Here is a 72,089-nt window from a genome sequence, read left to right on the forward strand (position 1 = left end):
CTGCAAGTGGTGGTTCATGCCTATAATCCCAGCATTTTGGGAGGCCAAGGTGAGAGGATTGCTTGAGCTCAGGAGTTCAAGGCCAGCCTGTGCAGCATGGCAAGACACTGTCTCTACAAAAAACAATTTGCTGGGCACAACAGTGCCTGTAGTCCCAGCTACTTGGGAGGCTGAGGCAGGAGGATCACTTGAGCCCAAGCATTCGAGCCTGCAGTGAGCTATTATAGTGCACCACTGCACTCCAGCCTGGACAACAGAGCTAAACCCTTTCTCAAAAAAAAAAAAAGGAAAAGAAAAGATAAAACCCACTAATGCGCAAAAAGAAAATATTTAAAGGTTTAAAACCCACTGGTAAAATTAAATACATGGACAAGCCCAGTATTACTTTAATATTGTAATTATGGTATATAATCCACATCATAAGTATAGTATATAAATCTATCTATCTAGTATAAAGCCCCAAATACAAATCAATCAAAAACAATGATAGTTATAGCAATCTGTTAAGAGATAGGGAATATAAAGATACATAAATTAAGATAACATAAAGCCAAAACGTGGGGAGAATGAAGTTAAAGTGTAGAGTTTTTTTTTCATTATATAAGACAGGGTTTCACCATGTCGGTCAGGCTGGTCTTGAAATGCCAAACTCAGGTGATCCACCTGCCTTGGCAGCCCAGGAGATTTTTTTGATTTTGTTTTTGTTTTTATATTTTTCTTTGTTTCTAGTATTTTCTGTGTGATCTAAGTTACTATCTCTTTAAAATAACTAGCTATATCCATAAGATCTTTTTTGTAAGCCCAATGGTAACCACAATGCAAAAACCTATAATAGATTCACTAAAAATAAAAAGCAGTGCATTAACACATACTATCAGAGAAAATCACTTAACCACAAAGGAAGACAGTAAGAAAGGAAGAGAGGAGTTACAAAACAGCCAGAAAACAAGCGACAAAACGGCCAGAAAACAAGCGACGAAATGGCAGTAGTAAGTACTTACCTATCAACAAAAACACTGAATTTAAATGGACTAAATTCTCCAATTAAAAGACATAGAATGGCTGAATGGATAAAGAAATAAGAACTGACTATATGCTGCCTACAAGAAAACCATTTCACTTCTAACATGAAGGTATAGAAGAAGATATTCTATGTAATTGGAAACCAAAAAAAACAGCAGGAGTCAGTAGCTTTACTTATATCAGGTAAAACAGACTACAGATCAAAGACTGTAAAAAGAGACAAAGAGGCAATTCAGTGAGAGGAAATAAGTTTAAATATCTATGTACCCAAAGAAAATAAGTGTAAATACCTATGTATCTGACAACAGAGCTCCCAAGTATATAATGCAAACATGAATAGATCTAAAGGGAGAGAGAGACTGCAATACAATAATAGTACGAGACTTCAACACTCTACTGCCAGTAATGGACAGGTCATCCAGACAGAAAATCAAGACACATTGGAGATAAACTACACACTAGACCAAATTAGGCCTAACTGACACAGAACATTTCACCCAACTGCTGCAGAATACACATTTTCTTCATCAGCACATGGAACATTCTCCAAAACAGACTGCATGTTAGGCCACAAAACAAGTCTCAACAAATGCAAAAAAGTACAAATCATATCAAGTATATTTTCTGACCACAATGGAATAAAACTAGAAATCAATAACAAGAGGAGCGTTGGGAAATACACAAACACATAGAAATTAACACACTCCTGAATGACTTAGGGTCAATGAGGAAATTAAGAACATTTTTAAATTTCTGGAAACAAATGAAAATGGAAAATGACATACCAAAATGTGTAGAATACAACAAAAACAGTACTAAGAGGGAATTTTACAGCAATAAATGCCTGTACCAAAAAAGACTTCAAATAAACAACCTAATGATATACCTCAAGAAACTAGAAAAGTAAGAACAAACTGAACTCAAAATTAGAAAAAAAGATATAATAAAGTTCAGAGCAGAAATAAATGGAGACTAAAAAATATAGAAAATCAATGAAATGAAAAAATATTTTTGCAGATATTAACAAAATTGACAAAACTTTAGCTAAATTAACTAAGAAAAGAGAGAAGACTCAAATAAATAAAATTATAAATGAAACAGAAGACATAATAACTGACACCACAGACATACAAGAATCATTAGAGGCTACTATGAATAACTACATGCTAACAAGTTGCAAAACCTAGAAGAAATGGGTAAATTCCTGGACACATACAACCTACCAAGATTGAAACCATGAAGAAATAGAAAATTTCAACAAACCAATAATGAATAATGAGATTGAAGTCATAATAAAATGTCTTCCATTAAAGAAAAGTCTAGGACCTGATGGCTTTATTGCTTAATTCTACCAAACATTTAAAGAAAAATGATGACCAATACAAATGCTTCATAAGAATTGAAGAGAAGGAAATATTTCCTAACTCATTCTATAAGGCTTGCATTACCCTGATACCAAGCCAAAGACACAACCAAAAAAGAAAACTATAGGCCCATAATCACTGATGAACATAGATGCAAAAATCCTCAACAAAATACTAGCAAATGGAATTCAGCAACACATTAAAAAGATAATTCATCATGATCAAGTAGGATTCATCCTAGGGATGCAAGGATGGTTCAACATACAAATCAATAAACACAATATATCACATTAAGAGAAGCAAGAACAAGAACAAATTATTTCAATAGCTGCTGAAAAAGCATTCAATAAAATTAAACATGACTTTATGATTTAAAAAGACCCTTCAACAAACTAGGTATAGAAGAAACATACTTCAAAATAATAAAGACTATGTATGAAAAGCTCAGCTGATATCATACTGATAGGGAAAAACTGAGAGCCTTTTCTTTAAAATCTGGAACCAGACAAGATGGCCACTTTCACTATTATTCAACATACTACGGGAAGTTTCAAGGCAATAAGGCAAGATAAAGAAATAAAGGGCATCTAAATTGGAAAGAAAGAAATTTAAATTAACTTTGTTGGTAGAAGACATGATATTACACTTAGGAAAACCTAAAGACTCCACTAAACAACTGTTGAAACTGCTAAGTGAATTCAGTAAAGGTTCAGCATACAAAATCAACATACAAAAATCAATAGCATTTACATCTGCCAAGAGCAAACAATCTGAAAAAGAAATCAAGAAATCAATTTTATTTACAATAGCTACAAAGAATACAAAATATCTAGGAATCAATTTAACCAAAGATGTGAAAGATCTATATAAGGACAACTATTAAAAACTGATGTAAGAAACTGAAGAGAGCACCAAAAAATGGAAAGATGTTCCATGCTCATGGACCCAATGACATTCTTCACAGAAATAGAAAAAATAATTTCAAAATTTACATGGAACCACAAAAGACCCCAAATACCCAAAGCAATCATAAGCAAAAAGAACAAAGCTAGAGGCATCACACTACCTGACTTGAAAATATACTACAAAGTTATAGCAACCAAAACATCATGGTCCTGGCATAAAAAGACATATAGACCAATGAAACAGAATAGAGAACCCAGGCCCAGATATAAATACATGCATTTATAGCCAACTCAGTTTTGACAAAGGCACCAGGAACTACAGCGGGGAAAGGAGAGAGTCTCTTCAATAAATGGTGCTGGGAAAACTGGATAATTACATGCAGAAGAATAAAACTAAACCCCTGTCTCTCACCATATACAAAAACCAAAGCAAACTGATTAAAGATTTAAATCTAAGACCTAAAACTATGAAACTACATTAAAACATTAGGGAAACACTCCAGGACATTTGTCTGGGCAAAAATGTTTTGTGTAAGACCTCAAAAGCATAGGCAACCAAATAAAAAATAGACAAATGAAATTACAATGGAATTATCATTACATTACAATGGAATTATCAAGCTAAAAAGATTCTGTGCAGCTAAGGAAACAATCAACAAGGGACAATCCACAGAATGAGAGAAGATATTTGAGAATTATCCATCTGATGAGGGGTTAATAACCAAACTATATAAGGAGTTCAAACAACTCAAAAGCAAAAAACAATCTGATTTTAAAATGGGCAAAAGATCTGAAAAGGCATTCTCAAAAAAAAAAAAAAAGAGGCTGGGTGCGGTGACTCACGCCTATAATCCCAGCACTTTGGGAGGCCGAGACGGGTGGATCACCAGGTCAAGAGATCGAGACCATCCTGGTCAACATGGTGAAACCCCATCTCTACTAAAAATACAAAAAATTAGCTGGGCATAGTGGCACGTGCCTGTAATCCCAGCTACTGAGGAAGCTGAGGCAGGAGAATTGCCTGAACCCAGGAGGTGGAGGTTGCGGTGAGCCGAGATCGTGCCATTGCACTCCAGCCTGGGTAACAAGAGCGAAACTCCGTCTCAAAAAAAAAAAAAAAAAAAAAAAGACATAGAGGGACAAGAGGTATATGATAAAATGCTTAATATTACTAATAATCAGAGAATACAGATCAACAATATAATCTCACCCCAGTTAAAATTGCTTTTATAAGAAAGACAGGGAATAATAAATGCTGGCAAGGATGTAGAGAAAGGGAACCCTTGTGCATTGTTGGTGGGAACATAAATTAGTACAACCACTATGGAGTATTGTATAGAAGTTCCTCAAAAAACTAAAAATAGAATTACCATTTGATCCAGCCATTCCACTACTGGTTATATATCTGTATTAATCTGTTTTCATGCTGCTGATAAAGACATACCCATGACTGGGAACAAAAAGAGGTTTAATTGGTCTTGTAGCTTCACATGGCTGGGGAGGCCTCAGAATCATGGTGGGAGGCAAAAGGCACTTACATGGCTGTAGCAAGAGAAAACGAGGATGTAAAAGCAGAAACCCCTGATAAAACCATCAGATCTTGTGAGATTTCTTCACTACCATGGGAATAGTATGAGGGAAACTTTCCCCATAATTCAAATTATCTCCCACAGGGCCCGCCCACAATACATGAGAATTAGAGGAGTACAAGTTGAGATTTGGGTGGGACACAGAGCCAACCATATCAATATCCAAAATATAAGAATCAACATGTTGAAGAGATGTCCACACTCCCGTGTTTATTGCAGCACTATTCACATAGCCAAAATATGAAATCAACCTAAGTGCCCATCAGTGGCTGACTGGATAACGAAAATGTGGTGTATATATGCAATGGAGTATTATTCCACCATAAAAAGTTGAAACCTTGTTATTTGCAGCAAGATAGATGGAACTGGAGGTGATGTCAAGTGAAATAAACCAAACACAGAAAGACAAATATCACACGTTCTCAATCCTATGTGGGAGCTAACAAAGTGGATCTCGTGAAGATAGAGAGTAGATTGGTGGTTACCAGGGGCCAAAAAGGGTAGGGAGAAATGAAGAGAGGTTGATTGATGGGTACAAATATACAGTTTGATAGAAGAAGACCTAGTATTTGATAGGTCAGTAGAATGCCTATAGTTTACGATAATTTACTGTGTATTTCAAAATCACTAGAATTAAAATGTTTCTACCATAAAGACAAATATTTAATGTGACAGATATCCCAATTACACAGATTTGTTCCTTATAATTTCATGAATGTATTAAATTATCACAGGGACCCTCAAAATATGTACATCATTATGTATCAATCAAAAATTAAAATAATGAAAAAAATCCCTAAAACGGAAATTATCTGCAGCTCAAAGTTCTAGAAGTATGTTAAAATACAGAACATGTGTAAGTCTTCCTAAGTTGTCTCAGAGCCAGTGATTTCATTTATGTCGGAGGGTGTGCATGCAGGTCTAGCATGCAATACAAAGCTGTTAGGCGTGACAGTGAATTCTCAGTTACTGGAGCTCAAACTTAGAACACCCAGAGGCACCTAGCGAAGGTCTGTTTTCAGAAGAGTGTGTGGGGGGTTGGGGGTTAATGGGGTGCAGCTCTGAAGTGAAAATGAAACTTCCAACAAATGAATGCCGAGTGTTAAAAGTTCTTGAGAATGACCTACAGCCAACTCTTGTTGGCTGGTGGACTTCATAAAAGGTCTACAAAAATACGCCTTTTTAGGATTCCTACTTACCGCCTGAGTAAGTAAAAGTTGAGAGCCACGAGCAAAGCAACCCAAGGATGCAAGAAGGGTCTTGAGGGGAGAAGGGGTGGGGCCGGGAGCGGGTCTGAGAGTTGCTACAAGCTGACCAAGTGCAAGCTTTGAGCACCACACATCCCAGCAGCCTTGAGAAGCAGGTGAGCAAGTCTCCTCACACCAGCAAGGCGTTGCTCACAGCATTAAGAATGTTGCCTGAGGAACATTCTTAGGAAGTTCGGGCTTCTCCAATTAGACCCTGAGGGATGCCGGGGTGGGGCTGTGTGGTGTAAGCCCAGCCCCACCTGAGGCACAAGGGAGCTGTGGACCATCTTCCAGAGTCTCACTTTTCGAAACTGTCATTTGATGGGTGATAATCTTAAAACATTTTCTCTTAAGCCGTAGCTTGTAGAGTAGAAAGTAAAATTCATACAAAAATATTTGTAAAGACACAAAACCAGAAAAATACAACTTTTGCTCTGCTGGCCACTCTGAGCAGGATCCCAGATCCCTGGAGATTGAAGGGACTCTGCTTTGAATGCTGTGACCTGACTCCTGGCCCTGCATATGCCGAGGAGGAGGGAGATGGGAAGATGCTGGAATGGGCTGGGGGTCCAGGTTGCACTGGGGCTGCACAAGCATTTGCAGGAAGGGAGAGTGGAGGGAGGTAGCATTAGTGACAACAGCAGCCACAGAGTGGAGAACAGCGATGAAGGCAGCCGAGTCTGGGGCAGGCTGGGAACAGAGTAGCAGCAGATCTTCTGATCAGAGGCTAGAGCTGTTAAGACAGAAGCTAGGGCCAGCCTTTCCTTGGGGAGGAAGCCACCGACACCCAGCATCTCTCCAGAAGGGTTCACAGTTGTCTGGGCTCAAGCAGCTTGCATGACAAGGGACCTTAATTCTCTGTCCCTCACTACTGGGATCCACAGAGAGATCTCCACCCAGCAGCAGCATCCAAGAAGGACATTTTGGGTAGACTCACAGACATAAGCACTCAAATTAACCAGACTACAAGAGCTCCTCAAAAGTTTTTATTCTTTTTTCTTTTTAAACTGACACATTGCCTGGTATACACTGCCAGGTAGCATTCAAAAAACATTCTTTTTTTTTTTTTAAATATGCAATTTATAATACTGGGAGGATTTTATTTCAGTGTTTCCCAAAACGTGATTATTCCTGGGAAGGGTGTACTCTCCCATGACTCTGTATAACAAAGGTTTTGTTCTGCTTTTTAAAGCCACCTCAGACAGACACTGGAACATGTTAGATCTAACACTTAAGTGCTTTGAAAGGGCAGTAAAAAAGAAAACCCAAGAAATTCAAGAGTTGTCATAATTGCTTGGAAGACTGTGGTTTCTACAGCCCAGGGCGGCTTCACAGTTGTCAGAGGACACGGATTCCATGTCCCTCCCCGACCAGGGGCTTCCAGGACAGCTTCCATGGTTGGTTCTCGAGTCTTTCTGCAGAGGGCAGACCAACAGAGAGGGCTGTGACCTCCTCCGACCAGCCCAGGCCTCACACTGCTGTGTCGCGGACCCCGTATCAGCAGCATAGCTACGGAACATGTCATCCCGAAAGTGGATCCTCCGTGGGTCACACCAAGCAGCACAGCCACAGCAGGGAACCAGAATGAGGCTCAAGGCCATCATCAAAAGAGTGACCTACCCTCTCCTTCCAATTAGTTACCTGCATTCAATGTGCAGTATAAACGAACGTAATTTTTACAAATTAAATTACTTTCTTAAAAATCAGCACATCGTTATAAACAATTCTCTTTGAGAAGTCTTTCCAATTCAATTCTTAAAATTTCACATACAAAATGCTGTGCAAAAACAAACACTGACCTCAAATAAATAGGAAAAAAAAAACTGGGAAGAGCTAAAATCTTTTTGTGTTTTTAAATTAAAAGTTAAAAACACCAGCTGCACTTCAAAGTATTTGCAGGATGAAATACATCAAGAAGGCTATTAAAAACAGCCCTCAGAGTTCAGAGTTGCATTTTCAACTGAGGTTTTGTGTGTTCAGAATTCACAATGGATGCCTCCGCTGAGATCTTTCACCACTCCCTCTTTGACCAGCTTTAACAGGAACTTGGTTTCCGTTGTCACATTATGCATGGTCTGAAAGTTCATGGCAGCCATGCACTGATTGTCAAAGTAGTGCAAAGGTGTTCTGGGTTGACTGAGGTCATATCCAAAACCTGCCAAACTGACTTCATCGCACAGATGTGTGGCTAAGACGACAGCAATGACACCAATTGTGGGGACGTTCTGAGAAAGGGAAAAGATCAAAAAGCAAAAAAAAAAAAAAGTTTTAGCACAATTCACCATTTTGCCAATATTACAGATGCTATCAGAGTCATGAAAGCTACACTGGGGACTGCAATGTCTACATCACATAATTTTATACATCAGCAACTTTAGAGTCCAAGTCCCCCATTCAAGTCAGGAATCTCGACTCTAAAACATGGTCTGTGATATTCACACACTTTCAAGGGCAGTCTAACAATTCTTACACAAAGTTAAAAGGTATACTTTCTAAAATGTCTACCCCACTGGTCCTATATGTGATGCCCAGAATCATTAAGGAAAAAAAAAAAAAAAAAAGCCTACTTCCCACTTCCCAGTGACAAATGTCTATGAGGTCTGCTCTGGGATAGGCGGCCACAGGACCTTTTACAGTCCTTCCCAGGGCATGGTTTCTGGAGCCCATCCCTTCCTGAGAACAGAGGATTCTCAGTTCTCACTGCAGAAGACTGCATTCACACCACCTGCAGCTATAGCCCACCTTAAGGGCCCCATTAGCTTTGCTGGCAAATAGCACTTCCAGGCCATTTCCCCATGTAGAGCTGCTAAGCCAGTTTCTTCCCACCATCTGTTTGGGCAAGTAAATTTTTTTGTTTTTGAGACAGGGTCAGTCTTGCTCTGTCACCCAGGTTGGGGTGCAGTGGTGTAGTAACAGCTCACTGCAGCCTCGACCTTCCCAAGCTCAAGTGATCCTCCCACCTCAGCCTCCTGAGTAGCTGGGACTACAGGCATGCACCACCATGGCCTGGCTAATTTTTGTATTTTTTGTAGAGATAAGGTTTCACCATGTTGCCCAGGCTGGTGTCAAACTAGATTACAGGCATGAGCCACCATGCCCAGCTGCAAGTAAATTTTTGTCCTGAATAAAACACTTTCACATTTGTTCCTTTAAAAATGTATCCTACTGACTGGCCTAGAATGCCCAATGTCTAAACCTTTCTAGATTCTGATGTGTCCCCACTCCCTCCTCATGTCTGGCATCTTGTCATGCCTCCTGGAACGTGCAAATCTGGCATTGTGCTTTCTGGATCTCCATGCCAGTCTTGGGTAAAGACAGTACACAGGACAGGGAGGAATACAGGAGGCCCTGCAGCTCACTAGGCCTCCTCGACAGCTGACACCAATCTACTAATACTCTGTATTAGCATCCTTTTGCTTTTCATGTGCAAACGTGGCTCCCTTTTCATTCATCTTAGTTGAGCTTATAGCTGCCATAAATATAACTCTCTTTTTTTGTAAATGGGAACAACAGTGGACCCTCAGAATTCACCAATTCAGGTGGGATTAGGAACATCTACTGAAGCCATCATTTGTTAAAATCTGCCTCCTGCTCCTTGGTACCTCTCAAAGCCAACCTCATTTGTTAAAAAGAAACTCAACATCCATTCTGCAAGCTTGGAAATAGAAACCAAGAGAAATTAACACAAAGGACACTTTACTCCTGTTTAGCCAGGGCTCTAGGCATTGCTCTGTCTTCTCCAACCCTGTACCCCCAGTGACCAGCTTGGCACACAGGGAATACTCAGTGTTTGTGGAAGGAATGTGTTAATTCAACTGTCCATTGGGTTGATATATGGAGAGAACTAAAAAACAATGAAAAACTCCCCAAAGCATGTTATCTCTATAGCATGCCCTCTGAGAGCACACCGCCTATTGCTCAACAGGCTTCTTCATCTCCTGAAAGGACATATACATGAGTTCTGACACTGCAATTTTAGATCAGAAGTCCTCTTTTAAGTTACTGTTTTTATCCAAAAGAAAAACGTCGTTTTATCAATTATAAAAATAGGCGAACATTGAGTTCAACTAATAGACAGATTATAAAACAGAAAGCAGAAGCCTTCTACAGACTTCCCCTCTGAAGAAGGGCATTCTTCACAGGTTGGTGTCTTTTTCCAGGCTTTTACACTAAACACATACGTTTATTTTTCAAATGTTCTATATCTCGATTTTCTCCTTAATATACAGTGGAGGTGTTTTCCTATCACAATATTGAATTGACTTTATAATAATTTGTTTAAACAATCCCATAATGATGAACACTTGGCTATTGTTAGTACTCTGCTGTTAATGCTATAGTATATATCCTAGAATATCCATCTTTGCAAATTTCTCTAATTTCCTTGTAATAACATTTTTAGTGTAAAACTGGTGGGCCAGGGGTTATTCATATTTAAAATGGTTTAATATTGCCAAAATAGCCTCCAGGAAAAGTGCCAACTGATCATTCTACACATTCCCGCCAAACAAGGATATTATCAAACTTTTAAGTCTTTGCTAAGAAAGTGGGCAAAAATGCTACTGTGGCTCTAATTTGCTTTTATTTGATTATTGGTAAAGCTGAACATTTTTCCATGTATTCTTTGGCTATTTTAATTCTTTTGTGAAATATCTATTCCTATTCTTTGCCCATTTTCTACTGGTTCATATTTTTCTTTTTGATTTAATAAGAGCTCTTTGTATTCTGAGAGTGTTTACTCTCGTTGTATATGTGATAATTTCCACACACGTCTTAAGTTTTAAAGACACAGGTTAAGTTATTCAGATCAAGAAGCCGCAAGTAATAAAGGCATGTGCACCCCCGCTCCACCTGGTGGCAGCACTTGCTAATTGCAGGTAAAGAATCTTTACTGCAATAAATAGCTTAGCGCACAAAGTTCCCAAATTAGGCTGCAAAATAAAAATCGTCCAGGGAATTTAGAAAATCTTAAAATACAAACCAATTAAATCAGAATGCCTAAGATGAGACCCAGGCATTAACTGAAAAACACTGTTCTTGAGGATTTACTTTTATAACTATCACCTACAAAGTGATGATAAAAATCAATTCTCACCAGAGTGGCCCACAGAGTGAAAATGTAAATATGACTTTTCTCTGAGACACAAATTTTTTTAATTAAAAAAAATTAAAAAATAAAATGTAAATAACTTTTCAGATCACAAAAGTGCCTTTCAGTGTCCTGCAGTTATATGGAGTCTTGGAGTAAGAATATCTTAAATAGTATCTCCGTGATGTTAAGTGTTAATGTGGTGCCTACATTAAAGAGAAGAGTCACTGGAGAGAAGGCCAATTAAACAATGAGGAGCCCTGCAGCCAAGTGCACAGTGGTAAACACACACGGAGCATCTAATCGAAGGCTGGGTTTCTCCACTGGAGATGCTTTTGGGTATATGGTTGAGCCAAAGTGAAATTTGTAAACATTGCCCCTCAAACAGAGAACAATTAATTTTGAGTAGCAACAAAAATACCTTATCTCGGCCCCAGAACCTTGACTGAGGCTCTGAGTACTGAAGGATGTCAAAGGCAGTCTCTTTGATGATAACCGGATTCAAAATCCTGAAATGTTTTGGCTGTAGTGGGATTTTTTCTGCCACCTGCTTCCAAAAGAAAAGTCGCACCCAAAATGGCTAAGGAAAGCAAGCAAGTAGTCGTTAGTCACCCTTCCGGGGTAGGGGAGAAAGCATTCCCATTCATGAGGCCAAAGCCATGGGCATGACCCCACGTGGCCCTGTGCACTGCCTTCTGCAGCAACCTACTACTGTAGATTGCAAAATCTATGCAAATCCAGCACTTCAACTCAAAAAAGTAACTCTAAAATAGCCACTTCCCAAAGGTGGCCCTGGACAAAGAGAGGAACAGTAGAACCAGCTTGTATTTGTTTGAGGTAGACATTCCTCAATGGCTCTAAAGCTACCATTTTGTCCAGGGAAGCCCAAGCAAATAGGTCCAATTTAAGGCTATTAAGTGCTGTGACTGCCCTCACCTTGCATCCTCTCCCACTTACTCTATTTCCTAGTTCCATGAAGTCTCTTGGCAACTGACTGAAGTCATTTCATATATGATTCATCTTCCAACTGGAACTTCTACCCAATAGAAAAATCCAGAAGACCATGATGACTGGTATAGAATCAGCTTTGGAAATATAAATTCTTCATCACATGGAGTTTATGTGAAAAGTCTAATACGTCCCATTAGTTTCACAGACAGCTAGTTTGTGCGTATGTCTATAAATGTGCACACATTCCTCAACAGTTGACCTCTGAAATGTATTTGAATATAATGGGTGGGACTATAAAGTAATGTGATCAATAAAGACAAAAGGAATATGACCAAGTGAGGGCCATCTCCTCCATAGCTGCCTTTCTGGAATGCTATGAATTTATTTCAACAAGGAAACCACTGACTAAAGCACTTTTGGAGATGCTCTTTAGAAGTATTCCTCAACAATCTTATATTCTTTTCAATATCCTCAAAAAGGCTTATATTCATCTAAGTAAATCGAATATCTGGAACTAGCCAAAAGCGATGCAAGTTCATGTCTGGAGAACCAGGTAAGTGAACAACCTCAGTAATAGCAATTTTGGTCATAATCTGGATATTCCCATTAAGCAATGATCACCATTTTCATGTGACTCTTAATTAGGTTCTAAAAGCAATTTGCAGCAAATTTGCTGAGGGGTGACTGGGCGATGGCTCACGCCTGTAATCCCAGCACTTTGGGAGGCCGAGGCAGGTGGATCTCCTGAGGTCAGGTGTTCGAGATCAGCCTGGTCAACATGGTGAAACCCCGTCTCTACTAAAAATATAAAAATTAGCCGGGCATGGTGAGAGGTGCCTGTAATCCCAACTACTCGGGAGGCTGAGGTGGGAGAATTGCTTGAACCTGGGATGTGGAGGTTGCAGTGAGCCAAGACTGCACCACTGCACTCCAGCCTGGGCAACAGAGTGAAACTCCCTCTCAAAAAAAGAAAAGAAAAAAAAAGAAAGAATTGCTGAGGGGTTTCTACAAAGAGAGTGATTATCATCTGAAAGACAACATGAAAGTATGCACTCCACTGTGCATGTGTAAAAATAAAAGGCTATAATTACAACTGAGTCTTCTTCACTTTTTACTAAGGAACATTTAATAGAAGTTCTAGTGCTTACCAGGGTTTCATTTTTTACCATTGCTTGAAGCCAGCTGAAATCAACACTCTTAAACAAAACAGCAACAAACAAGTCATTGGAATAATATTCAAGGTCAGACAGTGGTGCGCCCTCTGGATAAGTCATCCTTATAGTAGTTTTATTTCCAACGTGTTCTGAATATCCCTCAACTGGTGCACTGTTTAACCTATTTAAATAAAAAGGACAAAGACATACTGACAAAACAAGCCATCAACCATCTTTGCATACCAGGCGTTATCCATGTCATGTCCTCCACATTTTCTTCATTTTCTTCAGACTAGGAATGAGTAGATGGTTTGGGGGGTGGGGTAGGCCACCCTTCCCAGCAGCCTCATCGCCCCTCCCAGCTCTGTCTTTCTAGGAGTTTAAGGAATGCAGCCTTTAGTCCCTGACTGAACACTTGTATCTAATTCCTGAATGTCAGGCAATTTCATCTAGCTCTACTATTTTTACTCAATCTAAGCATATTACATTTGGGACTTTCTCTGGGTACCAGTAAAATTTCCTTGGAAATTTCCCATTGTGCTCAGATATTAGTTCTGCCAGAATTTCAAAAAATGAATCAGAAGGGAAAATCTAGTCCACTACACCCGACTGACTTTTTGATTTTTTTGTAGAGACAAGTTGTCTCTATGTTGCCCAGGCCGGACTTGAACTCCTGAGTTCACGCGATCCTCCTGCCTTAGCCTCCCAAAGTGCTGGGATTATAAGCATGAGCCACTGCACCTGGCCAGAAATCAATTTTTAAACAGTGAAACCAAAAAAGAATCTAGGATGACTCCCTACTGGCTATCATGGTGAGTTTGAACTTCTCTGTGTGCTTTCCATGTTCCAGCCAGCACTGCCTTCCAGAAGCCAGGCCCCTCACTGACTCAAGTCTCCTGCTGTGTCCTCTTCTTGCCCCTGCTTGGCAGTCATGGTCTTTTGCAGGTTTACTTGAATCTACCCATCTTCTGAACCTCACTTCCTCTGACAAGGTTCTGCCACTGACTGCAGCCTGCAGCATGAGCCTTCAACTTAGGGTCAGTATGACCGCTTGGAGCACCCAACCATTTTGTGTTTTTGTTTCAACTTCTCAAACAGTAAGTCCCTTCATGGCAGGGACTGTGAAGAGTTTCCTGCATCCCTCACTATTCCTGGAGCCTCACTGACCAAGAGCAGTGCACTGAGTTCTAGGAGAGAAAGGTTGGTTTTAAAAGCAATGTACCCCAGTCTGGGCAACTCGGAGAAACCCCATCTCTACTAAAAATATAAAAAATTAGCTGCAATGTGTGTGCCTGGGGTCCTAGCTACTGGAGGGGCTGTGGTGGGGGATCTCCTGAGCCTGGGAAGCTGAGGCTGCAGTGAGCCGAGATCACACCACTGTACTCCAGCCTGGATGACAGGAGTGAGACCCTGCCTCAAAAAATAAAATAAAAACAATAAAAATAAGTAAACAAATAAATAAAAGCAATGTACCTTATCACAACATCGAACTGGTTCAGGGTGTGGCCCAGTTCTAATCCGTGTAGTATTCCTCCGCTTCCAATAACCACACAGCGCCGACAGGTCTTGGCTTTCAAGTGTTCAGGGAGGTCATGCTCTGGCAACAGTTCCAAGAGGGTCTGGACTTTACTGGAGAACTTCCGGAACCCAAAAGGAGGATTGTACTTGGACTCAGCTTCACTTGCTTTGGGGGCCTTCCGCACAAAAGGGAGTAAGTCCATGCTATACCTGTGCTCAAATAACAGTGCCATTGACGTCTTGGCAAACTTGGGTCGACATTCCTTCTGCAAGACTTGCTGGGCGTATTTCTGAGCTCTCTGGAACGAAATCACAGCAATCTGGGTTATAAAAACTCTCCTGCATTTAAAATGTACTCTTCTAGATGAAATTTATCCTATGATATCTAATGTAGCTCCCGTGTTGATTACTGTCTTTTAACAAAGAACATTTGCATTTTAGAGTTAAGTTAGGCTTAGAAACTTGAAGAAACAGCCTGGGAGAATCACATGACAAGGAGATAAACACAGCAGGGTATTCATTTCACTGCAGAGGCAAAGCAAGAGGGACTCCCACCTCCCACTCCTGGCCTAACACTGTTCAAATACATTTAGGGTAAAAAGTGTACTTTGGGGTGTTTAAGACTTCATGTTTCATAACATTCTGATACATGCTACAACATGTTAAACTTTGAGGACACTGTGCTAAGCAAAGGCAGTCACGAAGAGACAAATACTGTATGACCTGACTTATATGAGGTATCTAAAGTAGTCATATTCATAAAAACAGGAAAGAATGGTGGTTACCAGGGTCGAGGAGGGAGGGAAAAGGGAAGCTATTTAATGAGTACAGAGTTTTGGTTTTACAAGATCAAAGTGTTCTAGAAATTTGTTTCACAAGAGTGTAAATATACTTAACACTGCCAAATTGTACATTTAAAAATAATTATGATGGTAAATTTTATGGCTTTTTTTTTACCTGATTAAAAAAAGGTTTCATATATCAGGTTCTCATCTAGCAGGATGACGAACAGGCTTATTTATCAGTTGAGGTACAGAGCTTCACACAGCCTAGAGTGCAAATTACCTTAAATAGAATCAGGGAACAATGTCCCCTTAACATAGAAATTGCATTGGTTTCAAAGCATTTTCCCAGTCTGCATTTTCATACACATTTAAATGTTTTGTCTCAGCCAGGAGCTGCTGCTAAATCCCAAGTTCATTAGCCCAGCTGAAAGCAACAAAACTCAAAGGAAAGGTGGGCGTGGTGGCTTACACCTATAATCTCAGCACTTTGGGAGGTCAAAGTGAGAGGATCACTTGAGCCCAGGGGTTTGAGGCCAGCCTGGGCAACATAGTGAGATCCCATCTCTACCAAAAAATTTTTAAAAATAGGCCAGGTGTGGTGGTATGCACCTGTGGCCCCAGCTACATGGGAGTCTGAGGCATGAGTATCAAGTGATCCTAGACCTGGGACGTTGAGGCTTCAGTGAGTCATGATTGTGCCACTGTACTCTAGCCTGGGTGACAGACGGAGACGCTGTCTCAGAAAAAAAAAAAAAAAAAAAAAAAAAACCCAAACACAACCTTGGGGGAATATGGTACATGTGTCCATTCACCCCAGTCTTCCTCTTGGCTCAGCTGGACAAATGCTTCTCAGAACCCCTGTCAGGTAGTTCTCCCTAATCTTTGTGCTTTTGTGTCCTTGTCTCCATATTTAGCAGCCTTGGCCCTGAGTTACCCCTCCTATTCACTACCTTCTTGCAGGCAGAAGGTGTGTTTGTGAGATCATATATTTACTGGGATATTTATTATTAGAAATTTAATATATCTTTTCAACTTTGTCAGTATCATTATGAGGATTATTACTGTGGTATAGGTTTAAATGTTTACCCCCACCTACGTTTTTCTTCAAGGCCTTGTTATTTTTATTTTCTAATTTTTGTTTAATACATTTTTTTAAGGAATGCGTCTATCCTATTATGGCAGAAACATTTAATATATTATAGCTTTGCCAAGTTGTTGGTACCCATGATATCACTGTCTACATCCCAAGGATCTAGCCCAATTTCTGAAAAAGGAACTGATATTTTTGGAGCCTCAGAAACACTGCTACAGACACCATGCATAACCACTGCCTCCGTTTACCCGCATGACACTATGGCACCTTAAAAGACAGTCATTAGTATCTTCACTTTGTAAGAGGTCTGAGCTAGCACAGCAATCTGGGCTGAGTTCTTTCCTGGCTCCTAAAACAACAGCTTCTTCTGACAGAAATCAGCACACACAAACACCACCACTGAGAACAAATGTTTAAATACGAATTGACATCTTCATGAAGAATCCATGGGAAAGCCAAGTAAGGAATCTGCCATGACCCTGAGCCCCCGAGCCAGCAAATGGAGGGGGCTCACCTCTGGCCAGGCCTCCAGCAGACGATGCTCTGGTGCTTAATACCAAGCTGGTGGAAGCAGGACACACAGAGCAGCTATCCACACTGCACATTCATCTCTAAACCTTAGGCCTGAAAGTCATGAATGGCAATTTTTAGAGACCTAAAGGTCTAATTCTCCACTGAGAATCATATTCTAAGCGTATGGTTTTACAAATCTCCTAGGACAGAAAGGAACATCTGAGAAGTGGCAAGAGGGACCTGGAGAAGCTCACCGATGGCCACAGGACTAGAAAGAGGTGCGTGAGCAAGCTGCACGTTCACGGAGCTGCCAGGTCTCCTCTTCAGAAGCTTCATCTAGAATGGAGTAAAATTTCATTCCACTTCCATTCTCACCAAGAGGTCAATTTCAGGCTTCCAACTTAATTTTCTATACTGTGGGCAGGGCACATGTCTCATAGTCACCTTCTGACTGTGACCCCTCCTTGCGCCTAACTCACAGTGGATGTGGTAAGAAAATCCTGAGTGAGTGTTTTACATGCCGCTGGCAACGGCTAAAGCCACAGCAATTCCTCATCCTCTTTTGTTTCAGCTCGTTTAACAACTCTCCACTGCCTGCCTGGAGACAGGGCCTTCTTTGTAGAGAGCTCACACCGAACTCCATCTCACAGCCACTCAGAACACAAGGACCACACAGGCCATGTCCTCCACTCTGGATGGTTTCTGTTCTTGCTTCAATGGCACACAACCAGATATCATTGTCTTGGGGGCTTCCTCAGAGCTTGTCCCACATCTTTAAATGAGTTGAACCGACACTTGTCTCAGCTGCTCTCCTCCCTCTCCACTGCTTGCCTGTGGCTTACGGCTCAGAAGAAAATGCAAGGGGAGCGCCCCACCTTCACGAGCTGCGAGGAAGAGGAGGCAGTGTGACTAGGCCGTCTTCCCCTGCAGGCGGCGCCAGAGCTCCCAGGAACGCCTCAGGCAGCTGGGGCCCAGATGGCATTCATCCAGATGAGGCTCCCTGGGCAGCCGGGAGCTGGTGACTTTCTCGTAAAATACACAAACTCCCACTCATCTCAAATCCAGGGACAAAAACAAAGGTTTCAGTTTTTAACATCTTCTGGGCTGAGCTTGCAGGTTGTCCACGATTAAGACTAAGTAGATAATCTGGTAGTGCCAATTGTTAATGCTGTGGTAATGTGTTAGGAAAAACATCATGTGAAATTCACAGAAGGGTATTAAAAACAATCAGAGTAATTTTCCTCAGCAAAATCCCCACTTTCATTTCCACTCTGAAATTTTGAGGAAAACCCTTCTCAGAAATACAAGCAGCATAATTCATAGTAAAAGGCAACGTTCTATTGCACTTATTATTAAAAAAAAAAAAATCTGGAGTTAAGGAGATGTGGGATCACGTGATCTGGAGGCATCAGTTCCCTGTAGAGCTTTCATTTCCCACACCTGTAAACTCTGGTGCTGGTCTCTTCCTCCCAGGTTGCTCTGATGCCCAAAGCATTTTGCCCAGCACCTGGCATGTGTGGAGACTTGTATGATATCACACAAGGACAGTAACTGAGAGTCAAGTTATTGACATATTTTACTCACATTTAAATTATAACTTTTACCCAGTTAAAAGCAGAAAAAAATTTAAACAACCAAGTCACAGAAAGAACACTACAGTATAAACTCAACCAGGCGGTGGCAGCCTGGGGCTGAGGGATGAGGGTGGGGACTGACTGCAGAGGGGCTCCAGGGAACTCACTTGGGCCATGGGAATGTGCTAAAGCGAGACTGTGGTAACACAGGTGTGGCCGCATACATTTATTAATACTTTATCAAACAATAGGCTTCAAAGGAGTAAATCTTACGTAGATTTCATCCTATCAAGTGTTAGAAAAAAAATAATCAGGAGATCTGGAAGCTGGACTCAGTTTGATTTAACTAGCAGTATCATCTTGGCTAAAGCATTTCTCCCTAGGTAGAGCCTTCAGTTTTCTTACCTCTAAGACATCCCAGGAAGGCCTGGAAAGGGGGAAGCAGCACTAAGGAGAGAAAGGACTCGGTTTGGAGGTGCTGGTGCCTGGGCTCACTGCATGCCTCAGCAGGGAGGGCCCTGCTTCCTTTAAAGGTACGGTGTAGGTCTGCAGAGTCTGAGAGAAGACGACGAGGAAGTGGCTGAGTCCATTTGGCCATAATTAACTGCACGCAATGCCGTCCGCAGGGTGAGAAGTGGCCTTTAGCTCTCAGCGAGGAGAGAGGGCCAAGTTCAAAATGCTGCTACACATAGCCCAAACTGAAACGGACATCAACGTGCCCTCATCTCTCCTCAAATTTCTTTTAAGTGCAATTCCACATCTGAACCACACTTTTTAACAACTGGCACATTAAGGGACATATTTAAATAGAAAATACAAAACCCACAACTGCCACGGCCACACTTCCTCTGCTGCAGTAATGCAGGCCGGGACCAGTGCCACCAGACAATGCTAACATCTAGCAAGGCTGGCAGGGTCCCACTCACACTGTGAGTTGCTAAGTGGAACCAACAGAGCTAACAGGGCCCCACCCTTACAGCTCTGAGACCTTCTTCTGCCAGTCTACATCTATGAGAATTCGAATTTGTCCAGATCAAATCTCCACTGACTGCCTGGTTTTCTTTGTAGAGAGCTCACACCAAACTCCATCTCACAGCCACTCAGAACACGAGGGCCACATGGGCCACGTCCTCCACTCTGTTCTTGCTTCAATGGCACACAACCAGATATCAAATTAAGGAGCTGCTTCATGCTTAGTGTAGCATTCAAGGCCTTCCACTATCTGGCCCTGTCTCATTTTCCATCCCATATCCTGTGATCTCTCCACCCCAAATCCTCCGTGATAGGCAATTCTTGCTGTTCCTCTCATGTGCAAAGCCTTCTGAGGTCTGCACTTCTGCACAAACCACCTTTTCTGTGTGGAAGGAAGTGGGATATCCTGTCAGGACCATTTTGAAAAGTGGAGCATTTTAACAAGGTCAAAAATGTTAAAAAGCTACTTAAAAAAAAAATTCTCTAGTAACAGAATAAGACACCCTCAATTCCACCATAGTTACAGCAGGCTTTCACTTTGTAATTTACTAATTTCAAACTCACGGAGTTTTACAAACATATTTGACTACATAACTGCCCCCATTTCTTCCTCTTTCCCTATGAAAAATTATAAGGGACTTTCCCCTTTGTTTCTATATTACTTGAATTTTTGGTGTTTTTTAAATAATTGAAAACAGTAACCTTTTAGAAATCGCTCAGCACTGGGGTGACATGGTAGATGGACACTGTGGGCTGCTGCTCAGTTTCGCTTAGGTGGCTTTGGCTCCTTCTCCAGGCAGGTGTGGGACCAGGGAGGCTGACTTCCCCATCAGAGGTCCTCCCACCCGCCTTGTCAGTGATTGGTCAGGAATCCTCACTGAAGTCCATCAAGGCAGGGCACTGGTATCTGTGAAGGCTGCTATTGGTCCAGCCATGAACTGAGATCTAAATATTGGCCTGGTAGCTTAATGAAAGGACTTACATTCCATGGTTCAGGGAGAATAAGCAGGGAGTGGGTGCTGGTGTTTTCCCTGTCTACCAGTGGATGTTTAGGGTTGAACGGAACTATCAGTCCTGTTGCTCACATTAAAACTAAGGTGCATTATTGAATGTACTCAAAGAATTACATGTTAGAGCTGGATTTTCTGTACAGTCTAGAGTTCATAGATAGTGGAAGATTGCTCTGTGATTCAAGTGCTATCTCCCCCTCCCCCCGAAGTCTAATATACATAAGTGCCTATTAACTAATGCAAAACGTTAAGCATGCAACCCCTGTCTCCCAAGAGCTGGCCTGGAAGACAAGTGGGGAAGATGAACAGCTGAAATCCTACAATGATAAACATCAGAATTAATGCACGAAGGGGCTCTCTCACACACAGAGAGAGATGATCAGTGTTAGCCTCTCAGAAGGGGCAACCCCAAGCCGAGATTTGACTTAAAATATGAGTAACAGAAGGGTGAAGGGCAGGGAAAGGCTCAAGGCAGCAAAGAAAGAAAGAATGCAGCAAACAGAGGAAAATTCTTTTCAACAAATGGTGCTGGGATGACTGGAGAACCACGTGCAAAAGAATGACCCTGGACCCTGACCTCACACTGATAAGGTCTGGCTCTGTGTCCCCACCCAAATCTCATCTTGTAATTGCCACGTGTTGTGGGAGAGACCCAGTGGTAGATGACTGAATCGTGGGGTGGGTCTTTCCCATGCTCTTCCTGTGATAGTGAATGGGTCTCATGAGATCTGATGGTTTTAAAAATAGGAGTTTCCCCCTCACAGTTTCTCTCTTTTACTGGTTGCTATTCATGTAAGATGTGACTTGCTCCTCCTTGCCTTCCACCATGATTATGAGGCTTCCCCTGCCACGTGGAGTTGTAGGTGCAATTAAACCTCTTTTGTAAATTGCCCAGTCTCAGGTATGTCTTTATAGGTAGCAAAAATGGATTAATATACCATATACAAAAGTTAGTGCAAAATGGATCAAAGACCTAAATGTAAGAGGGAATACGTTATAAACATATGAGAAGAAAACTTAGGACTAAGCAATGGTGTCTTAGATATGACACCAAAAGCACAAATGACCAAAGGAAAAATAGGTAAATTGGGTTTCATCAGCATTAAAGACTTTTGTGCTAAAAATGTTAATATCAAGAAAGTGAAAAGACAACTTAGAGAGTGGAGAACATACTTGAAAATCACATACCAGATATAGGGGACTGGTATCCAGAAAACAGAACTCTTACGATTCAAGAAGAAAGAGTCAAATAACCCAATTAAAAATGGGAAAGGGATCTGAACGGGCATTCCTCCAAAGAAGACACACAAATGCTCAATGAACACATAGAAAAGATGCTCAGCATCATTAGCTATCAGGGAACAACAAATCAAAAACACAATGAGATATTTTATTACGTCTTTCAGGACGGCAGCAGTAAAAAAGGAAAGACAATAACAAATGTTGATGAAGATGTGGAGAAACTGAAACTCTGGTACATTACTCACAAGAATGTAAAATGATGCAACCATTTCGAAAAAAGCTTGGCAGATCCTCAAAAAGCAAAACATAGTTACCATCTGACCCAGCAACTGTATTCCTAGTATATACATAAAAGAACTGAAAACAGGTACACAAACACATCCCACGTTCACAGCAACATTATTCATAATAACCAAAAGTGGAGACAACCCAAATGTCCTGATGAATGGATAAACAAAATGCGGTATATCCATACAATGAGATAGTATCCGGAAATAATAATAAAGTACTGATACATGCTACAACATGGGTGTACATTGAAACATTATTCTAAGTGAAAGAATCCAGTCACAAGACACCATGAAATGGATGACTCCATTTATATGAAATGTCCATAATAGGCAAATCTATAGAGAAAGAAAGTAGATTCGTGGTTGCCTAGAACTCATGGGAGGGGGAAACAGGGACTGACTGCTAATGGATATGGAGTTTCTTTTAAAAACCTTCTAAACTTGCCTCATGGTGATGGTTGCACAATTCTGTAAACCACTAAAACCATAGGGTATTACACAAAACCACTGCACTATATCCCTTTTTCTTAGTGTCTTATTCTGTTCTGTTGTATAGGCTGGAGTGCAGTGACATGATTACAGCTCACTGTAACCTCAAACTCCTGGGCTCAAGCGATCCTTCCATCTTAGTCTCTGGAGTAGCTAGGACTACAGTTGAAAGCCACCACACAAAGCTAATGTTTTTATTTTTAGTAGAGATGACGTCTTGGATGTTGCCCAAGCTTGTCTCAAACTCCTGGCCTCAAGTGATCCTCTCACTTCAGACTCCCAAAAATCTGGGATTATAGACAGGAGCCACCATGACTGGCTGTACTGTATGCTTTAAATTGGTGAACTATATGGTGTGTTAATTATACCTCAATAAAAATGTTTTGAGGGTAGGGCATGGTGGCTCATGCCTATAATCCCAGCAATTTGGGAGACCAAGGCAGGAGGATCACTTGAGTCACTTGAGTCCAGGAGTTTGAGACCAACCTGGGAAACACAGTAAGACCCAGTCTCTACCAAAAAAAAAAAAATGTATATGTATGTGTGTGTGTGTGTGTGTGTGTGTGTGTGTGTGTGTGTGTGTCAGGTATGGTGGTGCATGCTATAGTCCTAGCTACTCAGGAGGCTGATGTGGGAGGACTGCATGAGCCTGAAAGGTGGAGGCTGCAGTGAGCAATGATTGGGCCACTGCACTTCAGCCTAGGTGACAGTGAGGCCCTATTGAAAAGAAAAGAAAAGAGGTCGGGTGCGGTGGCTTACACCTGTAATCCTAGCACTTTGAGAGGCTAAGGTGGGCAGATCACCTGAGGTCAGAGGTTTGAGACCAGCCTGACCAACACAGTGAAACCCCGTCTCCACTAAAAATGCAAAAACTAGCTGTGCATGGTGGCGCATGCCTGTAATTCCAGCTACTTGGGAAGCTAAGGAAGGAGAATTGCTTGAACCAAGGAGGCGAAGGTTGCAGTGAGTTGAGATTGCGCCACTGCACTCCAGCCTGGGCAACAGAGTGAGACTCTGTCTCAAAAAAAAAAAAAAAGAGAGAGAAAAGGAAAGAAGAGTTTCACCCAAGGACCTGTGAGGGGCTGAGTATGCCTAAAGTACATAGTGCTGGGACAGTGAGGTGGCACAAAGAGGCTGGAGAGATCAGTAGGAACCAAGTCACGAATGGTCTCATGGGCCAGACTAAGGAGTCTGGATATTTTCCTGAAGGTAATGGAGAGGCACCAAAGAGTTTTAAGGAGGGAAGCAACACATTAGATTCAAATTGTAGAATACAACTACTCCAGCCACAGTGGGGCATTCCTGGATGCAGGAAGGCGGGTAAGGAGACACACAACCAGGGCAGCGGGAAGAGCAGGGGAATCTAAAGGCAGCCCTGGCTCACTACGCCTTTCCTTGGAATGCCAGGAACCACATATTTTTACAGACACAGTCCCTACTCTCAAGTTACTTATACTTTAGATGGCAGGAAGAGAGGCTCACATGAATTAGGATAATACCGATGGAATCTGGCAAGCTTCAGAGGAGCTTGGAAATACCAGTGAGGTTCAGTCTGAAAGTCACTGAGTTGGGGACTGGCAGGGCTGCATGCAGGTGTTCTTTGAGAGCCTTCCCGTCGAGACAATCTACCCAGAATTCAGAAGAGGAAAAGCCCCAGGTTATGAAACCAGCCTCCATTTTTCCAGTCAGACACTGGCAAATTGCAGAGAACCACAGTATCTCAGACCTGGTAGGGATAGAAAGACCCCTGAGCCCCTCCCTGTCTGATGTCTGAATTCTACCTACAGGATCGCTGGCTTTTGTTTTGTTTTGTTTTGTTTTGTTTTGTTCTGTTTTTTTGAGAAGGAGTTTCACTCTTGTCGCCTAGGCTGGAGTGCAGTGGCGCCATATCAGCTCACTGCAACCTCCCCCTCCCAGGTTCAGGTGATTCTCCTGCCTCAGCCTCCTGAAGAGCTGAGATTACAGGCGCCTGCCATCACACCCAGCTAGTTTTGTATTTTTAGTAGAGACAGGGTTTCACCATGTTGGCTAGGCTAGTCTCAAACTCCTGACCTCAGGTGATCCGCCCACCTCGGCCTCCCAAAGTGCTGAGATTACAGGCGTGAGCCACCACACCCAGCCAGACCCCTGGCTTTCTTAAAGACCTCCAGAGTCACCACAAAGGCGGTCCGTTTATCCCATCTTTGGATGCCTAGGACTGTCAAACCTTTCTCCTTTGAGCGTGGCTGCCATCCCCTGATACAGAGCTCTGCCATTAAGGCCACATGGACAGGCCCATCCTTCCACAGCCTGAACCTTTGGCTCACTGACACTGGCCACCAAGTGCCCTGCACCAGGTCTTCTCTCCTTAAAGCTACACAGATGTTTCTATCCTTTCCATGATTCCTCTGGTAGGTGATCTTGAGTTTCTACTCTGGTCATTCTCAGAAATCACTAAGATTTCTTGGGGAATACGTAACAAGTAAACACCCTAACAACTTGACTGACCACAGCAGAGACAAGCAGACCATGTGGCTTAAATTAAAAATGATCACAGGCAGCTGGGGCACAGGTTGACACAGATGGCCCTGGCTGGACAGTAAAACTACTAAGTTGATTTCCCCCAAGATATTACTAAAACACACCTCCACCCTGTGCTTGTGGAATAGTATGCTTGGCCCTTGTACAGGAGAGCACAACTCTCTCCTCAACTGCCTCAGACTTTAGAACAATCACTTTACAGTTGGTCAGATAGTAATGGACAGGAAAAAGAGGATGCAAGAGAAAGTGGAGAAGGGCAGCAAAGAAACAAAGGGACGAGTTCCCAGCCCAGCAGTAAGCCATACTAAGTGTCATCATGTAAAGACTTTCTCAGGAGACAGAAACAGAGACAGGATGTCTAAAACCTTTATCCAAGAGAGCCAAGAGAGCTGTGAAGGGCCTTGGAATTGTAAAGGACTGGGGGGTTGGCGGGGAGAGAGGGGGGTATGTCTGCAAGGCCAGACAGACCAGGAGGAGAGGGAAACCTGAACAGAGGGTACTGGAGACATCCCACTCAACCAAAGCAGATGTGTTAAGCTGATGAAATGACATGAGCCAGCAGACACCTGAAGACACCTATGCCGGGAAGGCTGGCCCTGCAACCGGCAATACCCCTGAGACTCAATAGTTTTGCAGAAGCCAAGCTATGCCTTTACTAATTGAGCTCCTCATTTACTTGTTTATACCTGTCTATACCACGAAAAATTTGGAGGCATTTCAAAGGATGTACAAATTAAAGTAGAAACATATGAATAAAAATCAGGACCAAGAAAGGAATTTTGTGTATATTATCTTACTCAACTTCTACTTTTCACAGCTGAGAAATCTGGGATTCAAAACAAGTCACCTGCCTAGGGTTTCACCATTACTAACTGACAGTTAGATTTGAATTGAGGTAAAACATTTAAGCTCTTTCCTTTCTGCACCGTGCTGCTTTTAACTTTGGTCTTCTCTGTGGACACTCCTTACCCAGGCAGAGAGCAGAGTGGTCAGGAGCTCAGACTCTGAAACCACACCACTGACTTCAAGCCCTAGCTTCACCATGCACTGCCACAGGTGACCCTAAATCTCCCTGCTCCTCAGTTTCCCCAGCTGTGAGATGGGTATGATTGTAGCACTTAAAGCCCCAGGAATGTGATGAGAGTTAAATGAGCTAATATTGCTAATACACTTTTAGAACAGTTCCTGGCACATAGAAGCATTAAACTACATTAACTAAACTAGTGAGCTAAACTAGACATGAACTTGGGTGAGCAGCTCAACCTTCCAAGCCATCATCTGTAAGATGGAGATGATCCTGGGATATCTCCTAGGCATAATGACTAAATGAGATAATACATAAAAAGCATCCATACATGTCAGCTATCATTCCTCTCATGCTACCTTATTTAAAGTTATCTCTTCTTCCATCCTGGGCTAAACGTTATCAGATAATCTAGCCACTAAAATCATTACTGAAATTAGCATTTGATATGTCACTTGATTTGGAAACATAAATGTAAGCTGAAAGAAAAATCTTGCAATGCAATGTGAATTCATTAAAATTAAAAATAAAACACAGGAAGGACAGGTGATATTAACAGAATTTCTGACCAGGCATGGTGGCTCATGTCTGTAATCCCAGCACTTTGGGAGGCCGAGGTGGGAGGATAGCTTGAGCCTAGTTCAAGATCAGCCTGGGTAGCATGGTAAGACCCCATCTCCACAAAAAATTAAAAAGTAGCCAGGCATGGTGGTGCATGCCTGTGGTCCCAGCCACTAGGGAGGCTGAGATGGCTGTGTTCTTGCCACTGCACTCAACCCTGGGTGCAGAGTGAGACCCTGACTCAAAAAAAAAAAGAGGGAGAAAAGAAAAAAGAGAATTTCTTTGTTGTTTACTTTAAGAATACGTAGGTAGACAGCATCGGGGCAAATGAATTCCACAACAGGAGCCCTAGAGCCTGTTGGGTTGAGCCCACCTCACCCCGCACCCCAGCTGCAGTAAATGGGAGGAGGATACTGTGGAGTAGTTAGTGGTATGTTTGGTTTTAGAGTGCTGAGATTAAGTGCTTTCCCCTCTGTGTTCAAACTTTTATTAACATATATTTGTAACACAGTAGACTAATGATATTATAGTTTAGGCATATGCTTGGCAATGTTTTCATTTAAACCACACCAATGGGATAGCTAACCTTTACACGGTCAGGGTCCACATAATGCATTTTTTTCATGTCACATTCTTCAGTAGTATAATTTAACTTGAGGATATAAAGGATCCACACTCCAAACACAAGCAATGTACATCTGGAAAAAAACCAATTAGGTATTATGATTTGTCACATGAGAATCATGAGACACAATGTGAAACTGAAAATGGAATCCTAAATGGGTTTGCCTGCTATGCAGCATAAAACTACAATCTTTAAGTTGACGTTGGGGGTGAAAGGAGGGGCCATTTCCTATTTTCCTGACAAGATAACTGGTCGTTTACGAGTCTTTGTTATAAGCAACACAGAAAAAAAATTTCTTTGCAAGAGCACTGTAACAAAATCTGAATCACAATGCCAATTCTTGAACTTAAAATCAAGTAATAGATTTGAACTATAAATCTTGGTTTCAATCTTTTCTGATTTTAAAATTCTGTCAGTCCTTAAAAAAAAAAGAGAGAAAAGAAACAGAAACAGTCTATTCATAGTACTTCTAAAGAATTCTACTCAGAAGTGAAGCTGACTGTGAAGTGAGACAGAACCATTAGTTACCCTTAAGATGACCTAAAAAATATTTGTAAAGATCTGATAAATTCACACTATTATATAGTTTAATACACACACACACACACACACACACACACACGACTTGGAGAAAAGAGCTGAGTCTAGTCTTTTTTAGAAATCTCGTTTTTAGTAAGCTCTCCAGTGACACAAACTACAAGCTAAAAAGTTTCAACCAAAGTTTAAGAACCACTGCTTTAAACAACTCTGTTCTTGAAAGAACAAATATAAGGAATAATTAAGGAGAAAACAATCCATTTTCTAAAGAAAGGGCAGGTTTTTTGTTTGTTTGTTCAAAAAAAAGCATCTAGTGTAACACACTATATGTAATAGATGCAAAATATTTCTTAATATTTGAGAATGAGAATACAATGAAGTGTTGCTGGGAGTGTTTCTAAGACTTTAAAATTCTCATTTAAACAGGCTTCCCATGACAACTTGGACAAGCATCTTAATTCTTCCCTGGGATTGTGTATAATGATAAGTGAAAAGGATGCTATCAATTTGTGCAAAAAAAGTGGGTTTGGGGAGGGGGCACGGCAGAGTACACACGAACACACACACACATACACAAGAAACTGGTGACACTGGTTATCTTTAAGTATGGAGGGGAAATGAGGAGTAGGGATGAGATGTTTCACTGAGACTCTAATTTAATCTTTGAATTTTCAATCTTGTAAACCTAGTATTACCTATTCTTCTCTCCAGCCCCAGAAAAGGTGTTACATTCGGTGCATATACTTCCCTTGTTTTGATTTTTTAAAAAAAAAGAAAGAAAAGGGTGTGAAGGCGAGCCCAGTGTCTGTGGCACATATCAGACTGTGCCTTAATTCCCGGCGCAAGTCCGCCTCACCCACAGCCTAAGCAGCACAGGGCGAGGGTCTATCCCACCTGCTGCCTTGTGGCCGACGCCCAGCACAATGTCAGGCACATGGTGGACCTCAATAAATATTGGCTGGTGACTAAAGGGAGGCTGAATGTGACATAAGCCTTATTCTTAGAAATTTCCTTTTCTCCTACACCTCCTAAGTCAGTAAAGTGAGACAGAAGACTAGATTGCAAGGTTGGATTTCTATCTTTAGACACGAAAAAAGGGCAATTTTCAACTGAGTTTCACTGGTATATATGTAGAAAAAGCCCTGCCAAGTTCCTCCTTGATTAATTCTACCACTTATTAGGATATAAGGGTGACCTGGGCCAAACACCTGTCATCGTTTTTAGTATTCAATATTTAATAGTATTCAAGTGCCTTCAGGGAAATTTAATTAACTATATTTTAGATTAACTTACAATAGCTAAGGGAAAAGCCCTCTTTTGTTAAATAAGGGCATGAAGAGCAGTGCACGGTGAGAGTTGCTCTCCTAGGTATCCAGGTCAAGGTACAGAGCCCAAGCAGCTACCAGGCACTGTGCGCTTACTGAATCCAGCCAGCTATACAGGCCCACTCCAGCTGTGCACTCACTCTTTACTCAGATGTGCCTTTGAAGGATCCTTTGACCAAGCATGGCTCTCCAACAGAAGCCATCTTTAGGGCTGTCACTGAATTTTTCTCCTAGTTCTACACAGTTGACCCAAAACAGGGGGATCTACAGTCCCGGCGACGGTACTTACTTGAGGATGTCTTTTAACAACAAGCTGGGCCTTCTCATCTTGCTTTGAGCTCGGGTGTACCATTGCAGGGAAGGCCTCGAGCAATCACTTCTCAGTTTCACATAGGTGTACTCACTTGGCATTGCTGTGAAGAGATGGGAAGAGGGCAGTAGGGGCAAAGAGAAGGGAGAGTTAGGAGGATTATGGTTTTCAAAGAGCCTTTAGGTGTTGCATCCATACCATGGAATACTATCCGGCAATTAAGAAGAATGAACTATTGTTATATGCAACTAAGTGGATGAATCTAGAGGGAACTATGCTGAGCTGATACCAAAATATTACATATTGTATGATTCTTAATATTCTTCAAATGACAAAATTATAGAAATGGAGAACAGATTATTGAGTGTCAGGGGTTGTGGAGGGGGAGGTAGGTATGGCTACAAAAGGGCAACATGAGGTTGTGGGGATGGAGACGTTCTGCATCTTGACTATCCATGTCAGATTCCAGCTGTGATAGGTACTATAGTTTTGCAGGATGCTCCCAACGGGAGAAAATAAGTAAAGGGTACACAAGATCGCTCTAGATTATGTTTTACAACTGCATGTGAATACAATTACCCTAAACTTTAAAGTTTATTTTTTAAAAAAGATCCTTTTACCTTTTAGAGCTATATACAGAAATATTTACAGATCAAATAGCAAAAATGAGATCTCCTTCAAAAACTCAGGAAGGGAATAAGTGGAGGGCAGGGGAGAATAGATAAGACTAACGTTAAGCTGATAACCTATTAAACTGGGAGATGGGTACTAGGGCTCACTACAGAATTCTTCCCACTTCTGTGTATGGTTAAAATATTCTATAATAAAAAAAGTTTAAAAAGAAAGTTACATTAAAAACAAGTGCGACATCAAGAAAAAAGAAAAAGAGAGAATATGGCAATTTTGTAAAACTTTTCTTAAAAAGTATGTTCTTAAGTATGCCTGCCTACTTTTTTGAATTAATTTTATTTGTAATTTTTCAAGTTCTAAATAATATTCTAAGGGGTACTGTAGTAGAAATTGGTCTGTCTCCCCCATATTCATTTCCCCCTGACTCTCAACTTAATAGAGCTCTGGATTTTTAGTGGGGTGTAGCACCTCCCAGAATGAAGACTACATTTCCCAGCCTCCCTTGGAGCTAGGACTCAAGACTAAGTTTCAGCCAATGGGATATGAGCAGAAGCATCTTGTGCAATTCTCAATGTGCATCCCTTGGCATACTCTGGGTTCTCCTTTATCCCCTCTTCCTCCTGACTGAAATATGGGCACATAATGTACCACTCTGTACCACACAGAGAGGACATTACTCAAGGATGGTGGAACAACAAGAGGAGCTGGGGTCCTTGGGACAATCCCATAGGGCCAAGAGCTGCCTCTACTTCTGGACTGGTCTATGACAGAGGAATAAAATTCTGTCTTGTTTAAGGAATTGTTAATTAAAACCAAAGTTGGCCAGGCACGGTGGCTCATGCCTGTAATCCCAGCACTTTGAGAGGCGGAGGCGTACAGATTACGTGAGGTCAGGAACCAGACTGGCCAACATGGTAAAACCCCGTCTCTACTAAAAATACAAAAATTAGCTGGGCGTGATGGTAAGCACCTGTAATCCCAGCTACTCAGGAGGCTAAGGCAGGAGAATCGTTTGAACCTGGAGGTTTCAGTGAGCCAAGATCATGACATTGCACTCCAGCCTGGGCGACAGGGTGAGACTCTGTCTCAAAAAACAGAAAAAAAAAAAAAAAAAAAAGAAAAGTTATATCTTAACTAATATAGGCATGAGTTACTATTATAATAAATGCATATATTTAAGAAATAATGTCTTCACTATACTTAGTTTTTAGTTGGATGGAAGAAGTCATATCTCATTATTCACTTTATTTTTCTCATCAGGATTTTGCCATCTTCTTTGAAAAAAATCTGTTTATCTTAAACTAAACAGGCATTCAAGTATTTTTTTCTGCCACTGTAAACAATCTCTTCCTTAACTCCAATTCTGTGTAGCAATAATTTTTATCATTATGTATAATTCTATCTAAATGGTTTCAATAAGTGTTGAGGGCCTTATTAATAAACCTTTGCTGAAGAATCTGCTGAATTATTAAATGAGAAGTTAGAACAACTGAGATCCTGCAAGGTTTTCAAACACCACAACTCTGTGGTTACTTCATGTATGGTCAAGCCAAGTGGAACCAGCAGGCCACCTGGGCCTGTGTATATTTAAAATGGAAGTTTCTGAGATGACCAGAAAGGTACTCAGTTCACAGCAAAGTGGACCTCCAGAGAACAAAGATGTCTGTGGCAAGAGTATGAGAAAGACTCTGGGGCCTCCGCCCCAGGTTGCTCTGTCGCTGAGCCGGACAGTGCTCTGGCTCTTGTTCTACTCTGCCTGTCAGACTACAAGCCTGTAAATACTTTCCAAACTCTCTCTTACCAGCTGGCTTCTCGTAAAGTTGTGATCCTAGGATGTGCTGGAGAAAGAGTGGGACACAAGGGGAAATAAATCATCTTTCTCTTCCCCTGACTTGGTGAAGCTTCAGACAGCAGTAGGAACAGGCAAGGGAAGGTATCTACATGTGACTCCTGCAGCAGTCATGGGCATTCAGGTTCTTGGGTTTTCAGGCAACAAAAGCCGTGGCATTTCCAGCAACTCTGTGACAAGTACAACCTTCAGACTAGGGGTGACAATGGCTCTCTAAAGACCAAATCCATCTCTCTAACATGGACCTCTTACCTAAGCCCAGACCTGTATACCTAATGACTTGTTTGCTATCTTGAAGCGATTCAAGAAACATCCTAAACAGAACCTGTATAAGCATTTTCTTCTATTCCTTTCATTATTTGGTATCTGAACCATCCGTTCAGCCATAAGACGAAAACCTGCAGGTCAACCAGACTTTCATTCTCAACCCCAGTCAATCCCTAGGGCCTGCCAATAATACCTCCTGAATTTCTCTTCTTCACTACACTCCTTTAATAGAAATCACTTACCTGGAACACCCTTATCTCAATTTTGTCCCGTCAAAGCCATCTTTCAAAAATATGTATCTGCCTATTGGCACCCAGCTTATCTCAGATTCTGTGACTCCATGTGACAAACTTGTCTATCACACTGCACAAAGAAGTACTGTTAGAAACCTGGAGGTGCCAAATTGTTGCTTCAGTGCCTTTGCACATGATGTGCCCACAATCTAGAATCCCACACAACAATCTGCCTGGTGAATTACTTTTCATCCTTAAACCCAGCTCCAGCATCAAGCATTTCCTTCTCTCCGAGGTCGTTTTTCAACACCACACCCATCCCTGGGCATGTCCCTATCTCTGTTTGCCACAATGAACTGAATTTTCTTTTGCAGATTCCTGGAGGAATGTGCTGCAGAGCCAGAATTCTGTTCACCTTTGTATCCCTAATACCTAGGCCAGAGATTGGCACACAGCAGTCCCTTAAGAAACATCTTGAATGGAATGAAATGTGCATTACGTGTCTGTAGCCTGTTATCAAACCAGATAAACTTCCAAGAAAAGCATTTTCTCAATATTGGTTAAGGGCAAAACCAAAACTGAATGTTAACAGAAATTATGACGGTAAGAATAAAGCATAAACTATATTGAAACATCTAAAATGGCCAGGCGTGGTAGCTCACGCCTGTAATCCTAGCACTTTGGGAGATTGGGATGGGAGGATCACTTGAGGTCAGGAGTTTGAGACTAGCCTGGGCAACATAGTGAGACCCTGCCTTTACAAAAAATAATAATAAATGAAACATCTAAAATGTCCAACAGCAGGAAATTTGTTGGTAAATTACAGCACAAACTACGTAAACACTCTACAGTACTTAAGATCTTGCTATACAGCGGGGTCTCTGACCGGCAGCATCAGTGTAACCTGGAAGCAGGTTAGAAATGCAAAGCCTTAGGCCCCACCCCAGCCTTGCTGACTCAGAATCTGCATTTTAATGAGACCCCGGGAAATTCATATGAACATTAGAGTTTGAGAAGCCCTAGCCTAAAGTACTCAGTACTTAAATTTATTGACACTGAAAAATATAGGGAAAAGGCAGTTTTGTAAAAATCTAGGCATCTACACATGTAGTTACCTCCTGGGATATATCTATTAAAGGTATGTGCTCTGTAGTGGGCAGGCATTTGCAAACCCACCCCAAAGGCCAAGGAAGAGGCTGACAAATCCAGTTTCTCAGAAAGAAATGTGAACAGAAGCCACGTTCTGCGTGGCTCTGAGACAGGATGGTGGCTGCCTGTGCCATTACTCCCCAGACCGAGGGCTTATCCACCCAGGTCTTACATACCACACTGAAGGAACGTGTAGGACATTGACATCCAACCCTCAGGGAAATGCAAGAATTTGCCTAAGGGCAGGACTTATGGTATAACACCAAGATTGTTTTGACCCAAGGGCAAGAATTACAGTAAGTATATGGAAGTAGAAACCTTAGAAGCATTCCTGGGACTGAGGTTACTCAGAAGTCATCATGGCAGATTAGCATCCAAGATGGGGTTGCTTTAGCCTCCACAGTATAAGAGTTCGATTCCCCAAGAGTTTCATCAAATCCCTCTACTTCAGCTCAGCAAAGTATTACTTCTTCTGATGTAAAAGAGACCATGTGGATTCCACGTCCCTCAGCATCACAAGAGGAGGGCCAAGCTGGGTGAACTGACGTACAACAGTCGAACAGCGGAGCGGCCTCTCCATGCTCCCTTGGAGAAGCCAGGGCTTATCAGTTGAAAGTCATGATCACCTTGACACCATCTGCACTGTTTTCATTCATTTCTTTTGTTTGCAATGTTCTGTTTGGTGAAAAGGTCGAAATTGAAGGCTGGATTATATGAACATTGAATCAGGGGCATGCTTGGTTAATTGCTGAATAACTGTGACATAAACTTCAATAGCAATTATACTTTTCTTTTTTGGTTTGAAATGGGGTTTTGCTCTGTCACCCTGGCTGGAGTGCAGTGGTGTGATCATAGCTCACTGTGGCCTCGACTTCCTAGGCTCAGACCATCCTCCCACCTCAGCCTCCTGAGTAGATGGGACTACAGGCACATACCACCATGCCCAGCTAATTTTTGTAATTTTTTTTTTGGTATAGACAGGGTTTTGCCATGTTGCCCAGGCTGGTCTCTAACCCCTGGGCTCAAGCGATCCACCAGCCTTGGCCTCCCAGAGTGCTGGGATTACAGGTGTGAGCCATCGTGCCCAGCTGGCCATTACACTTTTAACCAACAAAAACCAATCAGACTGCAAGGGAAGAGTGTTCATGTAGCCATAGGTAATTATAGCTGTAGAGGCATCTGGAAGAAAGTACACCTGTGTTCAACACATGTTACAATTGTTTTGTTTTTGTTTTTTTTTTAGAGATAAGATCTTGCTCTGTTACCAAGGCTACAGTGCAGTGGTGTGATAATAACTCACTGCATCCTCAGACTCCTGAGCTCAAGCGATCCTCCCACTTTGGTCTTCTGAGCAGCTGTAACTATGGGCATGTACCACTGCGCCCAGCTATCTCTTTATTTATAGAGATAGAGTCTATGTTGCCCAAGCCAGTCCCAAACTTCTGGCCTCAAGCGATCCTCCCGCCTCACCTCCCAAAGTGTTGGGGTTATGGGCGTGAGCCACTATGCATAGCCTGGTGGTGCAATTGAGTTCATTTCTTTTTGCATTCCTTTTTTTACTATCTGAATTCCATAAATTACCAGTTCCATTTCTGAAAGACTGAAACTATTTTCACTTGGGGGGAAATTTTAAGCTATGATTGAAATTGAAGCTATGAAAAGATATTTCAAAACCACCCAAACAAAATACTTTTAGGATTCCTTGATCATTTCTTTAGTATGGGATAAAAATGTCCTAAAAATTAAGCATTTAAGACTTAAGCAGAAACAAATCATGATAAACTTCACTAAGAAAGGACCACGTTTGCTGAGCTGGAAAAAGACAGATTTATGGAGATGCAAAATAAAGGTGTCGGCACTCAGCAAATCCAGTTTGCCTCAGGGTTGCTCCCTTTCTGCGGAAGCTGATGAGTGAATCTCCAATGGACAAAGCATGACGGAGGCCCCTGCCTTCAGAAGGCTCACACTCTCACCTGATCTGTTCTGGTACTGCAGCTTCAGCTAGAGATGCAGGGTGTCACAAACACCTCCCCACACTAAAGCCACCCAGTCAATGGTGCACACTCACACAAATGCACACACCGCCTCCGTTCAGTTAAGCAAACGAGACCCTCTCCTTAATTCGATTAACTTACATAATGTGAAGAATGCTTGGGTTAGAATAATAAAACTACAGACATGCCCGACTTAGCAAAATTGCTTATATGGATATTCCTGTATGCATGCTTTCTTTTCTAACACTAATCATGAAACACATGGTTCTGAATATGTTTTTTACTTTTGAATTACACAGTTGTCTTGTCTTCCCAACTAGAATGCAGATTCCATGCAAGGAGGGTCTCTGCTTTGTACACCACTGTCTTCATGGTGCCCAGGATGGGAAGAGGCACATAAAGGCCATCCGTATGTGTTTATTTAATAAATTATGCAGTTTCTTTTTTTTTTTTGAGACGGAGTTTCGCTCTTGTTACCCAGGCTGGAGTGCAATGGCACCATCTCGGCTCACTGCAACCTCTGCCTCCCAGGTTCAAGTGATTCTCCTGCCTAAACCACCCAATTGGGGTTACAGGCACCCGCTGCCACGCCCGGCTAAGTTTTGTATTTTTATTAGAGACAGGGTTTCACCACACTGGCCAGGCTGGTTTGGAACCCCTGACCTCAGGTGATCCACCCGCCTTGGCCTCCCAACGTGCTGGAATTGTATGTACATGTTTATGGAATACATGTAATATTTGGATACATGAATACAATTTACAATGATCAAATCAGGGTAATTAGTATATCCATCACCTCAACCATTTATCTTTTTTGTTTGTTTGTTTTTGTTTTGAGACAGGGTCTCACTCTTTTGTCCAGGCTAGAGTTCAATGGTGCAATTATGGCTCATTGCAGCCTTGACCTCCCAGCTCAAGCAATTTTCCCACCTCAGCCTCCCAAGTAGCTGGAATTATAGGTGTGCACCACCATACCCAGCTAATTTAAAAAAAAGTTTTAGTAGAGATGAGGTCTCGCTATGCTGCCAAAGCTCATTTATCACTTCTTTGTGTTGGGAATATTTCAACTCTTCTCTTCTAGTTACTCTGAATTACACAATAATTACTGCTAACCATAGGCACCCTACTATGCTATCAAACACCAGAACTTATTTCTGTATTTTCAGTAATTCTTAAGGTCCTAATGAAGAAATATAAGGGCAAATTTGGGCTTTCAGTCAATTTGTAAGACATTTAATTTATTCAAAATTAAGAATTAACCATTTAAGAATAGAATAAATGCCACAAAGCAGTACATGATGAATTACCAAATTAACTATAGAGATAATTACTGGTGCATGAGTAAGGCACTGATATTTATTGAGAGGGATAAGCCTACATATGATCTCACTACATCCTAAAAACACATATATCACTGGATTTCTATCTGCATTTAACCTGCCGGAGGATGCACATGGGTAGATACAGAGCTGAGAACTCTAGCCCACATCTACCCACCTCCACGCTTTTTCAGTAGCAAGGTGGTCAGGATGGGGAGGACCTGGAACAATAGGAGGGTATCTGTAATGTCCGGAGGGGGCTGCTTCTTGAAACAGTGAAGTCACACCAGGGCACAAATGGTTATAAACAAAAATCTGAAGTTGGGAAAGCAGTGAATAAACTGACATGGCTGGAGTGGACTGTGTGGGAAGGTAAGCAGACTTCCCAGTTTATCTGGGAAACTATTCCTGAGAATAGCTTATAGGCTAATACTGCCAGGAGAGCACACCCTGTGGGGTAGGAGGATTCCAAGAGCAGGACTTCCAGCACAGCAGGAGACAAGGAAGCCTACTCTGCTATATACTGGGTCGCCTGGGGTGACAAGGCAGGATCCTAGGCCCTCCCTGCTGTAGTGTCCAGTCCAGGTAGGAGGGGAGCCTGAGGCCTACCCTGGTGAGGGGGAAGGGGACAGAGGTCTCCGAGCCAGGACAAAAGCAAGACTGGTGATGAACAGAAGCATGCAGAGACAAACCTCAGTCCCAATCCGAGAAAGAAATAGGAATGGAAGTCAATTTTTGCCCTTGAGTGGAGATGATGAATTTGAAATGATAAATTACCACGTGAAAATGTCCAGGAGGCAAGGCAGGAGGATCACCTGAGGTCAGGAGTTCGAGACCAGGCTGGCCAACATGGTGAAATCTCATCTCCACTAAAAATACAAAACTCAGCCGGGCGTGGTGGTGCATGCTTATAATCCCAGCTACTTGGGAGGCTGAGGCAGGAGAATCGCTTGAACCTGGGAGGTGGAGGTTGCAGTGAGCCGAGATCGTGCCATTGCACTGCAGCCTGGGCAACAGAGTGAAAAGCTCCATCTAAAGAAACAAAAAAAAAGTCCAGGAGGCACTTGGGAACATGGACGGGGCTCGCCAGCCTTCCGCAGCAGTTCCGACTGAAGTAGGCCCCAAGTCACCCACTGTGCGGAACAAATGAACTGCCCTCTCCCATGCACCAAGACTGGTACCAGTGACCTACCATCCGTGGGGAAGGGAGAAAAGAGCCATTCTAGTCGCCATTGGAGTTTTGTGTTTGAGATGAAGAATTCCACGTGGCAAAGGAGAACAGAAGACAAGGCAGGAAGCCTTATCTCTTAAAGCCGCCTAGGGACCACATGCAACAGCTACAACTACAGCAGGGCCACAGGGAGCGGCCGAGAGGAGGGAAGACAGAACGAAGGGGCCAAGCAAGTCCCGCTCCAAGGTGGGGCTGGGGGGTGCAGGCAGGACGAGAGTAGTGTTGTGGCCCTGCTGCGGGCACTGACTGTTGGCTGCTACTAGGACACGGCTGCCCCCTTCTCTGCATATCTGTCTCCCATCCTCAGCCACTGAATGATTGACGTTTAAAGGCTGGCCCCCTCACCTAGAGGTGGGACCACCGTGAGAGCAATTCAAGCCCCCGAGGTCTGGAGGTCTGGCCTGAGACTGTGGCTTTGCTCAGCTCCTCCTACTCTCTTCATCCCAGGAGCTCCCTCACAAATCAGGAGTCCCTGAACCCTTGTCCCAGGGTCTGCTTCTAGGACAGGCAGCTGGGTCAATAAGTTCAAGGTACAGAAGATCATGGACGATAAGGAGGGGCCCTGGAGGATTTTATTCAGGAGGAGGACATGAAATGTGGAGAAAATTATGGGGCAGCAGCGGGCACAAGGGAGGAGGGAGAATGGTGAGGGGCTACCGCCGTGTTCTGGGCACCACAGGCTCAGCATGGACAGGGCCCTGGATGGATCAGATGAGGCGGGAGTCAAGGGAGAGGATGACTTAGGTCACAGGGAGGACAGAGGAGCCCTCTATAGAGAGATGCCACAGGAGGACAAAACACCGTGGAGACACTAAGTTCAGCTTGGCTTTGTGGAGTCCCAAATGTCTGTGGGTCGCCAGGTCAGTAAATCCCAAAGGGAGCTGAGAACCAGGCCTGATGCCCCGAGAGGGACCTGAGCTGGAGCATCAGTCAGGGATTGCACTTGGCTGTGGGTAACAGAAACCTGGCTGCTGTGGCCTTTAACCAAGAACAGGTTTACTTTTCTTACAGCACAGTAAGTCTGGGGACAAGCAGATCAGGGCTGGCCCAGAGGCTCTGTGATGTCAGGATGTCCCCAGGTCCTGGCATCTTCTGCTCTTCCAGCATCAGCACGTGGCCAACCTCCACCCCATTAGGCCGGAGGAGCGGGAGACACAGGAAGAGAGGGGTGGCTCCTAGACCAGGCAAAGAGGGAGGGGAAGGAAGGGAGCAGCAGCTCCTAGATCAGTTTATCTGGGAAACTATTCCTGAGACTCCTGACCGGCTTCCATTCACATCTCCTTGAGCAGAACCCCATCACATGGCTGCCCCAGCTGCAGAGTGGGCTGGGAACTTTTTATAAGCTGGGCAGGCTGCTTGCCCAAACAAAGTTAGGGTTCTGACAGTAAGAAAGAAGGAGAGAGAGAAGCTTTCATAGGCACTAGTAGGGTCTGCCACAGCCAGAGGAAAGGAACTGGGGCTATTTGAATAAAGAAGACAGTTAAGGGCTACTGTAAAGAGGCAGGATCCTCAAGTGGAAGAAAAAAGTGCAGGCCAATCTCGACTTTGGGAAAACTGACATTGAAGGAGTAGGGGAGAAAGGAAAGGGAGCATTAAACAAAATATGGAATTCTCATGTGACAATTTCAAGCCTAGTTTCAGACTCTGAAATGACAATTATTTAAGAAATAAACACTCTAGTTCCTAAACAAAATGTATTTAAAATCACTTTAACCTAATTATAAGTAACATAGGTACCCCTGTCCTCCCTTGTCCTCCCAAACAGCTTATACAATCCAAGCATCCTTGTACAATCTAGGATGCTAATTTCAAACTAGTTTTAGCAGCGGAACTCTTTTGCACATCGAACCTCACTTCGACCCCTAATCTATCATACTGCAGATATATGGTATTCAATTGATCTTTTTGTGTGGTTTCTCAACCTCAGCACTAATGACATTGGGGCCAGGTAATCGTTTGTGCTAGGGGCTGTCCTGAGCATTGCAGGAGGTTCAGCGGCAGCCCTGGCCTCTGCCCACTAGATGCTAGTATTATCTCCGGTTCTTTCTCTTCCTCTCCAGTTCTGTCAACCAAAAATGTCTCCAGACATTATCAAGTGTCTCCTGGGGAGGGCGAAATCACCCCTGATTTTAACCACTGGGATTAAAGTCACTGCATACCTTAAAATTTTCACATGGCCTTATTTTTAAAGCCAGTGAAGGTAATGAGACAATGTAATACTGAAATCAAGGCCTGTGGGATAAATGTTGATGACACAAGTTTTAATATCTACTCTTTTTCTAGGTTAGTTTGGATTGCACAATCTAAAAAATTCTTGACTCACTGGGATATGTGTTTGTGTCCTCACCTGTAATAACAGTGAATGGGCCAACAGACACGCACAGACCTGAATCCACACACTGGCCCAGGCAGAGCAGCCGGCCAACGCAGAGTGCACAGCTGCACACACACGTGGGAGGAAAGCACCCACTCCTGGATTGACACAACTGCAGCAGGGCCTCTTCATAACCATCTCACTCCACTCCCACTACTAAAAGGAAAAATATCCCCAACTCTACGGTGCTTTCCGATTTCAACTGGGTGGGCAGTGTCTCATTTGTCTCTTAGGAGTGTGAAATTTCACCCATGAAATCAAAACCACAGAGAAAGTGCTGGTGCTGAGACCGCACACAGCTATCTCCCACTAGCTTCTAGTATTCGTTCAGTTTAAATTACAAACACCCTCACCCACCACTATCTCCACCAGGAATTCTCCAACCTGCCCATGTACAAGAACTACTGGAAGAGGGCTGGGTGCGATGGCTTATGCCTGTAAACCACAGCACTTTTGGAGGCTGAGGTGGGCGGATCACTTGAAGTCAGGAGTTTGAGACCAGCCTGGCCAACACAGAGAAACCTCGTCTCTACTAAAAATACAAAAATTAGCCAGCCCGGGCACTTGTAATCCCAGCTACGTCAGAGGCTGAGGCAGGACAATCACTTGAACCCGAGAGGTGGAGGTTGCAGTGAGCAAAGATCACATCACTGTACTTCTCCAGCCTGGGCAACAGAGCAAGACTCCATCTCAAAAAAAAAAAAAGAACCACTGGAAGAGGCTGCAAAGCATGCAGATTCCCAGACTTCATCCCCAGAATGTCCCACCTGGTGGTAGGACCAGGTGAGGACACCCACTGTGCATGTTAACCAAGTTCCCCCGAGTTATGTGGGTGCAGCACTTTGAGAACTGCTCACCAGCAAGTTTCTCACAGCTGGAGGAAAGCACGTGTAATTAACAACAGATTTTTAGCCTAAAGATTTTCTGATTCTCCTACAAACTGAGCAGAGTTAAGAGGACCTACCTTCTGCAATGAAAAAAATTAAAATGTTGCTCTGTGAATGCACAGTCAACATGGTACTAATTTTGACCATCAACCAAGATGCAAGTACTTCAATGTTTACTTTTTAAACTATTTCTAATCTACTAGTATTCCTCTAGTGAATACATCATTACTATCATTCAATTGCCTGCTTTCTACAAGTGTAAAAATGTTAAGGCAATTAATTATGAGCCCTTGGAATATTATGAACAGTCTCTAAAACTGTAATGTGCCTGGCAACTACAGATGAGATTTCTCCAAGACTTCACTGAAGTGGTAAATGTATCAGGAGGGCAGTTACTCTCAGGGCCCAGAGCCTAGTTCCACTTCCACCTCTCTCACACTCTCCTCCTCACTCCATGTCAACCAAGGGGGCCTCGTGCTCTACTTGCCCTTCCTGTGCTGCCCCTCTAGATGGCTCCCTCCCTACCATCTCTGTTCTGGTTTTCATTCAAAAGTTGCCTTCCTTGACACCCTCTGTAAAACACCTCTTTCACCCCCTCACTTTCCTGCTTTACTTCATAGCATTCATTGCCACTGATACGTATTTGTCTGTTCTCTGCTATCCCTACTAAAATATAAGACTCCTAGGGTAGGGGCTGTGTCCATTTTGTTCACTGCTGTAATCCAGGCACCTAAAAAGTACCTAGTATGTAAAAGGCATTTAACAAGCACCTGCAGAATGAATGAACCCAGATGAATGAATGATCAGTGGCCTGCAACTAGATCCCCACACAAAGTTAACCCAAATTTACCATGGTCCTAACAAAAGACCAGTGTGAAGACCAGACCTTCCAGGTGTCGAAGTATCATAATCATTGGGTGTTTACTAAACGTCCAGATGGCACCAGGCACATGGAAAATAGGGATTGAGATCCTTTTTCAAACAAGACCCACCGTATGTGTTTGTTGAGGGGAGGCAAGGGGAACAATATAAAATGACTGTCACACCCCTACCATGGAAGAAAATGGCAACTGGATCTCTTCTTCTTTTTTTTTTTTTTGAGAAAGGGTCTCGCTCTGTCACCCAGGCTAGAGTGCAGTGGCGAGATCATAGCTCACTGTAACCTCGAACTCCTAGGCTCAAGTGATCCTTCCACCTCAGCCTCCGCAGCTAGGATGATAGGTGTGCACCACCACACCCAGTTACATTTTTTATTTTCTTGTAGCGATAGGGTCTCACTTTATTGACCAGGCTGGTCTCAAACCCCTGGCCCCAAGCAATCCTCCCACCTCAGCCTCTCAAAGTGCTGGGATTTTCAGGTGTGAGCTATCACACTTGCCTGATCTTTTTTTTTTTAAGAAAAGAGTAGGCCAGCTCATGCCTGTAGTCCCAGCACTTTGGGATGCCGAGGCAGGCGGATCATGAGGTCAAGAGATCGAGACCATCCTGGCCAACATGGTGAAACTCCATCTCCACTAAAAATACAAAAATTAGCAGGGTGTGGTGGCTTGTATCTATAGTCCCAGCTACTTGGGAGGCTGAGGCAGGAGAATCGCTTAAACCCAGGAGGTGAAGGCTACAGTGAGCCGAGATCACGCCACTGCACTTGGGCCTAGTGACAGAGTGAGACTCTAGTTCAAAAAAAAAAGAGCAAAGAGATGAAATACTCAAACTGGTTGGTTACTTAATAACAGCCAAATTACTCAATCTTTTTGAAGAGGTTTGGTAATCTGTAAAAAGCAGGGTTGGGTGACAACATTTCTACGGCCCCTTCCTCCACTAAAATGTGTACGATTCTCACTCATCTATGTTTCAAAGGTGAAAAAGGAGCATGAAGCTTAGCTTATTCAATGGATGCTAATATGCTATAGCCATCTAGTGGAGAAAACCAGAAAGCTGGAATAAGTGGGAGAACAGGGATTTAAGACAACAAAAATCAAAGAGAGTAGGGGAACACCAGGGCAGAGAGAACAGGGTGGAGGTTGAGACACAGGACCTTCTGGGAAGGGAGAACTGGAAGGAAAAGATAGGAACAAGAAGAGAAGCCCCAGCACTGTTCTTCCTTCTGGTGCCCAGGGGTGGGGAGTTTCAGAGGAACTCCCCTTTGCAAATTCTTATAAGCAGACCTACCCAAAAAAACGATTACGGGCAGCACCGCAGAGATCCTCCTCGGATTCCAAGACCTGCCCCTGCGGCCCACTCCCCTCCCCACAGGAGAGGTTCCAACCAGAAGCGTAGAAGTTTGCCCTAAACTAGGTTTTAAAAGTGGGGCTGCAAAAGAACCCTCTTCATCATGCTGAGCATAGTAAATTCGTGATTTCTGCCAAAACATACAACCTGAGTTCTGTCAAGGTAGCGGAGAGACCCATCTTTAACTGGCAAATGCTGAGGATTTTGGTAAAACGCACCCTCCAAGGGCTCCACCAGCTACCTTGGTGAAGTGCACTGATCTCTGTGCATAAACACCCTCAAATGTGTTTAAATATATTTTAAAACTTACATTCTGCCTGGCAAGCCTCTTTCAGGGGCAGCTGTAGGGCTAGCCTAAACCAGGTAAATGTGTGGGTCAGAGCTGGTTGACCAGAAGCCCGAAGACACCTACAAGGACTGCAGTCCCCTAGAAAAGTAGTGACAATGGGTGGCTGGGGCTGGAAGGAAACTTCTGGTCCAGCAGAGCCACACTGTTAGTGTAGCTAACAGTTTTTTCGTTGCTGTTTTGTTTTTTTGAGTTGCAGTCTCACTCTGTCGCCCAGGCTGGAGTGCAGTGGTGTGATCTTGGCTCACTGCAATCTTCGCCTCCCAGGTTCAAGTGATTTTCCTGCCTCAGCCTCCTGAATAGCTGGGATTACAGGCAGGCACCACCACACCTGGCTAATTTTTGTATTTTTAGTAGAGATAGGGTTTCACCATGTTGGCCAGGCTGGTCTCAAACTCCTGACCTCAGGTGATCTGTCTGCCTTGGCCTCCCAAAGTACTGGGATTACAGGAGTGAGCCACTGTGCCCGGCCCTCCACCCTGTTTTCTGATGGTGCCAGAGGAGACAAAACAAATTCTGCAAGGAAGCTCAGTGTGTGGGGATGACTTCAGTAATTACCATGGAAAGGGCAGACACTGAGAAGCTCCACGGTGGCTTCTGATGCTAGACTGGCCACAGCACCCATGACCTGGAGGCTGCCGTTTTTAAACTTTATCTTGAAATAATTTCAAACTTAAAGTTACAAAAATAGTACAAAGAATTTCCATCTGCCCTTTAAGCAGACTCCCCCATTGTTACCATTTTACCACACTTGTGCTGCCATTCCATTAGTATTCTGTGTGCATATTATTTGACCATTTGAAAGTTGAAGACATGATGACACCTACCCCCTAAATATCTGAATATTTCCTAAAAACAAAGACATAACTTTTATACAACCACAACATAATAATTATGAAATTAACATTGATTCAGTACTGTTATTCAATCTAAAGACCTTATACAAATTTCTCCCCTAGTCCCAGTGATGGCCTTAGAACAAAAACAGCAAGAACATATGTTATTTTCTGTTCCAGGGTCCAGTCTAGGATCATTTGGCATTCACTGTCATGTTCCTTTAGCCTTCTTTAATCTGAAACAGTTCCTTTATCTTTCATGACCTTGGCATTTTTGAAAAGTACAGGCCAATTATTTTGTAGAATCTCCCTCAAATGGAGTTTGTCTAATGTTTCTTCATGATTAGATTCAAGTTATGCATTTTTGGCTGGAATATCACAGAAGTGACCCTGTGCCCTTCTCAAAGCATTTCTCAGGAGGCATGTGATGTTGATTTGATTAAGGGTTAAGGTGGTATAAGCCAGGTTTTTCCACTGTCAAGTTAACTACTTTCCCTTCATAATTAATAAGTGACTTGATGGGAGATACTTAGAGACTAAATAGATATCCTGTTTATCATCAAATCTACGTGTTTCAGTACCCACTGGTGGATTCTTGAGGGAGAAGGATATGACTGTGTGGAGTCAAACAAATTCAAACCTCAGGAATGAAACTAGGACTGGATAAAGCAGTAGTAGGTGATGAACAAAAATTAACATGTAATTCTTCTACAGACTTAATTTGAGTAACCCCTGTTCATGTTCACTCTTAGGTATTAAGAAAAAAAAACCCCTCTAGATTTGCTTTTGAGAATACAGTATATATGAGGTGGGAGTATGGTAATTTCTCTATTGGTGCTTCCGTGTCTGCTAGAAACTTAGTCCATTAATTCAGTGTCTAGTGGCAGCAAGAAGAGATATCCAAGTCCAGAAAGCTAACCGCTGGAGCCATTCTCATACCAATGCTTGATTTTCCAAGGGCAGTGCTGCGTGGCTCAGCTTGGTGATTCCCAGCTTACTGTGACAAAATGTAGGGAGGAGCTACATTTAAAAGCAAAAACTCTCCTCTCAACTGATGACCAGGTATAGAAACAGGTGCAGAAACTCTAATTTGCCTTATCCAAGAAATATTTTTAAAACCCTGTTAGCACACAAGTAGAAATTTCAGAAAATAATATAAAAACACAAAGAACATTTAAAAATCACTGTTATCTTGCAACCCAGTGATACCCACTGTTAACATTCTGGTCTGTGTTCTACCAGCGTCTGCTCTTTGCATAGATACATTATTATGACAGTGATCATGCTATTGTCACCAACCTCATTTAAGGTGCATTCCACTTAGGAATGAAGTCCTACAAAACAGAATCGATTTTTCTCAATTCTCCCAGGAATGATCTATAACTAGAATCATTCCAGAAGCAAGGAGTGAAGTTAATTCATAACATACAATGGTTGCCTGAGAGTACTGGGGCACAAGTCTCTTGTAGAACATTGAGAAGGGCTGGTCTGTTTTGTTGTATAATTTCCTTTGTTTACCTAACAATCCTTTAAATAAAAATTTCATAAGCATCTTCCATATACCAGGCACTGGGAATATAAAAATAAGTAAGACACAACCCCTTTCCTCTGTAAATGAATAATCCAGCAAGGAAAACTGAAAATGCCTAAATACTCAAAATACCAAATAATGCTGTCATAGAGGAGTTACAGTACGTCTTTCGCATCCTGGGCAGGAAACCACAGGCTCCATCAGAGGAAATCAGGAGGCTTCCCTGAGGAGGTGATGTATGAATGGGTCCTTGAAGAATGACTAAGACTTCAGAGACAGGACAGAGAGAGAAGACAACATTCCAGACAGAAGGAAGGTAATGCCAGACACACAGAGACAGGTGTGTGCTGGGGCCAGATTACAGGGGGCCTGGGGAAGAGTGGGTAGAAGATGCAGCTAGGAATGAACCAGGCCCTTTTAAGTTATACAAAGGAGGATGGCCCTAAGTGGTTCTTAAGTAGGAGAGTGGTGAGCTCATACTGGGATGAAACAGGTCAAGGAACGGGGTGGTCAAAAGGCCACTGAGATCAGTGCAGTGAGGGGTGATGGAGGAGCTGAGCTACAGCCAGAAAGGCCAGAAGGTGGCCAACCAAGAGATATGGAGGAGGAAGGTGCCACAGAACTTGGTGACCAAGTCAGGAGGGGCTATTATTATAGCACTGGGCCAGCCAAGATCCATCCTGTGTAACAAATTCAGGTAGCTAAAGACAGAGGGGAGAAGGTATGCAAGAAGGCTCCAAATGTTACTGTTTCTCAAGATGATTTAATGGCAAAGGTAGAGGTATCCCTCAAAGAGAAAGAGTCCAAAGGGAGCAAGACATGACACTAGGGGTAAACTGAAGAAACTGCCCCTAGAACTCCCCCTCCCCTCGGGGTCCCACCAAGCTGTTACAGAGTAGCTCTCCTGCGATGGGCCTGTGTGACAGCACATTATACACGCAGAGTGTGCTAGAGAGAACAGCTCTGTGGCAACCCCATAAATGGCACAAATAAAGCAAATCTAGAAGCTAAATGTTTAATGGAACATTTCCCTCTTAGCCCAAAGGAAATACAAGTAGTTGGGCTGAATAATAATACTTAATAGGAGAAAGCGAAAGGAGAACTGACAGTTAACAAAAAGCAATTCTGGGACCCAGTACCCACAGGCTCCAATGTGTGGGCTTTTCCCTAAACTTGAGCAGAATGGAGAACAAAGGGTATCAGATGATGGGAAAGCTTATGGGCAAATTCTAAAATAATCAAGATCCCACTGCCCCAGAAAGTGTAAGGGTAAAAGATCTTAAGGTTTTGGAGCATAAAAGTGATGTCACCAAGCAGGACCTTAGAAATATTCCTCAGGGAACAACTGGCCAGGTGGGTGGGGAAGGGAAGGTAGGGAATTTGCCAGGCAGTTTTTCCAATAACCCACGGTATTCAGTAATCATATATGTCTTACAGGAACGGAAGAACAGGACTAGTCATAGAAAGCCCCAAATCAGAAAACAGTAATGACCCTAGAAAAGGAACTGGCGGGACAGTGACTGGGACAGTGACAACCCAGAGTCTGGCAGGACCTGGCAATTTAGGGTTGGCAGGAGAGGGAGGAATTGTGCAGGAGACAAAGGGAGATTTTTTTGGGCTGCTTAAAACTCAGAACAAGTTATGTTTCCATTTCTAAAACCAACAACATATATTTAGGTCTAACTAAAACACATGAAGGATTTTACACCCCAATCACATCTCTTTATTCTTGGCTCCAAAATTCTGGGAAACCAGCATTTGGGCAGGCTCCCCAACAGATATAATTATACAACCCATTTTTGATCAAACAGGAGTATGTGCCTGGGAGGACAGCAATAAGAAACACACACACTGTCCCTTCTTCAAAAAGCTCTCATAGGCCGGGCATGGTGGCTCATGCCTGTAATTCCAGCACTTTGGGAAGCCAAGACGGGTGGATCACCTTAGGTCAGGAGTTCAAGACCAGCCTGACCAACATGGCAAAACCCTGTCTCTACTAAAAATTAGCTGGGCATGGTAGCGTGCACCTGTAGTCCCAGCTACTCAGGAGGCTGAGATAGGAGAACTGCTTGATCCAGGGAGGCTGAGGTTGCAGTGAGCTGAGATGGTGCCACTGCACTCCAGCCTGGGCGACAGAGCAAGATTCTGTCTCAAAAAACAAAACAAAACAAAACAAAAAAACTCTCATAATCTTATTTTAAAAAACAGACAAGTAGGTCTATTTTAACTTATCTATGTTGGACATGAGGGCAGAGTGTCAGATGATGTTTCTGAAGATCTGGGGTGTATGTGTAATATGGTTTGGCTGTGTCCCCACCCAAATCTAAACTTGAATTGTATCTCCCAGAATTCCCATGTGTTGTGGGAGGGACCCAGGGGGAGGTAATTGAATCATGGGGGCTGGTCTTTCCTGTGCTATTCTCGTGATACTGAATAAATCTCACAAGATCTGATGGGTTTATCAGGGGTTTCTGCTTTTGCTTCTTCTGCATTCTCTCTTGCCAATGCTAGTAAGAAGTGCCTTTTGTCCTCCACCATGATTGTGAGACATTCCCCAGCCAGGTGGAACTATAAGTCCAATTAAACCTCTTTCTTTTGTAAATTTCCCAGTCTCGGATATGTCTTTATCAGCAGCATGAAAACGGACTAATACAGTAAATTGGTACCAATAGAGTGGAGCATTGCTGAAAAGATACCTGAGAATGTGGAAGCTACTTTAGAACTGGGAAACAGGCAAAGAGACTGGAACAGTTTGAAGGGCTCAGAAAAAGACAGGAAAACATGGGAAAGTTTGGAATTTCCTAGAGACTTGTTGAATGGCTTTGCCCAAAATGCTGAGAGCAACATGGACAATAAAAATCCAGGCTGAGGTGGTCTCAGATGGAGATGAGGAACTTGTTGAGAACTGGAGCAAAGTAACTCTTGTTATGTTTTAGCAAAGAGACTGGAGGCATTTGGCCCCTGTTGTAGAAATGTGTGGAACTTTGAACTTGAGATAGATGATTTAGGGTATCTGGTGGAAGATTTCCAAGCAACAAAACAGTCAAGATGTGACTTGGGTGCTGTTAAAGGCATTCAGTTTTAAAAGGGGAACAGAGCATAAAATTTCAGAAAATTTGCAGCCTGACTGTGCTACAGAAAAGAAAACCCTATTTTCCGGGAGAAATTCAAGCCAGCTGCAGAAATTTGCATAAGTAGCAAGGAGCCTAATGTTAATCTCCAAGACCATGAGAAAAATGTCTCCAGGCCATGACAGAGACCTTCATAGCAGCCCCTCCCATCACAGGCCTGGATAGCTAGGAGGAAAAAGTGGTTTCATGGGCCAGGCCCAGGGTCCTCATGCTGTGTGCAGCCTAGGGACTTGGTGCCCAGTGTCCCAGCCACTCCAGCCGTGACTGAAAAGGGCCAACAGACAGCTTAGGCTGTGGTTTCAGAGGGTGGAAGCCCCAAGTCTTGGCAGCTTGCTTGTGGTGTTGATCATTCAGGTGCACAGAAGTCAAGAACTCAGGATTGGGAACCTCCACCTAGATTTCAGAAGACGTATGGAAATGCCTGGATGCCCAGGCAAAAGTTTGCTGCAGGGCAGAGGCCCTCATGCAGAACCTCTGCTAGGGCACTGTGGAAGGGAAATGTGGGGTCTGAGCCCCCACACAGAGTCCCTACTGGGGCACTGCCTAGTGGAGCTGTGAGAAGAGGGCCACCATCCTCCAGACCCCAGAATGGTAGATCTACTGACAGATTGCACCATGCGCCTGGAAAAGTCACAGACATTCAACACCAGCCCACAAAAGCAGCTGGGAGGGAGGCTGTACTCTGCCAAGGTCACCCAGCTGGTGTGGGGCAGGGCTCCTCCGGGATGCTCTTGGAAAACCCTGCAAAGCCACAGGGGCACAGTTGCCCAAAACCATGGGAAGTCACCGCTTGCATCAGCGTGACCTGGATGCAAGACATGGAGTCAAAGGAGGTCATTTTGGAACTTTAAGATTTGGGCCAGGCATGGTAAGCTCACACCTATATCCTAGCATTTTGGGAGGCTGAGGTAGGTGGATCACTTGAGGTCAGGAGTTCAAGACCAGCCTGGCCAATATGGTGAAACCCCATCTCTACTAAAAATACAAAAAAAAATTAGCTAGGCATGGTGGCGGGCACCTGTAATCCCAGCTACTCAGGAGGCTGAGGCAGGAGAATCGCTTGAACTCAGGAGGCAGAGGCTGCACTAAGCTGAGATTGCAAGCCACCGCACTCTAGCCTAGGCAACAGAGACTCTGTCTCAAAAAAAAAAAATTGACTGCTTTGCTGGATTTCGAACTTGCATGGGGCCTATAGTTCCTTTGTTTTGGCTAATTTCTCCCATTTGGAATGGCTGTCCCAATGCTAGTACCCCTACTGTATCTAGGAAGTAACTAACTTGCTTTTGACTTTACAGGCTCATAGGCAGAAGGGACTTGGTTTGTCTCAGGTAAGACTGTGGACTGTGGATTTCTGGGTTAATGCTGAAATGAGTTAAGGCTTTAGGGGAGTGTTGGGAAGGCATGATTAGTTTTGAAATGTGAGGACATGAGATTTGGAGGGGCCAGGGGTGGAATGATAGGTTTGGCTGTGTCCCAACCCAAATCTCAACTTTAATTGTATCTCCCAGCATTCTCACATGTTGTGGGAGGGACCCAGGGGGAGGTAATTGAATCATGAGGGCTGGTCTTTCCCGTCTATTCTCGTGATAGTGAATAAATCTCATGAGATCTGATGGGTTTATCAGGGGTTTCCACTTTTGCTTCTTCCTCCTTCTCTCTTGCCATTGCGATGTAAGAACTGCATTTCACCCTCCGCCATGATTGTGATACCTTCCCCATGACTGTGAGACCTTCCCCAGTCATGTGGAACAGTAAGTCCAATTAAACCTCTTTCTTTTGTTAATTGCCCAGTCTGGGGTATGTGTTTTATCAGCAGGGTGAAAACGGACTAATACAATGTGTGCCTTAGGAAAGGCTTCCCAGAGGAAAGAATATTTCTGCCCAGGCCTGAATAGGAACTGGAGTCCGATGAGAGAGGCAGGTGCCTTGGGAGCAGGGCCAGACAGTAGGGAAGGATGGCAGAATGCCAAGTGCAGTGTGCCTAAAGGGTCTACCCAGGAGGGCACAGCACCCTGAGATACTAGAAAAGCAAACAGTTCATGCCACAGGAGGCTGCAATTTTACTCTAGGAATAAAAGGGAGCAACTGGTGGTGGGGTAGTTTAAAGTGGAATTTTGGAGACCTCTCTCAAGGCTGGACTGGAGACGGAGAAATCCTCTCACGAGGCAGTACCGGTTAGGAGGCTGTGATGGAGCTCCAAGCAAGCGATGACAGTACTGCTGGGAGCACACTCACCTGACAGGACGGAGCCATCTTAGGCCCCTGAGATCATCCTCACCAATTTCGCCAGTAACTGTTACAGACTGCAAAGACATGGATATGACAGCCTCATTTACCACCTCCAGGCCAGACTGCCTGAGTCTGAACCCAGCTCAGACCCCTACAGCTTCTTAACCTCTGTTCCTCAATACCCTCCTTTATAAAATGGGGATTATAATGGCACCAAACACATAGGGCTGTGGTGAAAATTACATTGTTTACTATATATAACATGTCTACAATAGATGAGAATAAAGTGAGTAGAAAAGCATTGATTTCTTTCTGTCCTATCTACGTTTTGTAGCTTGTGGGTTCATTTGTCGGGGCAGGCAGGGAGCGGACTTAGTGTGAAAAGCAGAATATAAAGCAGCTCTTTAATAATTTACTTTACATAGTGTGTAGCTGTGTTATTAGGTGCATAAGAGTTTAGAAATGGAAACTTTTTGGGAAACTGAAACTTTGATCCACCTGTTTCTTTTCCATTTTTAAAATGTAGTTACTAGAAAATATAAAATTAGACATGTGGCTCAGGTTATATTTCCATTGGACAGTGCTGGTCTAGAGGAAGGATGAGCAAGAAGCCCACACCAATCCCCAAGTCCTGGGTGGCAACAACTGGGCTGCAGACAGTGATAAGCAAACAGAGGAGAGTACCAGAGGCTGCACGTGTCCTCTCTTCTGCTAAGGTATGGATTAGAGATAAGAATAAGATGTTTATGAAAAGCAAAAAGTGGGTGAAGAATAGGGCAGAAGAGGATGAAAAAGCAGAGGCTGAGGAGGAGAGAGGAAGACCGAGGAAGAAATGGCACATGCAACAGAAAAACTACCTCTGCTCAGAACTCAGTACACATAAGCCCTGAATTATGAAAAAGACATGGTCTTAAAAACAGCCTTAATAGTCAAAAGACAGAAGTACTATTCCACCAAAGTAGACCTTTCTAATCTGTTGTTTCTATCAAACTGATCCCATCCTATCACATGATATTTAACGTTACAATTCCAGCTGTTAAAAATTAAAGGAAAAAAGGAACAAATTCATGGGTATAGGAGTTGGTGAGCCATTCAATAACTTAATCCTGAATATTTTTCCATGCTGTAGTAACGGGACAACAAAAGTGTTCCACATGTCCTCAAAAACCCAAATAAGAAATGGACTTTTCCTCTAGGTCATGGATAATTTTTAGCAGAAATGCAGAGAAAGCAGGCCAGAGAAGTAGACAAAGTATAGAAAGTACAGTGTTAAGACAGCTCAGAGAAGAGGGGTTTGTTTGCAGCAAGAAGGGTGGGAGTTGAGACCAAGCCAGGCTGTTTCACCAGAGAAACTCTTCCCTTAGGTCAGAGGCTCTTAGGGAGCTAACGGTTCCCCACAGCCCAGCTTGCCCTGCTGCCTGGCCCACTGGGAGACTGGGGCCTAGAGGTGACTGCACTTAGCGACACCATACATAGCCAGGTAGAAACTGATCCTGACTGCCAGAAGGACTCCTGATTCCTGCCCCAGTCTCCTTAGAACTGTCACCCTCATCAGCTAATAGTGAGGAACTACCAATGTGGTCATTCCAAAACTGAACTAAAATAGCTATGTCCAAGGCTCCCAAAACAGCAACACCACTCCCTAGGTACAGACCTATCAGAAATGCATACACATATGTACCAAAGCCAGACACTAGAGTGGTCACAGGGGCACCATCTATAACAGACAAATGCTGGAAACTGCCCAAATGTTCACAGACAATACGTGACAATATACCATACATGAATATGGTATATTCTCCCAATGGTCCCATCAGAAATGAGAGTGAATATGCTTCAACTATGCGCAGCATGATGAGTGACTTTCAGAAACTCAATGCTTAAGGAAAGAAGACATACACTAGCTGGGCATAGTTGCTCTGCCTGCAATCTCAGCGCTTTGGAAGGCCAATGTGGGAAACCGCTTGAGGCCAGTAGTTGGAGACCATCCTGGACAACATGGTGGGAGCCATCTCTACAAAAATCAAATAAACAAATTAGCTGGGTCTGGTGGTGTGCGTCTGTAGTCTCAGCTACTGAGGAGGCTAAAGGAGGAGGATTGCTTGAGTCCAGGAGTTCAAGGTTGATCCTGGTGGAGGCTGCGACCCGAGTACAACACATGGGGAGCTCCCAGGGTCCTGGCCAGGTCTGTTTCTTGATCTAAGTGCGAGTGTATGGGCATGTTCAGTTTGGAAAATTCATTGAACAGGACACTTATGGTATGTCTACTTTCCTAGTATCTATGCTATATTTAAAAATAATAATAATAAAGCTTTGTCTGTCTGGTGTTCAGGTAAGACAAGCCTGGTAGTGTCCTTGAAGCCTCAAAACTGATTTTTCTCCTCCTCCCTTATGCATTTCACTTGCTTCTCCTCTGCACATGTGCTTAAGCTGGCTCTCTCCTGGGCTGGCCTCCGTGTCACCATCATATTTATGGTTTCCTCCCATACCAGGCCTGTGATTCACCCCTCTTTGCATGCCTTTGCTAACTTATGCCACCCACACTGATCCAGCCCTTGCTTTTCCTTCCTCAGCAGTTAGCGAGCTCGGAGCATCATTAACATATGTGTATTCCCAATTGCTTTACCTTTGCCAAAGCTTCCCAGCTAGACTAAAAACGCAGAGCATGCCCTCTGGCACTGTGTCCACAGGCAGTGCGGATTAAATCGCTCCTCAGGAACCAGTAAGGTGTGGAAGGCAAGCCTTATCCCTTCTCCCAGAAACTGCTGGCTCCAACACAGCCACCTTAGCCCCCCAGGACCTGGAATGGACTCCCACAGAGGACTCCCCAACCTCTTTTCATTCACTGCCTCCCAAGAGCCAACCTGCTAGATAAATTCCCCTCACTGCTGCAAATAGTCCCACAAGGCAAGCAGGGAAGAACTAGAGGAGGCAAACCAAAGAACGAAGAGTGTGTTCTTATTCTGCCATGGATATATCCTTAACAATCATCACCAATCTATTTTGATAACATGCAACAATCTACAATTTATGCCAAAATTGTAAGAATTTTCCAAATAGTCATAAATGTGAGGTTTCAGAATTTATGTTTGCCAGCCCTCTCTCTCTTCTACGAGCCTCTTCATGCCTTCCCATCGCACCTGTTTCTCTTCTTGCCTGACGAAGAAATGCTAATCACAACTAAGAATATCTAAGCGTCATTTCATCTTACAAAAACAGCAGCACCCATGTAACAGGCACACGGGTGAAAGACTCAGGACATGCTGGTTACATGCTCTCACAGTTAGTATGAATCTCTCCTTCTTGAAGTGACAGCTGGAATTCAGGTGCTTCCAGGCTCTATGACTAGCAATGTTAGACACTCGAAGCTGTCAAGCTCTCAGGGTTACACAAGTGAAACCACAACCTGTTCTGACTGTATTCAAGTCTATGCCCTTTCATGCAGCAGAAACGGACTCCTCTACCACAGTTTCAGCAGCTGTATCCTTCCATGGAAAAGAATTAGCAGCCATAAGCCCAGGGGAGGGCAGCTAAACACCAGAGGGCAGGAGATGAGTCTCCTTCCTCTGTGACACCCAGCACGGCCTTGGCACGGCCCTGGCACGGCCCTGGCACGAAGAGCAGGCAACCACTGGTGCCAGATGAAGCGCAGCACATCGAACCATTTTCCCCTTTAAATGAAAGACGCCTAATTAAGCAAAGGCCGCATACATGAATTAAGACATGAGGATATCAAATTTGTCTTCTGAGTCAGCTAGTAATTCTGCAGGACCCTCTACCCTCGAAACGTATTTTTTATGATTAGAAAAACCCAGGGACTGGAAGGGACCTCGATCATCTGCAGGGTAAGCTTCTCAGGAGTGACCAAGAGCCCGAGTCCCACAGGGGGATCAGTGTCTGCCAAGGTCACCCAGCTGGTGTGGGGCAGGGCTCCTCCGGGATGCTCTTGGAAAACCCTGCGTTACTTACACACGCAGGGCGTACAGTGAATGCACGCCAACGTCAAGCCACGGCTACAATTCAGAAGAAACAAAAAGGTCGCCAAAACCTGTCTACTCCGCAGGGTTGGCTGCGGAGAGGGTGCAGGGAAGGTCACCGGCAAATTTATACCAGCGGCCCCACATCACGCCTCCCTGATGGATGCAGAGAGCAGTTTGGGGAGCTGGTAGTAACCATGCAGGGGGTCCCCTAAGCCCATCCCAGGAAAATGCGTTAACTCGCCTCTGCTGGCTCCGAAGCTTCCAGCAATGAATTAAATCCAGAGCTGCTGCGGAAAGCAGCGGGGACAGGGCCACTGTGACGGGACCCGACACCCGGCGGTCCGCCCCGCCCTCCACCGTGTCCATACCTGCGCCGGCCGCGGCGCCCCCCGCCCGGTCCACACGGCCCGGGACCACGACCATCAATCGGCCCGCGCCCCGGCCGGGCTCGCCTGGGGGCGCCGTGCTCTGGAAGCTGCCTGCGGCGTTTAGGCGGAAACGCAGCGCCCAGCGAGGCCGGGCAGAGACAGGTCGCCGCCGCAGCCCCCAGCCCACAGGCCCCCGCGACGCCGAGGAGGGGGCTGCGCCATGTACCTCGGCCGGCAGGTGCCGCCGCTGTCTCGGTCCGCGGCTGCAGGGGACGCCGCTCCGCGCCGCCCGCCGCCTTCGTCCGCATACTAGGGAGGGGGCTCCGGCCGGCCGCCAACCCCGGACCCCGCGCCCCCGCCCGCCCCCGGCGCCGCGCTCGCGCCCATTCAGCCCAGGGCCGCCGCTCCCCAGCGCGGATGCGGAGGAGGGGCGGGGGGGGCGGGACCTGTCGTCACGAGGAGCGGACGGCCAATCGGAGAACACGATGCCTCCGCTGCGGCCCCGCCCCCGGGCGCGCGGGCCCCTCCGCCCTGTGAAGCCATAGGAGCTGCAGGGGCAGGACGCCCCCTATGGGTACGCACCCGGGGCGGAGGCCGGGCTGGGGCAGGCCCCGCTAGGTTCTGAAGAAGAAATGATTGATATACAATTTCTAAAAGCATAAATATTCGTGAAAATTAAAAAAAATCAGATAGGAAACAAAGCTTAAGGCAGGGATCAATAGGTTATTTCCTGAACACAGCTGAGCATATACTGTGCGCCTGTAACTTTCCGGTGCTTTCGACCCTACCCCAGTAAAGCCAATGAATTCGGTCGGCTTGCAGAACTTCCTTTCAGACGGGCAGACATAGCACCGCGACCGTGTGTTTGTGATCCCCTTCTGGGTTTGAAAAAGAAGATCCTAGACACCGAGCCAAATATGTTTGCACAAACCGGGAGCTCGTCGCTCTATTTTGTAACAGCTTGGCGCAAGGCAGCTGGTTTGGAGATGTCTCCGTTGTTCCCTTAGTGAGGGCGGGGGTGCCGGAAAAAATGTGCTGCCTCGGTGATCGAGGTTGAGGCCAAAGCGTTGCAAAGGAAACGGTGGGAGAACTCTACTTTCACAAATCCCCAAAGGGTTTAACCATAAGACTATATCTGGATTGTTCTAACGTGAAGACATTGGGAGCATTTCGAAAAAATTGGAGGAAAAGCTGTCACTAGGCGATTTAAATCGGGTAAGTTGGCCAAGGCTAGCCAGGCGAAGCAGCTGCCCGGGTCAGCGACAGCTGCAAGAATGCTCAGTACCTTGCCCTCTTACTCTTGGAGACCAGCCTAAGGCCCATGTGTTACAGGAAAGGGGTCCGGATCTAGAACCCAAGAAAGGGTTCTTGGATCTCAGTCAAGAAAAAATTCAGGACAAGTCCACAGTGCAAAGTAAAAGCAAGTTTATTAAGAAAGTAAAGTGGTGGCCGGGCCCGGTGGCTCGCACCTGTAATCCCAGCACGTTGGGAGGCTGAGATGAGCTAATCACCTGAAGTTAGGAGTTCAAGACCAGCTGGCCAACATGGCGAAATCCCGTCTCTGCTAAAAATACAAAAATTAGCTGGGCGAGGTGGCTCTTACCTGTAGTCCCAGCTACTCCGGAGGCTGAGGCAGGAGAATCCGTTGAACCTGGAAGGCAGAGATTGCAGTGAGCTGAGATTGCCACTGCACTCCAGCAGGGCGTTCCTGAAAATGAAAAGAGGAACGTATCCAACCTAGGTAGAATGCTTGTAATGCTTGTATATGTGGAGAGATGCGCTCTACTACAAGGGTTTGTGACAAAGGATTAATTTTCTTAATTACTATATTTTGCAAGAATCAATATTATTATCTTTTTTCTTCTTCTTCTTTTTTTGAGACGGAGTTTCGCTCTTGTTACCCAGGCTGGAGTGCAATGGCGCGATCTCCGCTCACTGCAACCTCCGTCTCCTGGGTTCAAGCAATTCTCCTGCCTTAGCCTCCCGAGTAGCTGGGACTATAGGCACGCACCACCATGCCCAACTAATTTTTGTATTTTTAGTAGAGACGAAGTTTCACCATGTTGACCAGGATGGTCTCGATCTCTTGACCTCGTGATCCACCCGCCTCGGCCTCCCAAAGTGCTGGGATTATAGGCGTGAGCCACCGCGCCTAGCCTAATATTATTATCTTTAAAGCAAAAGTAGGAATGCCTTTGTTCTCCAGATATCGGGATATCTGGACACTCTCAAGTCTGGCTCTGTTCAGTAAACATTATTAATTTGTTCCCTTAACCATAAACATCTAGAGCTAGGAATGAATGCCTAGCTTTCAGCTAACGCAGACTAGCAAGTCCCAGCCTCATTTTCCTAGTCCTCACTCAAAATGGAGGCACTCTGGTTCAAACGCCTCTGACACATGTGCTTGATACAACACTCTTTACCTCTCTTTGTCTCCCTTGCTCTTCCCCTTCTCTTCCAGATTCCCCTTGTCTGCAAAGCCAGGCCCTGATAGCATCATGGCTGCTATGAGAGTCAGCAGTATTCCAGCTTCCAAGGATGGATGTAAGGTGGGGGTAAGAAAGAAAAAGAGTTTGAAGCTGCCTCCTGTCCCAGCATCACGCGGCATCTGTTAAGCCCTTACTCTATTCACATTAGGTTGACCAACTTGGGCAGCAAGACAAGCAGGCCCCCAAACTTCCTTTTCACCAGCCACAGAGACATCCTTAGCTACTATTCTGGATTAAGACAAAGATCTCCAAACAGCAGACTCGGATCACCCTCTAGATTTCAAAGCCTTACTGGTATCTCTCCAAGTCATTGGCTGATCTCAGAGAAGCTTCTGAATAGTGACTAGCAAAGAGTCACTCAGGCTACTTATAAATCAAGGCAGAAGTGCAATGGCGTGATCTTGGCTCACTGTAACCTCTGCCTCCCGGGTTCAAGTGATTCTCGTGCCTCAGCCTCCTGAGTAGCTGGGATTACAGGTGCAGGCCACCACACCCAGCTAATTTTCATATTTTTAGTAGAGATGGGGTTTTGCCATATTGACCAGGCTGGTCTTGAACTCCTGACCTCAAGTGATCCACCTGCCTCAGCCTGCCAAAGTGCTGGGATTACAGGCGTGAGCCACCGCACCTGGCCTAATTTTTTTCTTATGCTGATTGCTTTGGTCATTCTCGTAGCAGGCTTTTGGTTGCCCCCAACATCCATCCACCCTCATCCTTTGTGATGCAACATACCTTTTAGGTGAGTTTGCCACACTCTATGAGAGGGTTCTGATTGGTCTAAGCCAGGGGTTCTCAAAATGTGGTCCAAAGACTTCTGGGAGTCCCTGAGGACCTTTCAGGGGGAACTCTGAAGTCAAAACTGTCTCATAATAATCTAATACATCAGTTACCTTCTTCACTGACAGCAAAAAAACAAAAGTGGGCCAAACAACTGGCACCTTCACGAATCAAAGCAATGTGACCAAAATTATTAAAATCTCAAACCTTGAGTCATGGCCCTTTTTTATTTATTTATTTTTTCGAGACGGAGTTTCATTCTTATTGCCCAAGCTGGAGTGCAGTGGCGCAGTCTCGGCTCACTGCAACCTCCACCTCCTGAGTTCAAGCCATTCTCCTGTCTCAGCCTCTGGAGTAGCTGAGATGACAGGCACCTACCACCACACCCGCCTAATCTTTGTATTTTTAGTAGAGACATGGGTTTCACCATGTTGGCCAGGCTGGTCTTGAACTCCTGACCTCAAGTGATCCACCTGCCTCAGCCTCCCAAAGTGGAGTCATGACTTTTTAATATTTCATGTGACAAAACGAAAACTACACGTAAAATACTTTTGCTGCAACTGATGTTAGATAGTTGTCTATGTAACATGGTCGTCTAAGTGAGATCGTTTTCTAACTTAGAAAAGTACGTGTGCAATTGTTTGAATTGCAAGCCTAACTTGCTGTTTTTCTTCATGAAACACCATTTTTACTTGAGAAAATATCTGACAAACTATGATTATTCTGACTTGAGTATTTGGTACATATTTTCTTGAAAATAAGCTAAATGAGCCTATGTCTTCAAGGAAAACAATTGACTATTTGTTGCCAATGATGACAAAATTCCAACTTTTAAGAGAAATTTAGAATTTTGGAAAACTTGGATCACCATGAGCTTGACAGCTGCTCAATATTTAAGGACTTTTCTGATGAAATCAATGGTAACATTAATGAATGTGATTTTTGGATACTGGATGATGTATAACACCTACATTTACCCAGTGAATCATCGATTTCCAGATAGTTAACACATGACATTACAAAGTCATCCATGAATAAAGATCCATTTAAAGTACAAGGCAGACAATGGGTTTTAATTTAAGAGTAGAAGTTTATAGATAAGTTTACAGATTCCACAGTGCAACAAACATTTAAGAAACAACCTCTTGTAGAGTTTTGGTGTATCAAAGACAAATATTCACAATTATCTTAAAAGGCTATTAAAATAGTCATACCTTTCCAATTACAGATCAATGTGAGGCCAGGTTTTCTTCATGTACTTCAACCAAAATAATTTGCAACAGATTGAATACAGAAGCAGATATAAAAATCCAGCTGTCTTCTGTTAAACCAGACCTAAAGAGACTTCCAAAAATGTTAAAACAAAACTTACTATCATATTTGGGATTCAGTAAAAAGGGAAAAAGAAAAAAAAAGTCATTTTTCTCACTAATATTTTTGTTTTGGAAAACAGTGGGTTTTTTTTTGTTTTTGTTTTTGTTTTTTGAGACCGGGTCTTGTTCTGTCACTCAGGCATGGGCCATATGCAGTGGCATGATCACAGCTCACTTACAGCCTCCACCTCCTGGGCTCAAGCAATCCTACCTCAGCCTCCCAAGCAGCTGGAACTACAGGCACCCACCACCATGCCAGGCTAATTTCTAATATTTTGTAGAGACGGGGGTCTCCTTCTGTTGCCTAGGCTAGCCTCAAACTCCTGGGCTCAAGTGTTTCCTCTTGCCTGGGCCTCCCAAAGTGCTGCGATCACAAATGTGAACCACTGCACGCAGCCGAAACCAGTTATTTTTTGGCTGGGCATGGTGGCTCACACCTGTGATCTCAGCACTTTGGGAAGCCAAGGTGGGCAGGTTATTTGAGGTCAGGAGTTTGAGACCAGCCTGGCCAACATCATAAAACGCTATCTCTGCTAAAAGTACAAAAAATTAGCTGGGCATGGTGGCACATGCCTGAAATCCTAGCTACTCAGGAGGCTGAGGCAGGAGAATCGCTTGAACCCAGGAGGCAGAGATTGCAGCGAGCTGAGATCACACTACTGCACTCCAGCCTGGGTGACAGAGCAAAACTCCGTCTCAAAAAAAAGTTATTTTTGTCGATATATTAACATGCAATGGAATTATTATTTTTCTTGAAACAGAGTCTTGCTCTGTCACCCAGGCTTGAGTTCAATGGTGCAATCATAGCTTACTGCAACCTCTACCTCCCAGGTTCAGGTGATTCTCCTGCCTCAGCCTCCAGAGTAACCAGGATTACAGGTGTGCACCACCAGGCCCAGGTAATTTTTGTATTTTTAATAGAGATGGGCTTTCGCCATGTTGGCCAGGCTAGTCACAAACTCCTGACCTTAGGTGATCCACCCACCTCAGCCTCCCAAAGTGCTGGGATTACAGGTGTAAGCCACCATGCCCAGCCAGAGTTATTATTTTTAATGACTTAGTAATTATTTAAAAAAATTTTCAGTTTTAATTTCTAGTTTGGCAAATATCAAGATATAAAGCTATGTTAAAAAGATTATTTGGGTTCCTCAGTAATTTCTAGGTGTGTAAATTGATCCTGAGACCAGAGTTTGAGACCTACTGGTCTCAGCCACCCAGAGTAGCTCCATTGCCCCATCCTCCTTGCCACTAGGATTGGTTCATGGGTCCCATAGGAACCACAGTGATCCAATCAGTGGAAGTCTCAGGAATTTATCGGATGCTGGGGGAGAGATGCTTTCATGTTCTGGTAGACAGGAACCAGGCAGTAAGTAGCCTCAGAAGCTGCTAATAAGACAGACGTCTTGGACTACAAGAAGAGCTTATTATAGGAAGAAAGTAATGCTATGGGAAGCAGAAGACCACAGTTAGAAAGAAACCATTTCCTTTATGACATTTTTGAGTCATTAGATCAAACCAATCCTGAACTCCATCTTGCCACTGTACATTTTGGTTGTATAAGGTAGTGAGTTCCTCTGTGGTTTCAACTAGCCAAACCCAGGTGCCCCAACTGATTCACCATGTACCTACCTATGTATATTTTTACCTAAACAGATTCCTAAGTAAACTTTCTAGGGTTTACTAATTCAGCCATCATCATTTCAACAGAAGTTGTAATGATGAAATGAAGCTGGAAGGGAGAGCAGGATCTAGGAGGAAAGTACCTTGCTCAGGCAAATGGGATCTTCAGTGGTATATGATCGTAAGCAGCAAGATTATAGCAGATTTTTACTTTTTATTTTTATTTTTTTGCTTTTCTGTATTTCCCAAATTGGACAATATGCATATGCATTGCTTTTACACTGAGGAAAAATTAAAACCTATATTATTACTTTTTTAATAGCACAAGGAGTGGCAGCGCGGTATTAGAGAACAGGTTGGGGACTGGGATATGGCAATAGAACTCTTAGGCTAGAATTGCTAGCAGGGAAGAAAGAAGATTTGTAAGGGATGCAGATGGGCCCAAAAACCAAACTTCCTTTCATTTACAGCTTTGCCAAGAGCCAACCTCAAAGATTCCAGGGGATGAACAAGAATCCCCAAAGGTTAAAAAATCATTAATTATGCGCCAGTCTGATTGGCAGGAATATTTGGAGGGAAAAAAAAGTGTGGCCAATGTGAAGATCATATGTCAACACTGGAAAAGACTTAGGATATAATATTAAGTGAAAAAAATAAAGGCAACACAGATTATATGCAAAAGTCTACCAAAAACTGGAAGAGAACTTGGAAAAAGAAAACAGTTGTGTTAGGGTGGTGGGATCATGAGTAATCTTTCTTCCTTCTTAAAAAATCCACTTTAATGTTGTTATAATATTGTTTTTTGCAATAAATAAAAATGAAGGGAGTCATTGGTTCAAATTACTGAGGTCTCAGAGGCCTCTCCAGATGGCCTGTTTCTTTTTGCCTGCCAAATGGCCCTCATCCCATACCACGACAGAAGCTGTGCCTTCTCTGAGGGTCTGGTGTCTTTGAAACTGTTAGGGTGATGCTGATGTGACTGTTTTATAGGTGGCCAGAAGGAAAGGAGGGAAGAAAGATGTGAGTGGAAGCAAGACTGAGGACATCTGTGAGGCCGGAGGGGTGAGGAGTCCCTTGTCCTGTGACACAACCTTGTTCTGTTGGACTCCTGCCTCGTCCTCCTGAGACGCCGCCTCTTCCGCAGGTCCTCGGGCTGGAACACAGCTGCAGCCAACAAAACACAGACTGTCTGCTGCCCTGAAGCACAAAGGAAGTCGGTCCCTTGAGGTTTTTCTAGGAATGTTTTCCTGTGAGCAATCTCAGGAGAAGCAGGAGTAAAACAAAGAAGGGACAAAGACGACACAAAAACATCATGGGAAGGCTGGTGGTTGGCAGAGGAGGCTCAGATTGAGGAAATAGTCCCTCATGGAATGAATTCTTCTGGAAGTGGCGAGATGCATATTGACAGATCCAGGCACATCTTCAGGCTACCCTTCTGTCTGTCCCCTACCCATACATTCATTCCACAAACATGACTGAAAGCCTATGATGTGCGAGGCATCATGCTAAATGCATAGCAAATTACTTCATTTTATCTTCACAGTATACCTTTAAGGTAGGGTCTCTTATCCCCATATCTTACCCCAGGAACCTGAGGCTTAGAGAAACTTAGGGAGATCAAATACACTGCCCAAGGTCACAAAATCAGGATTCAAATGCAGGCTGTCAGAGTCCAGAGCCTGTTACCAGTAGGGGGTCCTGACGAATCTGTAGTTGTCCAGGTTCTTAGTGTTTTGAACAAAGAATTGGGCAAAATGCACAAACAAAAGAACAAAAGAATGAAGCAAAGAAAGCACAGATTTCTTGAAATGAAAGTATACTCCACAGAGTGGGAGCGACTCAAGCAAGTGGCTCAAGAAGGTTGGTTACAGAATTTTCTAGGGTGTAAATACCCTTTAGAAGTTTCCCATTGGTTACTTGGTTATACCTTATGTAAACGAAGGCATAAATTGTGACCAGTTTCATCGGTTGTGGGAGAGGACCAAGACGAGGTACTTTCCATTTTTCATCTGTGATACAGTGCAAAGGGAGTAGCCTCTGATCCTTTTGTTATTTGGGTATGGAGAGGTGAGGTTTTCCATTTGATTCAATTATAGGAAGTCAGTGCAAATCGGCTTTAGGTTCCCTGCCTTCAGACCCTATTCTCCTGCCTCAAGCCTACCTAAGTGATACGGTTTCACTGTGTCCCCACCCAAACCTCATCTTGAATTGTAGCTCCCATAATTCTGACATGTTGCAGGAGGGATCCAGTGGGAGATAATTGAATCATGGGGGCAGTTCCCCCATACTGTTCTCATGGTAGTGAAGAAGTCTCACAAGATCTGATGGCTTTCTAAAGGGAAACTTCCTTTTGCTTGGTTCTCATTCTCTCTTGTCTGCTACCATGTAAGACATGCCTTTTGCCTTCCACCACTATTGTGAGGCCTCCCCAGCCGAGTGGAAATGTGAGTTCATTAAACCTCTTTTTCTTTATAAATTACCCAGTCATGGGTATGTCTTTATCAGCAGCATGAAAACAGATTAATATACTAAGATGTAGTCCTCACCCTGAAGGATCTAATGGTCCAACAGAAGAGAACGATGCTTCAAACAAACAAACAAAACCAGTAAAATAACAAGACATGAGAGAAAAGTTACTAACAAAGAGCCAAAGAAAGGGTGTACTGGCTCACTCCTGCAGCCTCAGCATTTGGGAGGCCCAAGTGGGAGGATCGCTTGGGCCCAAGAGTTTGAGACTAGCCTGGGCAATATAGTGAGAGCTCATCTCTACAAAAAATTGGCTGAATGTGGTGGCTCGCACACGTGGTCCCAGCTACTTGGGAGGCTGAGGCAGGAGGATTGCTTGAGGAGGTTGAGGCTTGCAGTGAGCCATGATCAAACCACTGCACTCCAGCCTGGGTAACAGAGTGAGACCCTGTCCCCCACCCCCAAAAAAGAGCCCTAGGAGCATCAAGGGGGCACAGCAGAATCTGTCTCAGAGCTCAAGGCCACCTCTTAAAGGGGCGAGACTGGTTTTAAAGGATAATGCAGATACATTGATAGGTATGTTAGTTTCAGGCTATATTCATTTTCTGTTACTGTATAATAAATTACCACAAATTAGATTAAAATGACACATCTTTATTATTTCACGGTTTAAGTCAGGTACAGTGCAACTGGATTCTCCACCCAGGGGCTCACATGACTGAAACTGTTACCAAAATGCTAGGGGTTTGGTCTAAGTCCCACTACTTCCAGCACAGAAAGCCAATTACTGAGACAAGTATTGTCAGGGAAGAAGGCTTTAGTCTGTTGCTGCAGCCAAGGTTATAAAAGATCAGTGTCAATCTTTTACCTGACATACTAAAATTAGGGGTTTAGGCCGGGTGTGGTGGCTCACACCTGTAATTCCAGCACTTTGAGAGGCCAAGGCAGGCCAATCACCTGAGGTCAGGAGTTCAAGACCAGCCTGGCCAACGTGGCAAAACCCTGTCTCTACTAAAAATACAAAAATTAGCCAGGCATGGTGGCACATGCCTGTAGTCCCAGTTACTTGGGAGGCTGAGGCAGGAGAATTGCTTGAACCCAGGAAATGGAGGTTGCAGTGAGCCAAGATCGTGCCATTGCACTCCAGCCTGAGTGACAAGAGTGAAACTCTGTCTCAAAAAATAAATAAATAAATAAATAAAATTAGGGGTTTAACTAGCTGGGAAGAAATGTAACCATGTGTGTGAAAATAGGAATTAGGTAGGGGTAAGGAAGAGGAGTTCGTCAACAGGAACCAAGTGATCTTCTGGCAGATGAGGGGTCTGGCATCTCATTGTCCAGAAGATTCAGTGATATGTAAGTTTCTGTTCTTGATACTATCTGGAAGCCCTGATGGTTGGTTTCCAGAGAAAGGAACCCAGATAGGACAAATGTAATTCCTTAACTTTCAAGACTTGAAGGGTCAATTTCCATGTTTATTCAAAAGAAACCATAAATGTCAGTTCTATGGGACAATTGGGCCAGTTTCAAAATCAAGGTGGTAGGGCTGGGTACAGTGGCTCACGCCTGTAATCCCAGCACTTTCGGAGGTTGACGTGGGCAGATAGCTTGAGCCCAGGAGTTTGAGACCAGCCTGGACAACATGGCGAGACCCCATCTCTACAAAAAATACAAAAATTAACCAGCTGTGGTGGCACATGCCTGTAGTTCCAGCTACTTGGAAGGCTGAGGTGGGTGGATCACCTGAGCCCTGGACGTCAAGGCTACAGTGATCCATGGTCATGCCACTGTACTCAAGCCCAGGTGACAAGAGAAAAGCAAGACCGTTTTCTTAAAGGAAAAAAAGAAATCAATCAAGGTGGTGGCCAGGGCTGCAGTTCCTATCCGGGCTCAGGGTTCTCATCCAAGCTCACTGCTTTGTGGCAGAATTTATTTCCTTACAGTTTATAATAGGATTGAGGTCCTCATTTTCCTGCTAGTTGTTAGGCAGATATGCCCCCTCAGCTCCCAGGGTAGCCCCATAGGAAGTTCCTTGCCATGTGGGCCCATGGGAAGTTCCTGATATGGACACTCGCTTTCTTCTAGGGTAGCCAGAGCATAGCTCTATAAATTTCTTTTCTGCTACCACTCAGACAAAACTCTCTGCTTTTAAAAGGCTCATGTGATTAGGGCAGGCCTGCCCAAATCATCTCCTTATTTTAAGGTCAACTGATTTGGGACCTTAATTGCATCTGCAAAAGCTCTTCACAGCAACACTTAGATTCATGTTTGAATGACTGAAAGTGTGTGTATCCTGGGAGCCAGGAATTTAGAGTGCTGTCTTAGAATTCTGCCTACCATAATATAATTCAGCAAATGGAAAAGATGAGGAAAGGTGGTCCAGGAAGAAGAAATAGGATGTGCAAAGGATTCTGGGGGATTATTGGAAAATGATGCTAGAAAAGTGAATGTCATGTCTCCAGCAACATGGCAAGCCAGATTCTGGAGAAATCTGCCAACTCAAAGCCCCTAAGATATGGGGGAAACTATTAAAAGCATGTTTCATAGCAAGACTGGGCTGGCAGGAATGAGAGGAAGCTCCTCTGGGGTGGAACAATGAGGAAGTGTTAATCCTGAGAGGTGAGCAGGAGCCAGTGCCTGCCCTGGAGCCACCTGCTAATCCTGGCCAAGCAGCAGGCTGAAGGTAGGAGACAAAATCCAGGCTGGAGGTAGGAGACAAAATCTAGACTGGAACAGAGGGTGAAATGGATTGGAAATGCTTATGCACACCAGAGCCCTCAAAAGGTGGAAATTTCAGCAAGGGTGGTTGGACTTTTCTCCCCAAAGGAAACAAAGGAATGTTTGCCACAGTCAATTTGCCTTAAGATACCTGATTTTAGCTCAGAGTGGAACCAAAAGAAAGACAAAAGTTTCTTCTGAGAATTCCTAACCAAAAGCCCACATTCAGGTATTTGGGACAGGAATTCATACCACCTTTGTGAGTAAAAACCTTCAAGCCAAACATTATTTTAAAGTGGTCCCAGGTTGGTAATTCCCTTAGACACTTGTGCAAAGCACATCACCTCTAGTGGCACGCTCTCTAGACCCAAGCCTAAGACAGTTCCTCCGAAATTCCAAGGAATTTGAATTTGCAATTTAAGACATCACAGTACAGGTAAGGAAATGTCATTTTACATGAGAGTTGGCAAAAATAATAAAATGAAGATTCAGAAAATGAATGAATTAGAAGGTTCAAAACATAAAATAAGGTTGTTCAATATGTTTCTAGAAATAAAAGAACATATTGAAAGTGTGAGTTGGAAGTAAGAGACTACCAACAATAATTTGGTAAACCAGTTAAACAGTAAAAGAGAGAGATAAACATACAATTAGTGAATTGAAAGATGGATACAAAGAAATTACCCAAAATGCAACGCTGAGAGAAAAAAAGGTTACAGGAAATGCAAATGAGATTAAGAGATGTGTAATAAAATAAGCCAAAAGTCTAGCACATGCCTACTCTGAGTTCCAGAAATAAAAAATAGAGAAAATGGTTCAGAGACAATAACTGAAGAAATAATGATGGAATTTTTTTCCAGATTCAAAAACACACAACCTTCAGATTTAAGAATGCCCCAAAACCAATAAACAGGAAAATTAACAGAAATATTAGAAACATCTCAGTGAAACTGCTGATCAGTAAAGACAAAAAGGAGATTTTAAAAGAAGCCACAGAGAAAAAAACAAATTATCTACAGAGAAATCAAAATTATGCTAAAAATTGCCAGAAGACAGGGTGTGTCTGCAAAGTTCTAGAAGATAACTGTCAACCTAGAATTGCAGAAACAAAGAAATCTTTCAAGATCAAGGGCAAAATAGTGTGAGGCAATAGTAAGTGGGGACAATAGGTAGGGACTATAGCCGCTGGAGAGCTCCATCTAAAGAGGACAGCCCCTGCTCAGCTTCTGCCAGTTGCTGGCTTATAGGAGTCAACAGTTGTTGCTAGAGCTTTAGATTTTTCAAGGAAGGTCAGAAATCTGGATTTTTAAAAATTGAATGATCTCAGTTTTTAAATGTTAACAATAAATTTAAAAACGTTTTTAGTTGCAGGGCAGACAAATGCTGTATGGGTGAAGCAAAACTTCCGCGTGGAGGACCTTAAGGTCTGATAAGGTGGTGATGTGGAAATGGTAATATGGTAGAGTATGCAAGATTGGAGAGGTCGGTCCCAGGCCTCTGCTGCCTCTTAAAACACTAGCTTGTCTGGCCAGTTTTTGTTTTTGTGTTTTCTTAAACTCAGGGATGCACTTGTATTCTCAATTGGGCTGTCAGGTGCTTAGAGGCAGGAACTCATTCTCTCTGAACGTTCCATGGAACAGGGCACAGTACCTGGGTTTTAGTGGGTAGGGCAAACAACCTGATAGTTATTTCTTCCTCCTCCCCCTAGTCTCATTCTCAGAGAATTGGAGATGTTGTTTTTTCCCTTCACCCCTTCAGGAGATCTACACCCTATGGATTTGAATTTCCCTTGACTGTGGTCTAGTGGGATGGAGCAGTATCAATGGGGTGAGGCTTCCTGGAGAGGCCGGGACCTATGCCCAGTTCCCATGAAGTGCATGATAGAAATGTCCATGAATGCCCAGGTACTGACCACTAAATGCCACAGCTGTGCAAGAAGGTAGACATCTTGTGGTCAAGACCGTGGCTGGGCTATGCACGGTGGCGGCATCTCTGTGGGCCCCGGGACAGCTGATATCCAGCACCAAACTAATGGTAAATAGGAACAAGAGTACCAATCACAGACCAAGGAGCAGGCCCCTGACCTGTTCTTCTGACTCAATGTAAGAAACAGAGGCTAAAATCAGGTCAACCAGGTAGAACCAGATTTAGAAAAACAAGAGCACTGTTACTGCCAGTCCCATGGGATTGTTTATAAACAATGATAATGCCAATCGCATTGCAAAATATTTGTGGATGGCAGAAGCTCCACCAAGAATGGAGTCTGAAACAGATGGCAGGAGGGAGACAGTGGAAATGGGAGAACTAACCAAGCCTTCAATCATCAGGGACACATCACCTCTGCTTATCTCAGAGAGCATCATCCTTTGTGGCCATTTTTCTGGGGTCAAAAAAAAAATCATACATTTTGTATACACTTAGAACAATACATATATTCACAGAACTGTAAGAGGCATACCAAAAAGTTAAAAACCATAAATGCATAGCTCAGTAAATTATCTCTAAGTGAACATACCATTGCCTGCCTTCCTGAGCCTGCCTCATGGCTGCTTCCGGTCACCACCCTCACCCGTTTCCTGCTGTGGCAGCCACTCCTCTGACTTCCATTCCATAGGTTAGGTTAGCCAGATTTTGAACTTTGTATAAAAGAAATCCTACAGTGTGGACTCTCTGTGTCTGCTTCCTTTCACTCAAAATGGCGTCTGTGAGGTTCTTTCATGTTGCCGCGTGTAGCTTAAATGTGTTCATTTTCATTGCTGCATAGTGTGGATAGACCACAAGATTTTTTCAATCCCCTTGATGGATATTTGAGTTGTTTCAAGTTGGAGCCTATAGCAAATAATGCTGCTATTGATGTTCATGCTCAAATCTTTCAGTAGCCTTGTGCTTTTTTTAACCTTAAAGAAGAAAAAAAAATCTAAAAAGAGTAGTGGAACAAACTAGGAGTTCTGTGATTATCCCACCATATTACTCATGAGTACAACATTGTACTGAACTAAGATGGTCTGAAAGCTCATTATCAAGGTTCCTGGTATTTCCCTTGTATGGTACAGCTGCATGTAGACACTTAGAAATGCAGAATGTCAGAGCTGAAAGAAATTGTATATATCATCCTACCCAGAATTTCCCAAATTTCATCTTTACAAACGTCCTTTGTGATTTTTGTCATATCCTCATACCACCCATTATATTTTTCTTTAAATTGTCTTTTTATCATTTAAATATCTGCTTTAGCCTTATCCTAAGCAATAACAGCTGTGAACTCATAGCTTTGATATGCAAGGTATATTCTTTTTATTACACATTAAAATTAACATACAACTATTACAATAAATGTGTCAGCCTTCCACCTGTGTGAGATAGTTCCCACTCACTCCTCCTTCTGATCTGCTCTGTGGGGGAAGCTGGCCTCTTCAGGCTAACCTCAACTGGTTTTCTTGTCTTCTGGCTTTCGGGTGTATTCAGCCAAGAGGCACTGAAGGGTAGTTAGAGGTTGGGATATTTATCACCCTGACCTCCACCCTACCCTGCCCTAGTTGGCAGTGGCTGCATTCTCTAGCAAAGGCCATGAGTCTCATCAGGCAGCCCCTCTCTCATGGCTGTAGAGAGAGTTTTAACCCCTTCCCCCTTCAGGACCAGGAGTGATAGTGCTTCCAGCTGTTGGAAGTCCCCAGAGTTTCCCCATCTCTTCTCGGCTCTCTTAACCATGGCCATCCCTTTATAAATAGTCCCTTCATTAAGCCCTCCTCACCTACCCCCTTTCATGAAGCCATTTGTCTCCTGCTAGGGGGAATGCAGTATCAAACCTCACCAGTGGTAGGCACACATTTTTCTTATCTGTATGGGTACCAGCTGAGACCCAGGAGGGAATACCTTATCCAATATCCCCCAGCCTGTGAGTGCCAGAGCTAGGAACCGTATCCGTGTTTCAGTATGATTCTCACCATAGATACTACTTCTCAAGAGAGAATCTGGTCAGTTCTGTTAACATTGCCCAAGTGTTAATATTGTAATGTCCTCTTACAAATCTCTCACTCTTACACTTTCTTCCCCACCCCAATCCATGTTGCTGGGCCCCAGATGTAAATGAGATCATAGCCAGCTGCCCTTTTTCCTCCCCTTCCCCAGGACTCCCTGATGCCATGCCTCAGCCCTGTGAGAGCCTTGCCTCTTCTTCAACATACCTGTGTTTCACCACTGTCCTCTGATCAGGAGTCCTGTCCTGCAAAGGTCCAAAGCCCCCTACATCTCTTCCTCTGAAAACCTGCTGCCCAACTTTCCCTCTCTTTCCAGAAATAATAATTGCCTCCCTGTCCTCCCATAACTCTACTTAGCACTGGCTCGAATAGTGAC

At 43.6% G+C, this 72,089-nt stretch overlaps 1 protein-coding gene across 5 annotated transcripts; it reads right to left on the reverse strand.

The window, feature by feature from the left end:
• Positions 1-7,101: 7,101 nt before the first annotated feature.
• On the reverse strand, positions 7,102-56,726 carry ST3GAL5 (ST3 beta-galactoside alpha-2,3-sialyltransferase 5). Of its 5 annotated transcripts, none has more exons than XM_012472961.3 (7): positions 56,520-56,685; positions 29,690-29,813; positions 27,500-27,611; positions 14,796-15,139; positions 13,317-13,503; positions 11,639-11,797; positions 7,102-8,353 (listed from the first exon to the last, which is right to left on the reverse strand). In XM_012472961.3, exons 1-7 carry the CDS (start codon positions 56,599-56,601, stop codon positions 8,105-8,107), a joined length of 1,257 nt encoding a protein of 418 aa, XP_012328384.2. In that variant the 5' UTR covers positions 56,602-56,685; the 3' UTR covers positions 7,102-8,104. The 5 variants fall into 5 exon arrangements, with proteins under 5 accessions (XP_012328384.2, XP_012328385.2, XP_064234032.1 ...); XM_012472962.3 differs by having other exon boundaries at positions 11,639-11,764; positions 56,520-56,601; XM_064377962.1 differs by lacking the exon at positions 56,520-56,685 and adding an exon at positions 34,157-34,172.
• Positions 56,727-72,089: the final 15,363 nt, after the last annotated feature.

The sequence above is a fragment of the Aotus nancymaae genome, unplaced genomic scaffold (assembly GCF_030222135.1).
Source record: "Aotus nancymaae isolate 86718 unplaced genomic scaffold, 86718_ANA_hifiasm-v0.15.2.pri h1tg000017l, whole genome shotgun sequence".
Taxonomy (NCBI): Eukaryota; Metazoa; Chordata; class Mammalia; order Primates; family Aotidae; genus Aotus; species Aotus nancymaae.

Excerpts from the sequence above, each read along its gene's own strand:
- ST3GAL5 (XM_012472961.3), bottom strand. The coding sequence starts at position 56,601 with ATGCGGACGAAGGCGGCGGGCGGCGCGGAGCGGCGTCCCCTGCAGCCG. Across the intron at positions 27,612-29,689 it reads TTGTTAAAAGACATCCTCAA|ATGTACATTGCTTGTGTTTG; the intron begins GTAAGTACCGTC and ends GTTTTTTTCCAG. Across the intron at positions 8,354-11,638 it reads GGTTCTGGGGCCGAGATAAG|AACGTCCCCACAATTGGTGT; the intron begins GTATTTTTGTTG and ends TCCCTTTCTCAG.